The 72,089-nt window shown below is 37.2% G+C and overlaps 1 protein-coding gene across 1 annotated transcript; it reads right to left on the reverse strand.

Moving 5' to 3' along the window:
- Positions 1-535: 535 nt before the first annotated feature.
- Positions 536-49,356, reverse strand: LOC121368684. Its single transcript, XM_041493423.1, is given in 17 exon segments — positions 536-1,373; positions 7,173-8,149; positions 12,503-12,585; positions 13,506-13,648; positions 14,437-14,581; positions 18,600-18,722; positions 19,461-19,766; positions 23,005-23,717; positions 23,719-26,253; positions 26,675-28,113; positions 32,014-32,702; positions 33,519-33,703; positions 35,265-35,442; positions 39,106-39,639; positions 40,150-40,244; positions 44,827-45,873; positions 49,199-49,356. Coding segments are annotated over 17 exon segments (9,432 nt in total). The 3' UTR covers positions 536-1,291.
- Positions 49,357-72,089: the final 22,733 nt, after the last annotated feature.

Consider the following 72,089-nt stretch of genomic DNA (forward strand, 5'->3'; position numbering starts at 1 on the left):
GACTACTAGAGATTATACCCACCCCATAATATTGTTCATACGAGCCTACATATAAGGGCAAAGTGATATAAAGTATTGTCGTGTTCACTGGGAAAGACTCTGCAAATCGCTAATTTTACTACCTATTCAATGTCTGTTGTCTTTGTGTACACATAAAAACCAAACCAAACCCCAGCATATTCATTGCGTATACATGAAAACTAGCCCAAACCCAGCATATTTACGTCAATTCTATTAATCAAACTGAAGGAACAATTCCAATTATTTATGGAGTTTCTTAATCGATCGCCATATCAGTAAAGCCCAACTTTATTGTACAAGATGTGTAGTATTGCCACCAACTAATGGTCGCAACTTGTTGCATCAGTTCACATAAATTGTTATTTTTAAACTTATGAGAAAAAAAACCCACCAACTAATAATTTTATATTCAATATTTCAGTCATAATATGGTGTGTTCTTTACACATAGTTCACCGATTTGTGGAGAAGTCTATTGCAATTGAATTCAAAATAAAACACAACACAACACGTTATTTAACTGAGTATATTTTAATTATATTAATTCCCTGTAAATTAGTATTTAGCGCTACACTAAAACACTTTATTATGTTGTAAGCAGTGCTTCTAAAAATCGTCTCTTTTTTTATTTCTTTGCAAAGAAATATATTTTAAAACCAAATATCTGACCCCTTTGTAAATCGATATAGCATGTACTTATGTCTACTGATAGTTAACGTTGCAATGGATATTTGAATTTTTACAATATTCGACAATAAACTCTCAAATTGCATGCTCTAATATTTGTCTTTTCTGGTTACATCTTTGCAAATAAATATTATTTAACAAACACCTGACAGCCCTTTGTAAATCAACACAAAATGTACATATATCAATTGCATGTCTGTATTTTAGCAATATTCCAAAATAAACTCAAACTGCATGCTCTAATATATGTGTAAAGTATATCATGTAAATATGTCCCTCAGCTGTCTTTTGAAATGTAAGTGCCTAGCATATATATCTCGGTGTTTTATTCTCAATCATAGTCACTGTGATTGTTCAGTTACCTGCAGTCGTTTAGCAGAGTAGCACACACAATTACTAGAATTAATAGCTAAATACATCAATACCTGAATTGAATAACATATACTATATATCACATACATTGAACACGTCTATGCAAATAGTTATATTCAGCAAACGTTAGATTTCTGATATGTCAACTGGACGTGTTCCACATATTCTTCTGTCGTTCTTGAGGCATCTTCATGGCTGAGGAATACTTTATTCTAAAAGATCTCCGGTGGTACCTCTAGAGCACTAGGGTCACTGGCATCGTAGGTGGCATTAACAAAAGTGTCAGGTGCAATACTAAAAAAGAAACCCATTTTACTGTACAATATCAATTCCAATGTTCATACATCTGCCATTAAAATAATGAAAGAAAACCATTTTTTATTATTATTTATTTATTTATTTATATTAAGTATTGGAGTAATTTTCTTACACAAACCATATATTTAACCATGTTGTTAAATATTCCCATTTGTATTTAGAAAATCGTGTATTTATTTTTGATATTGATGCATCTAATAGCGGGGAGGGGGGGGGGGGAGGTACATGGCCATTGGTCTAACTCTGGTCCAGCAGAATGTTGATATAACTGGCATGATATAATGAACTTTATGAATGCTACTGGAATTATTGTGTTGTGGACTGAATGTGGGCTATTAGGTAAGAAAACTGCAGATAATGCACTGAGTGGCAAATGTTATGACAAGGCCATACGGGCCCACAAAATCACTGCTTAGGCAATGTGCCAAATACTTCTACAAAAATCTCTCACAAAATAAAAAAATTCCGATACTGAACTGAAAAAGAATATTGAAACTACAAGTGGCGAGGATGGAGTTACACAGCTCTTTGACATTCTGTCAAAACCAAGGCTTAGCGATGCACTATCTCGGTTTGGTCAAAGTCATGCCAAGGATGTAAACTTTATGCTATGGTGGAAATATCTGCAGATGGTGAAAGTGCTGTTGATATTTATCCGTGCTCCACGAGATGGCATATGGGAGCTACACCTCTTTGCATTCCGATGTATGCTTCCCTATGTTCACATATATGATCATACAAACAATGCAAAATGGGTTATATCTTGCTGAGCTGAATCAATTGCCCAGTGATGTTCTTGAGCAGTTCAGAGAGGGAAACTGTGTAGTGAAGGTGGGTAATTTTCAGATTAAAACCAAGTGGATCTTAATCAATGTCAGCAATAGCTGAATAGAACTGGTCAGAGAGGAGGTGGAATAGTTGGAATAACAATGTCCGTATCTCCTGTAATTACTATAAAATATGAAATTAATGCGGGTATAAAATAATGCCAGAAATGCGTGTATTAATTAATGCAAAGACCGTAAGTCAACTCCCCCCCCCCCCCCCCCCCCCAGTTAGCTTGCATGATGATCACGGTAACCAGTATATGAGTTAACTCTGTTACAGCTACAGAGGAGGCTAAACGTTCATTTTTCATTTAGCTTGCATAATGATCGCGGCAACCTGTCCATGAGTTCAACTCAAAGTTGCATTAAAACAATAGTTCACAAATTGGTATGGCGATCAAGTGGCAAGTAATTTGAAAAGCAATAAAGACTTGCGCGTTGACTTGAGGATTAGTGTCCTAAAACCAATTCATTCCCGCTGGATTGTGAATTGTTTTGACTCAATTAAGAAAGACACAGACTGTATCAAGCGTGGTTGGATAAAATCAGGTCTGTTTGACGTGTTATAAGACAATGACTGCATGAAATACTTTTGTGTTTCTTTCCAAGATATAACTGGTACGTGTGATTTCTGTTTAATTGAAGGTGTTTTCCTGTTGTGCTTCCATTTAAAATGAAATAAAACACCCATTTGTTCACCGTTTTCAGGTTCTTTGTTTTATTTACTTTGCTTACGTTACCAGTATTTTATAAACATAAATGCTTTGTAAAATTAATGCGTCAGATGCCTTCACGCATTTTTCGCATTAGTTTCTCTCGCGTATTAATTTCATGTTTTACAGTATATGGGCTTTATCTTGTAACCTATGGACACAGATTAATTCAGACACTAGGCAACTCTATGATCTTGCAACCGATGATATATTACTCCACAAAGAAGCTACAAAGAGCCCAAGACAGATATATTGAAAAGATGAAGGAAAGAGTATGCAAGTTCCAAACATGTTTGGTGTATTCCAAGACGTTGAACACAATGGTGCAACACTGTGCAACATTGCAACAAAAGATCCGGCAACATAAGATATTATAGTCATTGCTTCATACAAGAGACCGATGACAGAAGCAAGTTGATGAGTTTGTGAGGAACAGACTGATTCTTACTGGTGAAGGACATCTTACAAAACAATTCGGAATTCCTTTGCAACAGAATAAGTCGCTGTCTGTTTCCACCATTTATGATGTTGCGAGGGTGGCTAATGAAAAGGGGAAAACAGGTCTATTCTCTATTCTGCAAAGAGTACTCACTGCCTTTGGAGCTGATCGAAGTGTTGACTTAAAAACGTACTGAAGCACGAACTCATCCCAGTACGTCTGGCAGTTGCATAGATGGATGGTAGTCTTCGCATAGGACAAACATTGGTGTTTATGGAAGAACAAACAAAGAACATATCTTGTTCAACGACCCTAGAAATCCCTAATGGTGCAACACTTATAATTGATGACTTGCATTGGTTGTTGCTTTAGGCAACCGGAAAGTGCATTAACATTTGGTGACTTTGCAGATATGTTTTGTACAAGTAGTCCACCAATCGGGTGTAAAGTACAATCGAAATGATATCCTTTTTGACAGATATGAACATCATTCTTTGAAGTCAGGAACCATGGATAGGAGAAAGAGACTTACTATTCAAAAACACTGAGTCAAGATAAATACTATTACCACATGAATAGCTTGGTTTTCTATCCTACTGAGACAACAAAAACTGACTCCGCTAGATTTTGCATCAGATGAGCTGATCAGTGCATCCCCATCAGACAAGACTATTGTAGTTGCTGGAGGATTCATAGATGGAACAGATGTCAGAAGCAACACTCCAGACATCAACATCACATAGTTACAAGGTTGCCGTGAGGAGGCTGATACCCTTAATTGTGCTTCACTGTGTTCCAACTCCATTATGGTTTAGGGGACGGGACGCAGCCCAATGGTAAAACGCTTGCTTCTTGTGCAGTCAGTCTAGAATTGATCCCCGTCGATGAGCCATTGGGCTATTTCACGTTACAGCCAGTGCACGAAGACTGGTATATCAAATACCGTGGTATGTGTTATCATATCTGTTGCGGGTTTCCTTTGAGACTATATATCAAAGTTACCAAATGTTTGACATCCAATAGCCGATGATTAATAAATAAATGTACTCAAGTGATGTCGTTAAACAAAACAAACTGTTTTGATGCACATGATTTAGACACCCCACCCCCAACAGCTGAACTTCTTCTTCATTTTCATGCGCTAACAGGTTGTGATACAACTTCATTCATACCCGTCTGTTCACACCACAAAAACATATCTTGATATCGTCTACAAGTTCAAGGAAGAACTGCTTGATGGCCTGATCAAAGAATCTGTGATAGAACACACAATGCATGATGCTGAGTCATTCATTTGTAAGACCTATAAATGTTCCATGCAACAAGTGATGCTACCCCCCCCCCCACCCCCCCCCCCCCCCCCCGAAAACACACACAAAAAAACAAAAACAAAAAACCCAAACCAAACACACAAATGGCTCATTATCAAACCCTGCATTTGGCCCCAGGCCTGTACACTCCTTCTAAGTATCCCACCTGCCACAACTATGGGATGAGAACTGAAATATGACCAACTCTAAGCAGTTTTAGTACCCCTTACCATCTGAACCAGCATCCTAGTTAATTACTAATTATACTCAAAGGCAAAAGTTATTGTGACATGGATTGATGCAATTTCGTCATGCCACGCTTCAGTAAAAATGACAGATGACGAGTCATAGGGATGCTTGAATCTGGGACCTCGCAGCGTGATTTCGCACGTCAAATCAACGTCCACATAAACACCATATGGCACTTATAGTAACGATATCAACAAAACAATCAGGTTAGGGACTGTCCCCGTAGTGGCCGACCACTCGTGACAACCCCTCGCCAAGACACATGGATCCTAACCACACATCTGCACAGCAGGTTCCAGCCAGCAACCTTTACAGCCCGTGCCATCCCTTTCTCCAGCGTTTAGTGGCCTCAATGAGACGACGGTGCCAGGCCTGTATCAATGCTCAAGGTGGACACACTCGGTACTGACTGTGTGAACTTCCCTCTGGACCCCCTCTAGTGATGTGGCTCATTTGCATATGGCAGGTGCGCCGTTTTCATGGACTATTGCTCGTGTCCATACATTCGGACATTTCTCTTTCCATGTTATAACGTTTCATACACGGCAGTAAATGCTTATCATCAATTATCTTTGTCTTTTGTTTGTCACAATAACTTTTGCCTTTTAGTATACATGTGGCTGCACTGCCATGTGTTCCTCTCAGAAATGTAAATGCAGAAAGGTAAAACTGTTATGCATTGGTGCTTGCAAATGCGCAGGTAACTGCATGGACATTGACATAGTTGAACAAAAATAGACACGACGTCAGAAGTTCATAATAGTGAAAGTTTTAATGCAATGTTTAAAGTTTACGTTTATGTTAGAATAGCGTGTTTCAAATGCTAGGTATTAATCTAGTGTTATACTATGGTGCTTAATTTCATCCATTATCCAAACCACAACATGTAAAAAAAACTACAGTGAAGGCCAAAACACATCTTAATGGAGAAAAACAGTACAATTTCTTGTTGTATTGGACAGCTATCTAGCAAACTGATCTTGACCTTTCCTATAAAACATCAAAACCTTGATACTACATACTTTAATTTTTTTTCATTGGATTGCTGGATTATTAGTATGTCAGAAAAAACTATCTTAGATCATTGTTATATCTCGGTTAGTTAAGAAGTAATGAAATCTTACTGAAATATTGGTGGCCATCTTTTTTTTTTTTTTTTTTTTTTTTTTTGACTTGAATTTGATTTCATTGAATTACTGGGTGCTTCAAATGTCAAAAATAAATCTGAAATGATTATAATATCTCAATTAGATGAGAAGTAATGAAATGTTATAGAAAATATGGCGGTCATCTTGTTTTGGAGATTAGAGGGTTAAAAACACAAAATGCAGTTTGGTATACAGCATTTTTGGAATCAGCATGTCCTAGTCATATAAAAACGACTGTATACCATATTCTACCCAACAATGCCGTAACAAGTCTCAAATCTCCAAAATGTGCCTAGACTATAAGAAAAATCGAAAATGTCTCGGCAGCTACATGATAGCGATATGCGTGTGAAATTTGTGCTTATTAATGTTTTAATGTCAGATCATAAATAGACAGATACATGGAAAAAAAAGGTATATAGCAACATTATTATTAATCCTTGTCGCTCCGACAGTCACATTCATTCGTCAATTATATTAGATATTGGATATTGGTATTCATAGTAGCAATTCAATTCTCCAAGATTAAATCAAACTGATAATGTGTCACGGCTAACATATGAAAAACTACCACACTGGAAACGAATCTATGAAATTAAAACAACATACACAAATACATAAACTTAAACTGAAACTGTTTTTTGTTGCAATTTTTACTTTTTTCACCCACGATATACTATAGAAGTTATAGTATTATGTCTTCACTTTTAGCCGGGCAGTTGTCAATCAACATACAACTATCCAAGTAAGAAATTAATGCCAACTATGTCGACATTAGCATTACGAACATAGTAACATATCGCTAAAACAAGATTTAAAACAAAATTATTAGTTACAGAAAATGATAGTTTTACACCAGTAAAAGTGCTACAGGACAGCTTCTCAATTTCTAACAATTTTGTTTCCAGATCAAAATATGCTGCTTCTCATTCCACAAAATGTAGTTCGAATCTGGACGTTTTGTTAAAGTCAAAATAGAGAGTACATATGGAATGGATTGACTGTCACGATCGTTTATTAAATATTCAATGTTATTATATTTTATCCCTGAAACCGGGGAGCATAACAGTACAAAACAGTTCACCTTACCTCGTATATCTGTTTGTGTTCTTTGACTTCAGGTAGTGCCAGAAGGAAAAGGCAGCAATGAGAGCTAGGACTATGACACAACAGACGACACCCACAGTAATGTCAATAGAAGAAAGACCTCCGTCCACTTCAGAAAGATCGTCATCTGTATGTGGCGTTACACAGACATGCACATGTACTTCTATAGTTATAGGACGACTATAGGCATTATCATGGTCCATAACGATAAAGGACATTTTTGTTGAGCCTGTGTAATTTGGATGATGGTGCAACCAGAGCTGCTGCTTTGTAATGGTGCCATATGAACCAGTCAGGATGACTTGTACGTCTTCTTGGTCTGGAGTAGGTGGTGAAACCAGTGTAAAATTCATAGTGGTTGACTGCTCTGAAAATTTCGTGAAGTAGGTGAGATTGTCAGGATTGTCTATATCTGTCATCCAAAATGTACCGACCAGATGCGTTGTACTTTCATTTGTAAGTTCAACATCAACAAAGTCCGTTACTTCAGAGTTTATAAAATTGTTCCTGGAGTTTTGGAAGAGCAAAAATGGGGCATCATTGATATTATTCATGTTAATGTGGATCACAGCTGAAATCTCATTGGGTTCTGCACCTGGAGCATCCACTATTTCAGAGGCAGATATTTCTACTTTGTCCTTACCAGTGAAATCTTGATTAGGTACATAACGCAATATCCCATACGAAGATATATGTGCAGTACCATGTGATGGCTGAGTTTTCAAAGTAAATGTGAGATTATCTTCTTCATGGTCATTAAATTCTATTGTAGCCTCTAAAATATGATCTTCTTTGCCATCAATGTTTGTAGTCACAATAGATGGTATGGAATTGCGAAGTTCTTTGTTAATTACAGCTATCATGAAATGTCTAGGAGAAGACAACTCGGCAATGCTTCTTTTCTCAATGCCATGTTTCACAAACGTCACGGGTGTATCACTGAATGTAGCTCCACACACCTAAATAAAATACATAATATTTAGAATAATTAATTGACTTCCAGCTGATAAGACATTTCCTTATAACTTCAAAATACATAAACTAAATGAATATATGTACTCGAGTAGAAAACTTCGAACAGTGGCATTTGTACATCGCTAAATTAAAGTTTGCCACTGACTTGATGCTCATCTTCAAGTTAGTGACAGTTTTAATTAACATGACACTTAAGACTGCCTACTAGAAACTATTTAGCCAGTTTGACTCACTTTTACGGTTTCAAATTTGCAAGAGTCGTTGAACCATCTCTTTGAAACTTGTCTAAAGGTTTTAATTATTTGACTAGTGACGCACGCGTGTGCTTGTTTGTTCATTTATCTGTAATTGTGTCTATATGAGTGTGTGTGATTGCTTTTATGTATGTGTCCCATATTCTGTTCGTTTAATATAATCGCCAGTGGCCATGTTACACAACTTTGCATGATCACTGTAAAGCAGTGTTGTGAAGTACCATGTATTGAATATAACAAAACAGTTTAAATTTGTCAGCACAAATCGTTCCGGGACGATTGTGCCTGAAATAGACAATGATTGTGGAAAGACATTCCCAAAATATGACGTCATAATATTTGGGTTATACAGCTCTTAACAATGCCTACAGGAAATATGTTCGATGAACAATAAACCAATTTGCCAAAAAACCCCATAAAAACCCCAAAACATTCTGATGAAGCGAAACTCAATTTGAGTATGGCTGACAGGCGGAAACGTGTATGGCGTCGAAGTAGGGAGGGTTATGCGAACTGTCGTGTGACGGAGTATGACAAACAAGGTAACTGAAGTGTTCTCATTTGGGCAGGTATTTGATCCAACCACCGTACCTGCCTTGTTATTCTTCCACAAACCATAAACCAACAGCAGTATAGATATCAGATACTGCCATCAATAGTGTTGCCATTCATGCAACACCACATGCCTAACAGCGTTTTCCAGTGTAATAACGCTCACTCCCACACCGCTAGGATGACAATGTAGTTTTTACAAGCGAAAAAAACCCATTAACGTTATGGATTGGCCTTCCCTCTCTCCGTATCGCACTGCTATGGAACCCCTAGCCTTCCTCTGAACTACTTAATTTATTAAAACAGCAGACGTGGCCTGAAAGTTATTATCTGGATAGATGTTTTGTTTTACGAGACCTACTTATCGCCAGCTTGATTTAAGCCATTAATCATACTAGGAGATTGTGTTCAACAGAAGTCACGTTAGTTTGACTTAAAAGTGAAAAATAGCAATTGATTCATCAAATGCATGACGCAGATTATATTGGGCATCAAGCGTTTGTTACATCTACATTATGGAAAGAAAAAATGCTCATACACATCATGAAACAGTGGATTGGATGACAGACCGTAACATGAAGTGTAGCTTCTACAAATACTGAATATTTTTATATTGGATGTCCTCCATGGTATAAACAGGCTTTGTGGTTTAAACTCAATTTACTTGTCACCAGTACTAGAGAGATTCTTTCAGAGACAATGGGATCAGGATATTCGATACTGGACAGTTGGGGCAGTCGTAGTAGCGTCGAAGAGGACTTTTATTTGTCTGTAAATATTCTGGATCAAACAGATGCTGCCCGTGAAATTGTGGATCAAACGGAACTCCAAGACGTCAATCATAATTAGTAGTAATTCGTGAAGTTTTAGAGGAAACCCGCTGTATTTTCCAATTAGCGTCAAGGGATTTGTATATACACTTCGCATCAGACAGTACAGCACATAGCATGGTCGTTGATATACCAGTCGTGGTGTTTTGGTTGGGATGGGTAGAAACCCAGTCAGATAATAGGTCCCCTGAGGTGGTTCATCCTACGACGCAAGATAGATCCCGCCCCCGAAGTGCTAAAACATTAAGTCTGAATGCGTTTTGTATGTGATCGAGTACAACTACAGTGGAACGTCCAGACGGGTTTTTTTACAAAACGAAACGACCACTCAAGTTAAGTTATTCATTAATCCAGATATTCAGCTTCCGGAACCAGACGGTCATAATTCTGAACCAAATGTAAAAAGTAAAGGCAAATTGCTTCGGTTGACCGGTCGCCGATGATTGAAGATAAAAGTCTTTTTCTCCAGTTGACTCTCGATGAGACTAGACGTGTGTCAGTGCGCTCTCGATTTACCCCCCCCCCCCCCCCCCCACCACCACCTGAGGGGACTGATAGCCAACTTTGGATCCCTTTTGGAGTTTCGGGTCACCTATACCGGGTCACGGGCGACCGTGTCCTTGATATATGGAGACCCGCCTCCAAAGAAGAGGACCGAAGGAACGGGAAGAGGAAGGAGAAGGAAGAAACCCGTGCTGGGGACGGCTCAGGAGGGGACAAAGCCATCGGCACCTGCATCCCCGGATCCGCCCTACTCGGAAATGGACATCGCGATGTGCAAGCCGGCCAGTAGGACACCACCAAAATGGACCTCCACTCCAAAACTGGCGACTCCGGTGCAGCGGTCAACTCTAACGACCGCTCCCGTTGAGTCGTCACCAGGATTTGTTGCGGTGGCGGCACCAAAAAGGAAGGCGTCATCACCGACCACCCAACCAGCAAAGACCAAGCCGCCGCCTGAAGCCGTCCCCCTACTAGAGGAAGAGAATGATGACGAGGACGAGGACGAGGACGAATGGAGCCTGGCCCTGGGTGGACTTCGACATCAGCTCCACCCATACATGCAAGGGGACACCTCTCAACCAGCAAAACTCCAGGGAGGATACGCAAACATTGACTGGAAGCCCATGGAGGACGGCAGCTTCTTCGAAATCCATCAGAAGACCTTTGGAAGTACGCCGGGAGTAGTCGTGACCCATCGGAGGGAGCAGATCTACAGACAGTGCGTCTTGTTCTGGAAGATTGACAACAGGTCTCTCCACAAGATGCTCAGAGCAGTCTGCGGCCCCGGCTACTCCACGGTGGTACAGGCTCTAAGCCAGCGGAAAGATCGGCTGCCGCAACTCCGAAAAGCTCCAAGATCCCCGAAAAACCAACCTTAACTAGGACAGGTATCCTCCTTTTTGGGCTTAGTTGGACTTTAAACGTTTTCGATCAAGCTTCAAAATTCTTATGTTTATTTTTTTATAAATAGTCCAACGCAATTTACTTTGGCGCCCGTTCAATTGCTCAAATCACCTTAAAACCTTTTTGGCTGAGCAGTCAAACTTATTTTTGGGTTTAAATTCTTAGTCCGGACATGATGTTAGGTGCAGTTATTCTCCGTAGACTTTAGCTTTTTCTAGTTAGACCCGAAGGAATCGAAATTCAGCCAGTCAGAACACGGCCCATTTTCGGTGTCTACTAGTCGGTCCGCGCAGTCGCTGGACACAACTAAATTCTTATTCCAAAATCTGCCCACTTCAAACTTATCCCCCACCCTTTTCTGTCCTGGACTTAGTCACTGGCAAAGGCCAGAGATTATGCCCAGGACAGACATGCTTGAAACCTTCGTGGTATATGAGCATGTAAATAAATATTGGAATGGAATGAAGATAAAAGTAATCTGCCAATTAACGCTCAAGGAATCGACAGAGATAAAATGGCTGCACAGGGTTTCACGCCGCAGTTTATTTAACCATTCAACTGTGTTTATTTAGTGTTAGTCGGATAGAGCACCAGTGTATGTATTTTGTCAAGTATTATCGTTATTATTTGCTTAGCACATTTTAACTGTGTGTGTCAAAGAGAGAGAGAGAGAGAGAGAGAGAGAGAGAGAGAGAGAGAGAGAGAGAGAGAGAGAGAGAGAGAGAGAGAGAGAGAGAGAGAGAGAGAGAGAGAGGTGGGGGGCATGGGAATCTCGTGAATTTTGTCTCATCTAAATTGAAAATGTATTCTGCATTTGAAGCTGAACTTAAAATTAGCGGCGAGCTTCAGTTTAGTTGTGTAAAGGATCCCATTTGCATCGCATGGGCGAATTCGCATTTAGGGTAACTGCGCCTCCAGCAACAATAGTGCTATATTATTCAATACCTATATGAATGATTGTATTTAATACTCAAGATGAAAAAGTATACCTTTGAAAACACTATAGTTGCATAGCACATTAGAACCATGTAAATTATCTCTTAAATTTAATGCAAAATGATCGTTCATACAATTTTCAAAGTTCTGAAAACTAAACAATTTTACATACACTACACACACACACACACAGTTGTAATATTAAGCCAAAGGTTTCAACAAAGTTACCAGAAAACAATGGTGATATCAGCTACCGCATAGGAAGATGGCTTAATAATACAAAGTTTGACACCGAGAACAAAGCATTCTGTTCAAAATATGAACAAAATAACAGCTATAATAAAATCGACTCAGTTACCTCAGTTTCAAATGATCTTTCTGTCAGCTTGACCATGTTTTCCAGACCACATGGTTCCTGTACACTTCGCCACAACTGATCACCTGAAAGTTGGAAAACAATCAGTTTTCAAATACAACATTAGCATGTTAAGCAGACTGTCCTGGGTTCACTACAATCGTAAATTTATGTGGCAACTAAAATTACATACTAAATACATGTATGTATGTATGCACGCGTGTATGCATGTATGTATGTATGTAATGTATGTATCTATGTCTGGCTGTGTGTGTGTGTGTGTGTATATATATATATATATATATATATATATATATATATGTGTGTGTGTGTGTGTGTGTGTGTGTGCGTGCGCGCGCGTATGCGTGCGCGTGTGTGTTCATGCGTGTGTGTGTTATTGAGTGGAGGCTCTGATACTAAATGTAACTAAAACCGCTTTGTGTAGTCTGTAACACTGACAAAGTGTTCCACATTAGTAACGCAAGCCATATTACTGGATGGTTTAGCGTTTACTACCTATTACACTGTCAGTACTAAATATAACACCCCGTTGTACACTTTTGTTCGCAAATTCTTAGTTTTAATGTTCACTCACTAAAGCAGGTGACAAAGGGAAACTTTAAATCAAAAACATAAAATGGACAACTTGTAACTCGATCATTATCCTTTATATATCTGACCACGATTGTTTTTATAATGTATATAATTAGCACTACTTACTGCATCACCATGACTGGTCAAAGGCACTGGTATGTACTTTCCTGTCTGTGGGGAAAGTGCATATAAAAGATCCCTTGCTACTAATGGAAAAATCTAAGATTCTATGTCAGTTACTAAATGTTTGACATCTAATAGCCTATGGCTAATTAATCAATGGCGTCTAATGCTATCGTTATACAAAGCAAACACATATGATATTGCAAGTTTCTGAAACTAAAATGCAGATGTATGTAGCAATGCCAAAATCTATTTTCAAAGGTATACTATAAATGTTGTGCCTACTTACCATTGTCCCAGTAAAGAAGTGCAACTTCGGTATTAGGTTTCAAACTGTTCCTGTCATAAGGTTTGCGCACAAGTATATTTTTCTTGAGTCTGATTTGTGGAAATGGAGCAATGTAAAACATTGCATTCGTTTGTGATACAAACCTGGAAAATATATTGTACATAGCAAATGAATATTCGTAATTATATTAAATATATATCACCATGGGGAGGATTGCGCATTCTCTGACAACTCACCTTGTGGGTGATGATTATTGCGTAGTTTATTGCTAAAGATAGTTACTTGGTATTCAACTATATTTCAGACCATATATGATGGACAAAATAGTTACTTGGATACATTAACGACAAAATAAATAACTGAATGAATGAATGTTTGTTTAACGACACCCCAACACAAAAATACATATCGGCTAATGGGTGTCACAAATGGTAAGTATATGGAAATATTATTTATATATATTCATGTAAAAGCACAGTGTAAGGAGCTGTGGGGGAAAAGTATAATATGATACATAAAATCAAGGTAAATATATTTTAAAACTTTATATAGAAGTCAAAGTGTTTTTAAAATTTTACAATTAATTCTGGATGTAATTTAAACGATTCCAAAACATTTCTGTTGCCAAATATATCATTAAATAAATAACTGATCCCGGTGGCTGAGTCAAAAGAAGATGGTAATTTTGAATGGCTTAACAAGTTTTACGTTACATTCGGTTACACATATGCAATATGTTTGGTGCTACATGGACACACGTTAGTGGATATGATGGTCTGTGTTGTTTGCAAGTAGTATTGACATACCAGCATTCTGGATTCAAATATACATATGACAGCATTCACATGTCAAAGGTTGATGACTGAATATTAAAGTGTGGTGTATTCGCTATCTACAATGCAAGGCACATTGCAATAAACTAAAAAGACACCTTGTTCTGAGAAACCGAGACAACTGGTCCGATGTTTGATCTGGATCCACTAAATACGGTTTGTAATTTGCTGATGCTGCTGATCCAAATGGACTTTGAACATCGGACTGGTCAAGAACGCCAAGCGAGATGCTGCCGATATCAACTGTAGAAAACATTAAACAAAATTAATACAATGGATGATGAAGAAAGGCTGACTTTATAATTACGTTATTGTCTTTATCACTGTAAAAACGACGCCTGAAACAAACACCATTAGCCACCATACAGCATATAGACCTCATCAGTATTAGCAGTACCACTAACATTCAACAAATCAATGAACGTTTAATAATAACCTAAGACACAAAGACACATGCCAGTGGGTAAAGTAAGTATATGATGAATATTGATTATTTACATTAAAAAAATAAATAAAGTAAAACTGCAGTTTAAAGAGTTGTGGGAAAAGTGTAATACATAATTATAAAGATCAAGCTAAGCATATTTTAAATCTTTGTTTAGAAAACAAAGCATTTTAAAACACTTTAAAATGAATTATGGGTGCAATTTAAAATAGTCTACTTCATTTCTCCTTGCCCTCAGAAAATGTAGAGTACCGTCAGTGTATACTGTCGATGTCCAGATTGAGGAAGAGGGTCCTCGTTAAAAACCAGTGTACATGTTTAGTGTGTTTGACCGACACAATTCCACCCTATGCCACTCTTCAGGGGCTGACGACAGAAAGAAGTAAAGTTTGTTTTCTTTAACGACGTCATTATTCAATTCAATTCAATTCTTTATTCAAACTTTGAGCAGTAACTGCTCATCAGTTGTAATTACAAATAACATGTTGAAAGACGAATGAAAGGTGTAAAATAAGAATAACAATATAAACATAGCATTATTACAATCAATCAAAGGAGAATATAATAGAATAAGTGTAATTCGACTTTGTCTCTAAGTAACAATAAAATATGCTTCACGTTTTTTTAATACTTTCCCTAGATATTTACCTAAATTACACAAATCTATAATAGTATTTGTACTTAGTAACTGTATTAATTTGAAAATAGATGGACGCATTCTATAATATTTTTAATATGTAAAACTCTTAAATCGTTGAAATATGGACAACATAATATACAGAGAAACTCATCTTCAATCACCCCCAGTTGACAAAATACGCAGACTCTGTTAATTATATCAATATTATTATAACGTCCAACTTCAATAGTTAACCTATGTGAAAACAAACGAATTTTTGTGATGCACCTTTTATTCAAATCTGGAATAGATTTCGTAAGATAGTTCTGTAAAATCATATCCTTTACTAAGAATTTATAATGATAAGAACATTTAGTCTGGCACTGATCTATAATTCTCTGCCATAATACAGGTAAATAAAACTTAGCATTTGCTAGTGAATCCTGGTTTAACCACAAATCGTAAAATCCTAGGGAGCACAATAGTTGTTTTATATGAGTTGCCCAATTATTATCCTTTTCACACTTAGACCTGAGATCATCATAAGCAGCATGCACAGTTATTTGTTTTAAGTAATTTGAACCAATATTTTAGCATACGATAGTTGCGTACATAGGACAGTGGATAAATACCTAGTTCAAAATATACCATAATATTATGTGTGGAGCCTTTAACTTTTAGAATATCCTTACAAAAATCTAAATGTAACTTTTGTATTGAGTTAGCTTTATAGTATCCCCATATTTCACAATAGTAATACAAAATACTTGAAATGTACGTATTAAACAAGGATAAAGACGTCATTAAATTCAACATTAGATGTTTAGTATTTCTTTTAAGTGCATACATAGCTTTTCGACCTTGGTCTGTAATGATTTTAATAGCAGGTGTGAATGTACAATTATAATTAAAAGTTAAACCTAAATAAGTGAACTGATCTACATTATCAAGCAAAAACACCATTGTAATACCACCTATCATAATCTTTTATAGTACCACCGTTTCTAAACACTACAATCTTAGTTTTTGCAATATTGAGACAGAGACTCCATTTTGTATTATATTGGACTAACGTGTTTAACACTGTTTGGAGACCTTCAACGCTTTTAGAAAAAATAACCATATCATCAGCATATAATAATAGAAAAAGGCTTAAATCCTTTAACTCATAATCAGAACATGAACTACAAATAAATTAATTTTCTAGATCATTAATATAGAAAGAATACAATATGGGGGACTAAATTTCTCCCTGCATTAAACCGACATCATTATTAAAAAATTCAGAACGAAATCCATTTATAGTAACACATGATTTTACAGATGTATACATACTTTTAATAACCTTAAAAAGCTTGCCTCTAATACCGATCTTAGAAAGCTTAACCCACAAGATTACTCTATTTACAGAATCAAATGCTTTTTTATAGTCATTGAAACAGCAATAGAGCCTGTTCTTACTTGCAAGCGTTCTTGAAATGATAGCGTATAATGAGAAAATAGCATCTGTTGTCCCTATTCCTCTACGAAAGCCAAACTGAGCGTCAGTAACAACATCAAACTCATCCGACCAATCTAGAGCACATTGATTTTTTATCTTATTGGACGTAAAACATATGGTAACGACAGAAAGAAGCTTATTCACTAAGGCAAAAAACATATTTGTTAATATAATATTTAAAATCACTATAGGTCGCACCAATACTGAAATAGCAAATTCAAAGCGGACTTGATAGCAGAATATGCCTTTTCATTGTCCTTAATACCAACAGATGGTGTATATAAAAGATCCCTTTCTACTAATGGAAAAATGTTGCGGGTTTCCTCTTTACGGCTATATGTCGAATTTACATCCAATAGCCGATGATTACTTAATTAATGTGTTCTAGTGGTGTCGTTAAATAAAAACAGAAAGAAAGAAAGAAGTCAATGTCAACATGGCTGGGTACTGAACATCAAATATCTGACAATGTGTAAAAAAGATACATTTTAAATAAATTTGCATATAACGAGAAATCTGATGAGATAATGAAATCCATTCAAAACAGTAAAACCAACATTAGCGTGTTGGAAATTTCGGAGATTCCCCCAAGAGCCCATTACATATTTATACGCTACTTCTCGCTGTTTAGTTCGACATATTTTCTTTTACACCATCACCCTTAAATATTTTTTTCTGAAGCAAAATGTGTGTTCCTCTGAATTTTATGACTAAAATGCTGTTTACAAAACGTTTGTATGACGTCACGTTTGTGATACTGTGTTAGAGACAGCCATCTCAAAATTAACTTTTGACTGGGGTCTGAAACAACAGGAGTAGCACTTTAATAATTGCATTGATTTTTAACATATTTATTGTTAAATGAAGTCATTTGGTCGTAACTATTTATGGGCATACTGTTCTATGTATAACGCAAACAAAAGAATTTTAGACTTTAAGTTTTATCAATGTCCCACACTAAACCTATCTGAACTTCACAATATCAAAATGGGTTAATTACCAAATATGTTATACATGGTGTTAATGCAGCTCGTCATGCCCCCTACATCCTACAAACCCATATTATTTTACTTCCTAATGTGGATGACTTAAAAGGATTACATGGGCAAAAAGTCAAATTCCATCTGACAAAAAATAATATTTTGAAATATGCCCAATATTAGTCCAAATGACATAGGTAACTATATATTACTACTCTGTTGTAACTGAAAGGTATTTTGTTGTGACATCCAAGTAGTATCAGTATGTGTATTCTTGTTATGCTTAGTGTGGGATAAGATAGCTGGTATTTTGAATATACTTTAAATACAATATGATTGAAGCCAACAAAGGTGAGACATCGAACACATTGATGAACCTTATACCAGAACTAAAAATGAATGAATGAATGAATGAATGAATGTTTAACGACACCCCGGGAACGAAAAATACATCGGCTATTGAGTGTCAAACTATGGTAATGCAAATAAATAAAGTGATGATCAACATCAATATAAAAATCCAAGACTTAAACAAAAACAGTGTAAAGAACTGTGCAAAAACACAAATGTCACAGAATTTTACGGATACCGAATTTTACTCAAAACTTCAATTTTGTGCTGTATTGGCCATTCTCAAAGAGAATGTTACACCCCTGCACCACGGTGAGGTTACAGCACACGCAGGGTAGAACTAAAAATAGATTGTCGAATATTACCATTAAATTCAAATGTAAGTTCAGGCTTTTGAATTGCGTCGAACACTTTATCAGCAATCAATGTTTCATTGTCATACACGACAACATGCTCTTCGCCTGATTCAATTACTGTGTCATTCTCTCCTATAATAAAGGAAATAGCACCAACATAAACCATCATTCGGCAACAATATTAAAACATAGCCACACTATTCATTTCAGTGCTTGTTGTACATACGCACACCCACGCAATGATTCGCTAAGAAACTAGTAACTGGTGCACGTCACTGCATAATCTATATCTATCTATCGATCTATCTATCTGTCTGTGTGTGTGTGTGTGTGTGTGTGTGTGTGTGTGTGTGTGTGTGTGTGTGTGTGTGTGTGTGTGTGTGTGTGTGTGTGTGTGTATTTATTTATATAACGTGTATATTGGTAATCATGCACTTGCTCTAGATCATAAAGGTACTGGTTCAGTGGACATTCGGGTTTGATGATTTTCAAGATATTAAGTATTTCAACTGTGTCATGCTGTGCACACTAATCAAGACGGTTCAAGTCATGCCAATGACTACATAACATTCCATTAACAAACTGTGATACATAAATGTGCGTTATCATGACTGCAGTATCATATTTTGCTCTTTTTACATTTAATGGAAATAAATAACCACAAATTAATTCACACAAAATATTTTGGTTATAATTATTTATGGATTTAAAGCATACTTTTAGACTTTAAGCATCTTCGATACAACCCGTGTAAGCTGATTTAAAGCAAATCTGACAATGGCATGTGTAAGATGAAAATTACATACATTTCACCTTATAGAAAATAAGTTAAGAAATGGAATTTGGGTCGAAGTTATTTTCAGTACTTACTTTTAATACATGATGGTGGAGCATGGATTTTACTGTGTAGATGTGATCTACTGACAACATAGAGAGACTGGTAAACACAGCGCCCAGGTTCCAATTGGAAGTGATTTTTGTCCGTAGTAGAAGGATCTTCTGTTTTATTAATGTTTGTCACAGTTCGCTCACCGATGTCTCGAAGACTTGAATTTGTCTCCCTGTCATCGAGTATCATTGTACCAGAAACAATTGCCACACTTCTCACTTCTTTTGTGCCAATTATTATTAGAGGGAAAATGTCATCTCCATCGAAAGAACTGCCAATTTTCCATTCTAAGAAAAGTTATATAATTTATTTTAACAATTATCTACATTATGTTTTTGCCCCATACCACAGTCATGGAGTCATGGTTGGGGTGTCTCGATTCATCGCCTTAAAGTATATGAACACATAGATGATATTAAAGGGACATACCCTAGTTTTTAAACACTGAGACATATTTTTGACTATTATAGCCGTTTTTGATAACTGAAATCATACTTTACTTATATTTTATTGTTTAGATTATCAATTTCCGTACATTCGAAGTGTTTTTGGTCATCCTGGTGTTTTTAATATCACAAAATGCATTTCTCATGTTTTAAAAACGCACGTGCGTCTGAGAAGTAACAGTTATGGAGTCGAGGTTTAGTCTATTTTTAGAGGGTATTTCACCATTTCAAAGTCACAGACTCATGTTTCACTCAATTGTAACTTTATCCAAATGTGTTACAGGTTTGTAGATTAACTAAACTTAGTGTTAATTTTCACGGCTTGAAACTAGGGTATGTCCCTTTAAATTAATGAAATGTATCAAGGAAACTTGTGGCGAAGGCATACATAGCATTTTTAGATCTGCTTGCCTTGAGATCAGTACCATGTTGATTAGACAAGATTTTTTTTTCAATAATTAATTCTAAAATTACCTTTATAAAGTACTCAGAAAAAAATATTATAATTAATAAAATACGCCTTTTATACGCCTGTGATTTTGCTATTAATTTATTGAAGCAAGCACATTAAATTTAAGTGTATTTGCATTAATAGATTTTGTCTTTAAATAAAAACGTGCCCTTAAAATGGTAAAAATGCCTCAAAAGTATTAAATCTACCATGCTCTGCCAAATTTCTAGGAAGAAAACCATTATACATACATACATACTTACTTACATACATACATACATACATACATACATACATACATACATACATACATACATACATGCATACATACATACATGCATACATACATGCATGCATACATACATCGTTTTAGCATTCGTATCCTTGATACGTGCATAGATCAGACTGGACTTGGATAGAAATATACACATCGTTTAGTCCATACCAGAATTGAAGAAAGAATAAATAGCAGATGACAACAAGAAAAACCTCAGTCATGTATCTTGACGAAAGATCCTCCACCTCAGTATATGCACTGTTAGTGTAGTCCACCGGCCTCGGTGGCGTCGTGGCAGGCCATCGGTCTAGAGGCTGGTAGGTACTGGGTTCGGATCCCAGTCGAGGCATGGGATTCTTAATCGAGATACCGACTCCAAACCCTGAGTGAGTGCTCCGCAAGGCTCAGTGGGTAGGTGTAAACCACTTGCACCGACCAGTGATCCATAACTGGTTCAACAAAGGCCATGGTTTGTGCTATCCTACCTGTGGGAAGCGCAAATAAAAGATCTCTTGCTGCCTGTCGTAAAAAGAGTAGCCTATGTGGCGACAGCGGGTTTCCTCTGAAAACAGTGTCAGAATGACCATATGTTTGACGTCCAATAGCCGATGATAAGATAAAAAATCAATGTGCTCTAGCGGCGTCGTTAAATAAAACAAACTTTACTTTTTTTGTTAGTGTAGTCCCGATGGCACGCCACATTTTGGTGGAAGGAAGGAAGGAAGGAAATGTTTTATTTAACGACACACTCAACACATTGTATTTTCGGTTATATAGCGTCAGACTTATAAAAAAAAAAAGTTTGTTTTATTTAACGACGCCGCTAGAGTACATTGATTTTTTATCTTATCATCGGCTATTGGACGTCAAACATATGGTCATTCTGACACTGTTTTTAGAGGAAACCCGCTGTCGCCACATAGGCTACTCTTTTTACGACAGGCAGCAAGGGATCTTTTATTTGCGCTTCCCACAGGCAGGATAGCACAAACCATGGCCTTTGTTGAACCAGTTATGGATCACTGGTCGGTGCAAGTGGTTTACACCTACCCATTGAGCCTTGCGGAGCACTCACTCAGGGTTTGGAGTCGGTATCTCGATTAAAAATCCCATGCCTCGACTGGGATCCGAACCCAGTACCTACCAGCCTGTAGACCGATGGCCTGCCACGACGCCACCGAGGCCGGTCTAACTTATAGTTAAGGACCATACAGATATTGAGATCTAGAAAACTTGCTGTCGCCACTTCATGGGCTATTCTTTTCGATCAACAGCAAGGGATCTTTTATATGCAATATCCCATAGACAGGATAGCACATACCACGGCCTTTGATGTCATTAATTAATTCAAAAATTACCTTTATAAAGCACTCACAAAAAATATTATAATTAATAAAATATGGGTTTTTTTTTTATATATTTAGCTATTCATTTATTAAAGCAAGCACATTAAATTTAAGTGTATTTGCATTAATAGATTTTGTCTTTAAATGACGTGCCCTTAAAATGGTAAAAATGCCCTAAAAGTGTTAAGTCTACCATGCTCTGCCAAATTTCTAGAAAAAACATTATACATACATACATACATACATACATACATACATACATACATGCATACATACATCGTTTTAGCATTCGTATCCTTCATATGTGCATAGATCAGACTGTACTTGGATAGAAATATACACATAGTTTAGTCCATACTAGAATTGAAGAAAGAACAAATAGCAGATGACAACAAGAAAAACCCCAGTCATGTATCTTGACGAAAGATCCTCCACCTTAGTATGTGCACTGTTAGTGTAGTCTGATGGCACGCCACATTTTGGTGCAAGGAAGAAAGGAAATGTTTTATTTAACGACGCACACAACACATTGTATTTTCGGTTATATGGCGTCAGTCTTATGGTTAAAGACCATACAGAGATTGAGATCTAGAAAACTCGCTGTCGCCACTTCATGGGCTATTCTTTTCGAATAGCAGCAAGGGATCTTTTATATGCACCATCCCATTGGCAGGATAGCACATACCACGGCCTTTGATGTACCAGTCGTGGTGCACTAGCTGGAATGAGATATTCGGGCAAAATGTGCTAATCTAAGACCTTTTAAGCATGTATTTCCATCATTCTACCCTCAAAATTAGTAATCAATGTACAAATGCGTAGCGACTCGTTTGCAACTCTATACAGTAACTGTTGTTTGGCAGTAATGCTAATATGAATAAATGTTGTTATCCAGATTCTGGAATTTGTGTCTAATTCGGGCAAAAGCCAGTCTGCCCCCCTCCCACTTACAAAAATGGGAGCCAGTACGCCTATGGATACAAATTCAAATGTAGTAATACATACCATAATAATGTGCACCGATGATACTTTCATTATCCCACGTCAGACCTACTCTGTCTGTGTAGTTTGTCATCTCAACTACGTGATCGCTGGCATTCATAGATTCAGAAAACATGGAAGAGGCAGTAGCATTACTTGTGTCTGGAGGACGTATATCCACCGTAAAATTACATGACATTATAGTGTTCTCTCCAGCTCCATTTTCTACTTTAACATTCACAAAGTATCTCTGCATATGGATTAGTTTACTATCGAGGCCATCGTCAATTGTGATCGATTTATTGGCATCAACAAATATGTCTGCAATGATGTCCTGTTTACCAAAAGCTGAACCAATACTGACAAACGTAGAGACAATGCCACTCACGTCTTCTTCAGCTTCCCACTTGACACCAATTGTATTATTCATCCCAAGAAACTCAATGGCTTCATCTGAAGAGTAACTGGGATCAATACACTTCACAAACTCAATGTGCGGTGGAGTTGTGTCAACCAACACATCGTTTGACTTTGAATAAGTCACTAAACCTGCATAATTTTCAACTTTAATATCAACAAAATAGTTAGAGGGGTCAAAGTTAGAAAAAGCTTCATCAACATTTGTAAATTTAGTTGCATTACTTTCACTGGCTGAAACAAGCGTGATATTGTGTAAAGCTAATGTAATCGGAGTAACACCACCGAGGAAGGTTGCACACATCCTGGTAATTGGGTTTACAAGACATGTCATATAGGTTACAGAATGAGGACTGTAACTGAAAAGGGACAATGTTTGCAGTCTGATTCTTACTGTCCGACAAACCAATCCATATATGCTTAAGGCCACTTTCATTATCAGAAAAGGAAGACCCATACATACAGAAAGGTTTATGATGTTTGGGTACTCTGATTTTTGTGAAAGTGGCTTCGGTTTTAAAGGGGGAGAATGGATCTACAACAGGGGGAACATAATTATTCGCATTCCACGTGAAGAGGTCCAAACTGAGATCAGTGTCAAATATTAAACCGTTAAATATTACTGACTGTTGTCCATCAATCAGAAACTGTAAATCCCAGCTGGTTATTGGTAACACGCTTTTATTCTGTAGCATAAATGTGAAATCATGCGTTTCTGTTTCCACATCAATCTGTGTTTTGTAATAATGCATGCTGAATTTATCTTGGACCCACATTATTCCATGATCGACTATGTTTGATTTATTATCATATCGTTGTATGAGAACACCAAAATTATATCCATAATTAATAAATGGATAACTTTCATTATCTGGTGATGCATTCAGAGCATATTGAGACAAATTGCCGATCATATATCGAGGACAGATGTAGTTGTCTTTAGATGTAAAACTTATTCCAGTCAATATATTAGTCCCTGCAGCAGGCTTAACAGTGACGGTATAGTTTCCATCAGCTAGTTTTATGTTATTGAAGGACACTGCTCCCTTTTCTATCCGTTTTAGAGAAGAATCGTGATGGACCAGCAGGCGAGTCTGCTGAGTATCATTGATCACATTGTCCTTTAAAAACTCGTCATCATCAAATATCTTAAATGCAGCTAGAGACATCTCGTTGTCACATACCACTGACTGAGTATAATGGGAAACAGCCAATGTTGCATGGATGACGTCTCGTTCATGTTGGAAATGTATGGATGTTCCCCAGTTAGATCCAGAATGAACTGTACCAGCAACTGGTGGCGACTTGTCTATTTTAATTGGCCTTGAAATAACACTTGTCGTAAGATGAGCCATGTTGTGGGCTTCAACTGAAATAAAATAGACTTGGTTGGGGTTTAGTAATATGTTATTAAATACAGTTTCATTATCTTCTATTAGTTTTTGTTTAGCTATCATTGTTTGTGTTTCATTGATTAACTGTCCATCATGCGTACACTTTTTCCCTTCATCTAAAGCTACAGTATAAAACTCGATATTACTCTCTTTATCTTCAACACCATCCATGTAGACAGTGATCTCATCCAATACATTTGAGTACATCACCTTTTCATTAATTTCTCCTTCTATTCGAATGTTGCCAATTGTTGGTGGTGTTGTGTCAATAATAAATGGGTGGCTTTGCATCGCCAGACACATATCAGCTTCATCATTTACAATAAGAAGCATAGTGTAAGAGAAACCATGGGTCAGTGATAGGCCAGTTAAATTATGCTTAGTGTTGAGTCGAACATTAATAAATGCATGGATATTTGCTGAAATGTTCATGTTATCCATATCAGTACAAACAAACATCTTGCCAATATTTTGTTGAGGTTCAGTAGTTGCAATACCAATAAGGTAATTCCGTATGCCGATATCAGAGTAAATCCCAGACCATGATGCTGCAAGATTATCTGTTGATGAATGAGCTCGAGGACATTTTATTGTTCCAGCTATAATTGTGCCTATATATCCAACTTTTACACCATTTGAATATGCCTCTTGGAAACTCCCAGCTTTGCTGTATGCTCTGACAGTTATGTAATATTTTTCTGTTTTTTTAGTCAACTGCAGGTTGTGGAATATGATGGACTGATTCAATCCTACATTTTGATAGTACAACATATTAACTCTGGTATCTGCATATCTTCTGTCATTTCCAACTGCCACTTCGTAATGTTCAATGCTTTGCGACGGGCTCTTTGTGTTGTTATGGCCAAATCCATGCCAATTGGCTGATAGGGTATTATCACTCTGTTGAAAGTTGATATCTTCACCCATACCATCATTAACAAAACCAGGATAGGGTGGTTGAATTCGAATTGAAACACCATCTGAACGCCCAATTCGTGTCCTGTTCATGGCATCAACTACTCTAACCACATTGATGTAAGTTTTCATGTTTTCAAGATGTAATTCATCATTGTAAAAATGGGAACGTTTATCAGGAACTGGTGCAAAACGTTTTACTATTTTACCAGTTATGTCTTCAATTGCCCAATCGACTTTCAATGCAGGGCATGGCTGGGAATATGACCAGTGACCCTGCATTCCTGAAAGATCAGTTTGTGTATCTTGATCCATAGATGTGGACCCATCAATCACAACAACATGAGCATTAGGACTAATTGATATAGCCTCTGTTGATACCATGGTGTAAAGTCCAGCTCTGTTGTAAACCTTCAAGGTAACAAACACAGTCGTTCCTTCAATTAGGTGAAGATTTTGCAGAGTGGCAGTGCCATGTACTAGGTACACAGCAACAAACTCTTTTATATCTGCTCCTCCTTTGATACGCCCCACTGCTGCTTCATATCTGAAATTTGCATCAACAGCATTTATGTTTCAAACTAATGTACATATAAATTACATTACATGTCAAGTTCACGTTGTTTACGTATATCATTATTACGAAAAAAAAAATAATTGCACTCTTTTTTTTGATGTACACTATAGTATTTAGTTATTTTTAATTTTCAGACTACATATAATAAACATATATCTAAAGTAATGGCAGAGGAACATAACAGCTATGTAGTCATATTCAATATCTACACTGATATTATTTGCTGCTATAACAAATAGCACCATTAGTATGCTATCAGTGTTTGTGATCATAATATGGTGTCACTGAGTGTTAATGGATTATGTCAGAACACCCCCCCCAAACTACCCCCCCCCCCCCCCCGTAGAACAACATTATGTTGTAGATACCCAAAAAATTAGCTAAGGCGTACCTGTCTATTCCAGATTCCTTATCTTGAAAATCGTCAAATTCAATATTAATGTACGAAGTTGGGATCTGACATCTCTGTGTGATGGATTTATCAGCATCGTTAATGGTGGTAACGATGTGAACATATCCCACTTCTGGTGGTGTTTTGTCTATGATGACCTTTCTACTTTTCACGGTTTTAAGTCGTACTTTATTGATGATAGTTACAGTTATGAATAATTTGTCCATGTCATTTTGTATTACATCTCTCAATTCTCGATTCCATGTTCGGTCTAATTTTGATAAATTCAGAGGTGACATGATGTCAAAGAGTAAAGGCTCACTTTCCACGGATATGAAGAAATCACCGATTGAACTTTCAGCATCGCCAATACCATCCCATGAACATATAACATTTGACTGTGCATGAGATATGACAGTAGAACATATGAAATTGTTTATAAAGGGTTCAGTGGAATCATACGTGATTGGTGATGATGACTTTTCTGCAATGTTGCCTGCTTTATCAATTGCAAGTATTGTCAAAAATTTAGTATCTCCCTCAGTAAGAGAGGTCCTGCTTATGTTTAGGCTATCCTTAGCTTTATACAAGATTAATACATTTTCCTTTCTGAAAGTCACATTACCCATTGTCCACTCATATCTGTCAATGTCAATAGTATCTGTTATATTCCAAAATATACCAAATGAGGATGATTTCGCCAGTTTGTAGTGATTATGGTCAAGGGGTTCATCATCTTCATATTGGAATGAAATGATTGGTGGAATGTTATCAACTATAATTCCATCGGATGATGATACAACATAGTCCCTGGGGCAATTATTACCAGTTTTTCCTCGAACAGATGCAAAGTATTTAACACCATCAAAATTTGTGTTGTGTATTTGAGCAAACCCTGAGGTAGAATTTACAACTACCAATCCATAGTTTGTGTATGAAAGAATATCAGTGTCGAAAGGATGTGTACCTACACCCCATTCATAACTGGTTATTCCACACGCTTCACTTTCAAAACCAGAGAACGATATGGCAATGGATGATTTGTCACGTTGAAAATTGTCATCATGATATACATTCCTTCCATCAAATACATCACCAGGCACATCACCCTTTATTACAGTGATTTTCTTTGATTGCGCCGTGGCTGTTAATGAGGCTCCATTTATTACTTTGACAAAGACATAGTAATGCTGTGTTTTGGAAGTTACATTTAGTTGTGCTCCGTCTATCCTTGCTGACATTTCCATTCCAACAGATCTGAAATGTGTATCCTTAGAGCATTTATCATCGTTAAGTGCGATACAAATGGAGGATTGTACAACATTACTCTCTGGATCACTAGCTTTCCAAAAAACATGCAAGTCTCCTCCTTGAATATGAACAACAGATGTTTGGTCATCATTAATGTCTTCCTCATCACCAGGCATTGCGATTAGAACCTAAAAAATATCTGAATGTAATCATTTTTATACAGCTAATATATTTAATTAGAAAACAAAAATCTTAAAGTACATATCTTAAACTGTTTAATAACTAGACTCACTGCCTTTAATACTATTGATATATAAAGTGTTATGGTTCTGACTTAGTCATTACATTTTTGTACATAATTTGAGGAACACCTGAACAAATTTGCAGGATCATTTTGTTTAGTATGTTTATACAAAGAAAACACAATAATATAGCATAATAAAAGTCCAGCAATATCTGAGCATGGAAAATATGTTTTCAGTGTGTTTATCAAAATAGGTCAAACATTATTTTTGTGCATAAGTATTACTTGCTAAAATGTCTCTGTTTACGTTAAATTCATTTTGAACGTTTGCATGAGTTACAGAATACACAAAGATTGATTCATTAAAAGTAATTATTAAAAAACAAAAACCATGCATTATCATAATTGATGTAGCAATTAAAAATACTATATATTAGTGGGTGCGCTTTGTAGCAATGCATAAATATAGGTCATTTTTCGAAATCTTTCTATTGTCTGTGTAGAACTCTGCAAAAGCTAATTATTACAATTCATGATAATATGTATATGCCATCACTATTGTACTACTAGGTTAAGTACTTCTAAAAATACCACTGATGCTTAGTATATATTACTCAAAGACTATGAAAACGCACCACTTAGAAAATGTTTCATAATTTCTTGTCAAGGAAATTAAAATCGCGGAATATTTCGAATTATAATAATGATACATAGCAAATGTAAAAATTAAAAAAGTTGTAAAAATTATTGAATGGAATTTTATTAATGTGTTGATGAATTCATTACTCAATAAAATTAAAATGTAAGATCAGATTACAAAGATGTCTCTAAATGTCAGTATCGTGTGTGTCCTCCACGTGCGGCTATACAAAGCGTACATCGACTTCTCATAGAGGTGACAAGGTTTTGGAAGAATGTCTGTGGAATTCTGTTCCATTCTTGCACCAAAGCGTCTTCTAACAGTCACCGGCCTCGGTGGCGTAGTGGTTAGGACATCGGTCTACAGGCTGGTAGGTACTGGGTTCGGATCCCAGTCGAGGCATGGGATTTTTAATCCAGATACCGACTCCAAACCCTGAGTGAGTGCTCCGCAAGGCTCAGTGGGTAGGTGTAAACCACTTGCATCGACCAGTGATCCATAACTGGTTCAACAAAGGCCATGGTTTGTGCTATCCTGCCTGTAGGAAGCGCAAATAAAAGATCCCTTGCTGCTAATCGAAAAGAGTAGCCCATATAGTGGCGACAGCGGGATTCCTCTAAAAAAATCTGTGTGGTCCTTAACCATATGTCTGACGCCATATAACCGTAAATAAAATGTGTTGAGTGCGTCGTTAAATAAAACATTTCTTTCTGTCTTTCTTTCTTCTAACAGTCTGTAGCTGCTGCCCTCTGGACAATCGCCTCCCAATTTCGTCCCACACATGTTCAATGGGTGCCATATCAGGTGACATTGCAGGTCATTGCATGACGTTGATGTGACTACGTTGCAAAAACTGCATGCATACATGTGCAGTATGTGGACGAGCAATGTCTTGCTGCAAAATCTGTAATTCTGGATGGGCACGAAAATGGGGGATAACTGTCGGCCGCAGAACGTGATCTCTGTAATTGACAGCAGTAATGCATTCTCTCCAAATGTACAGGGGAGTCCGGCGATAGTAGCTGAAACCTCCCCAAACCATTACGCTGCCCACTCCCCAACTGTTGGATTCCAAAACACAGCAATCTGCAAAACGTTCCATGTGTTGTCTCCACACGCATTAACAACCGTAATCGTGATAGAGATGGAATTTGGTTTCATCTGTGAAAAGGACTTGCCTCCATTGAAATCTACGCCAGTCGTGATGTTGCTGTGCTCACTGCATTCGCTGCTGACGGTGCCTTTGAGTCTGAATTGTTCTAACGTAAGGTCGTCTTTTACGTAGTCCGGCGGCTCGTAATCGACGTTGTACCGTGATGGGAGCTATTGGTCCTCATCTACCAACTTCTGCAGGTGTACGTGTTGATGTTTGGAAACAGTCGTGTAAATGAAGCAGCCGTATATGAGGGTCTTGGGCTGGTGTTGTAATTGTCATATGGTGACAATTAAATCGTCTGGCTACATCTCTGGCAGAAATTCCTGCTACTAAAAGACCTATTGCTTGGTTGCGTTGATTTTCAGAAAGTCTAGGCATCGTGGATTTGTTATGGTGAAAGTTAGGTAAAGTAACGGCATAGATTCGTGATTGTGTTATTATGTAAAGGAGATTTGCCATTTTGGTATCTTGCAATATTGCCACGTGAATTTGCATTAAAAACAATTACGAAACAAACAAAGGTGACGATTATGAATTACTGAACTGCATTTCCAGTTTAATAATTTGCTTAAAACAACATATATCCGCACAAAAATAGGTGGTGCGTTTTCATAGTCTTTGAGTATATATATATATATATATATATGTATATTAATTAATTAATTAATTAATTAATTAATTTTAAAAATAAATTAAACATCTGGAGTTATATTTATTGCAGCTGAGTAGTCACCTAACCCGACCAGTACGTATTGGTAAGGTTCGCGGTACGACGGCCGTATACATAGTCTCGTTCAATATTTTAGAATTTTTTGTGATTGGTTGATATTTAAATTATTATTTACAGACGAATTGTCGCATGGACATGGGAGTTCACGCAATGCTGTTCGATCTACTGGTAGACCAGTGGAGCTAATTTTAATCAGATTGCACTCCAAGTCACGGTCTTATAAAAATATAAAAATATGACAAAACTCATATTGACATTGGGTAAAACCCAAACAAAATATTGTTTTCATGTTATGTTAGAAAGCTGGATCATTCTTATTATGTATATTTGTTTTCCTCATACTTCCTGGTACACCAGAACATGTTTATGGTAAATGTTTAAAAGCACCAAGTGTCAAACTTACAACACCGATTTGCATAACGTCTGGAAACCCATTTAACCGTAATTGACAATGAGACCTGTCAAAATTTTGTTTAGTCTTTTTTGTTTGCAGATGCGGTCATATATGAGAGACAAAACCAACGTAGTACCAATTTTCTTGTCGGAGCAGCACTGTATGTTTTGCTTCTTTCAACCCAACTTAGCATAACCCTCCACCAGACAAAGACGTTGAAACGTGCCATTGCTAAAGATTACTATACTAAATTCACATGATCAGCTTTGTTTGGGCCTGATGTGAGTGAATAAGCCAGTTTAGTTTGTGGGACCTGTGCACTCGTATCAGATCTAAAGATTTTACTGACATGCCTGTAGAGGCTCAAAGACAATGTCTTCAGGTGGCCATGATGTCTAATATATGAGGCACATTACAAAGTGTATTGTAACTATATATTCCAAAAATATAGAAATAAAGACATTGTTATTTGATGGTTTATAGAGCAGTCATCACCCCAAAGTTTTCGTTAACGTCAATAGAAGAAGGGACAGCTGGGAAAGTCTATATCACATGATCCTGTCATGACAATGAATTTAAAGAAACAACAGTTCCTTGCAAGACAACAGATAGCTAATATGTTGGTGGAGACAGTGGGATCAATGCACTAAACGTGAAGAGACAATTGCAGTTATAGATCATGGTAACACACATTATATATTACTTCATGGTTTGTTTCTGCAAGATGGTGAAGTTGTATTTGTAGCTAATTGAAATAATTTAAAACAGGGACATATATATATGATCCTGAACTGAAACACTATTTGATATGCACAAGGCATAGAAGAGTGTCACGAAGTAAACTAAAATAAAGTTTTATTAAGAATTACAGTTTGGAAAATAACTGGCGGCAACTGATAGTCAACCAATATTATTTACTGTTACCTGTTTCACATTGGGTGCAGTAGTGTCGACAATGATTCCACGTTGCTCAACTACTGTTGACTTCAAAGCATTATTAATTGCTGTCACGTGAATAAAATATCTAGCACCATTTTGAAGTGTTAGATTTTCAAGCTTTTTGTCTTTTTCCATTGATTTGCATTTCCTCAAGTCGACTGATATGTAATCCTTATAAACAGGGAAAAACTTATGTTTTAACCCACCTTGATCTTCATATATTTTATACCGATATTCTTTTAGCTTTGATTCTGAATCGGCAAATTCCCATTTGAAATACAAGGATGAGTTATCAGTCTGATACATTAACTGTGACATGTCATCAGAACGAACGATGCGTGGTGGCGTTTCATCAACAATATATCCATCTGTCTGCTTTACAGTTGTTAACCCAGCACCATTTTGAACTTCAAGCTCGACATTAACTTTATCTCCATGCTTTGTGGCAATCGAATGGTCTGTAAACGATGTCTCTCTCCCAACTTTAAAGGTGCCTTGTAGTTGACCATTGACAAACACTTTAATAGAATAATCTGCTATTTTACTTTCTGGGTCTGTGAAGTTATCCCATACAGATTTTATTGTGGCTGTCTCTGAACTGTAGTTCATGTCTTCCCGTTTGTTTTCACCATCATGTATCCACCCATGAATTGGTGTAGTAGTGTCAACCAACACTGAAACAATTAAAATATGATAAGACCATTTTTCTGTGATACATGCTTTGTTGAAATAATCTATAATTATATACACCGTATTTGGTTTTAGCGGTTTTATGCTACTACATCTTGAAAAATCCTCATTTTACTATTAGTTGTATTATTTAAAAACGAAATAGGAATTGAATAATTAAATATCATCATCAGAACATATGTTTGACAAATTATTTTTCAATTCAGTTCCAGCCTACAATGTTTCCATACGCCAATGTAGGACATTGATAAGGGCGTTTCTGCAAATAATCATAAGAGCAAGTGTGTGTGTGTGTGTGTGTGTGTGTGTGTGTGTGTGTGTGTGTGTGTGTGTGTGTGTGTGTACGTGTATGTGTCTGCGTGCGTGTGTACGTGTGTGCATATTTTAAATCATATAATTATATTTATTATTCACTTTATAAAAGAAATATTGTTTTGTTTAGGAAAATCATACTTGTAAACACCAAAACAATTAACACCCTCCCTCCTGTGCAAGCTATGCTATTTTACCGCTGTCATTTTAATGACGTCATGCTCCTAGCCGGGACGATCAGCGTTCCGTCAATTCTATAAAGTCCAATAATATAGAAAGGTGGTATGTAAGAAATACAGAACCACATATCAGTTGTTTTGCCGTGCTATTTATTGCTCTCGTTTATAGTGCAAACGATTTATACCAGTGACTTGACCGCTAGGATGTCTCGTAGTATAATATTCTTGAGCACTATAAACGCATGCAATAAATAACATGGAAAAACATTTGGTATGTGGTTTTGTCTATGTATTACTAATTTCCAATACCTCCATCAGAAAGAGCTGTGATGTGTTTTTGGTTCACTGCTCTGTTGTACACAATAACAGTTGAGAAGTAAGACGTGTTGTGCTGCAGTACGGCAGAAGAGCATGAAGACTTCAGCTCATACGAGAAATTTGTGTACTTGACAATGTCGTCACTGTTTGGACTTCTACCAACACCCCATAGATACCTGTAAGTAAACACATTACATTAAAAATGTATCTGTTGAGCGATATTATGTTTTGAAATGTTTGATATTATTCATGAATTTAACTGAAACCAATTAATGGCTCTTCTTAAAGTGACTCCTTATCCAAATTAGATATGTTGCTCTAATTTTCTAGATTTCTAAAAATAAAAACTATCACTAATATGTTAGATTATAATACCATTACACTGCTGTTTTCATGATCTGGGACAACAACAGCAACGACAATAATAACATAAGAGGGTTCAATGCAATTTTGTCAGGTACAACATAAATTGTTTTGAATCCTAAAATATGACCGTTTAATTTACAAATACAACGAACTTTTAATTACAAATCAATTATGCTTTTGTGATTGCTATTTAACCAATTAATTAACACGTTTAACATCTATAACACTCGCTCTAGACAACCAGATAGAAGGCCTACTGACACGATATAGGCTATCCTGTTAATTAGCAGTAATGACTTATTTTATATCCACCTATCACATTAGAAGCAGCAGTAGAATGAAAGAAAGAACTTTAAGGGTGACAGAGTGTAGTAAATTGAATTAATAGTATGGTTATTAGTATATACATGTATAGAGTCTCGTTATTATAATTGTTACTTAGTGCAGTTGGTTACGAGTGATTTCCCTTGAGTAATGACTGAGCTTGTGATGCAGCCAGAAGGGCTTTATGGATTAAAGAGTAACTGTTTAAATGTTGTGTTATTGTTGTTATTGGTAATAACTGATGTTCCCAATTACAAAACACAGGACAATGAATCCTGCAATAAACATGCACTCTGAGAGTACTGCTAAAGCAATGCATGTCCCCTATCGGGTCCAGCATGTTTTCGAATCTTCTAAATTCAAGGGTCATAACTCTGTGAAAACTTGGTAAATTGCAGTGAAAGTTAAACTTGATATGTAACAGTCAGTACCTGATAAAGCTAAATACAAAATTTCATATATTTTTTAGCATTTTTTTTGGTACAAATGTTTTGATACCTCCTAAAGTCAACGCCCACAACTATGTGAATGGGTAAATTGCCAATAAAGTCAAACCTAATTTGTAACAGAACATGATAAAGGTATTCACAAAATTGCAAAACGAAAATCGGTAGAAAAAAGTTTTCGTATCTCTTAAATTCAACAGTCTGGGGTTTCGTTTAACATTCATTCATTCATTCATTGGTTCGTTCGTTCGTTCATTCATTCATTCAATCATTCATTCATTCATTCATACATTCAGTCCTAAATTCAAGGGATATAACTCTGTTAAAAACGGGTAAATCGCCATGAAAGTCAAACTTGATATGTAACAGTACATGATAAAGCTATGTATAAATGGCTCGCCTACTGAATGCATTTTCTAGAGACAGGGTAAGAAATACAGCAGCCAATGATTTATCAGTACTGGTTGGAATGAATAAAAATATCAACATATTCATTGAGGACAGTTAATCCTATAAAATCCTCATTGAAATACCCCCATTTCACTCCAGTGTGCTACCACCCAGCTCCCAATATCATTAACCAATTATAAACACTGGATACCTTGCAATGCCAGACTCTGGATCAGAGAAATCGATCCACTGAGCACATATTTTGTTACTGTCTGCCTGGTACATCAAATCCATTTTGAGCTGATCACCGTCGTAAACATGTCCATATATTGGTGGCGTTTTGTCAATCAGTATAGGCTGCTTACCATGAGATGCAGTAATGAGGCCAGCTGAAACAAATATTACTAGTTTAATTCTTCTTTCTGTTCATAGTTTAACACAAATATGGACATATAGTGTTCAAAACAAGTAGGGAATATTCGAAATCAGTTGAAAATAATTATTGAACAAAACAAGTATAAATACAAAGTCCATTATCAGGAGTCGAAGTTCACTGAAATTCATGTTGGACATTCGGTTCGTCGGCCTACACATTGTGCAGATACTAAGCAAAACTTGCCCTACCAAACATGATTATACATTATAATTATAATAAGAACAGTTTTAGAAAAAAGAGGAAGCACCAAAAAATTACAACTTAAAAGTGCAATGTAACTAAATCGTTTGAATAAACTTGACACAGTTATAAGAAACGTAACACTATATTTATTTTAATTATATGGTAACACATCGTATCTATAAGGTATACTATAACATTCATCAATGTGTTTATTTAACTGCAGATGTTTCTGCTAATTCAGTTTTAATTACACACGAAAGTGTTATGAAATACTAAGTTGAACTTATTCAGCCGCGCGTGGGGGGGGGGGGGGTGGGGGTGGGGGGGGGGGGGGAGGCAAGATAGAAGGTACCGACTTCTAAGCATTTTGAATGTTGGAAAGCTTTAACCCGACCACCACCACACCCCTCCACACGAGGCCCAAAACATTTATCTACACACACACACACACACACACACACACACACACACACACACACACACACACACACACACACATACATACATATATATATATATATATATATATATATATATATATATATATATATATATATGTGTGTGTGTGTGTGTGTGTGTGTGTTTGTGTTTCTGCATGTGTGCGTGCGTGCGTGCGTGCGTGTGTGTGTGAATCCTCGGTTTAGTGGAAATACCTCATTTAGCCCAGTTTGTTCAGTGGCTTGTTAGATTTGAATTTCTTTTGTAGGAAAGTGTTCATCCATAGCAGCTTTATTATTTGGTATCAGTCTGTTTGAGTTGAAAGAAGCTTACAATACCACATTGAAATATGAAATTTTAAAAGGCCTCCATGGCATGGGCCTAAGAGGTCGACTTCCTGTTTTATTACAAAGTGTTACCATACACGTTGATGTTTGTATTGTATTCCCCAAACTTTACAAGGTGTAAACCACCAAATTCAATTCCATAGATGACAGTATTAACATATGGTGGCTAACACTCCATCAGTCGACATATACACCACGGATATAAATACTATCAAGGTCAATATGAAAAATCGGGGGTTAAGGTGCTTATTTCAGAGATAACGGGTATCATCTATGACTACCCTAGGTTCGAACACAAGTTTAGTATGTGTTAGTTACAGGTACCCCATATATATTTCAGGCCCAAACACACTTACATTTATCACCAATGACAGGATTGTGGTATTAACTGCTCTGTCAAGAGAACTTTGACCCTACTGGAAGTTGTTTGGTTTAGTACTACCTATACTGTGGTTTGACATCATTATATAAATAATGTTTTTTTATACTTACCTTTTCTGAAACCCAATAGCCAATGTATATTTATGTGCTGGGGTGTCGTTAAACATTTCATTCATTCATTCGTTCGTTCGTTCGTTCTTTCGTTCGTTCGTTCGTTCGTTCGTTCGTTCGTACGTTCGTTCGTTCGTTCATTCATTCATTCATTCATTCATTCACTCATTCATTCATTCATTCATTCCTGTTTTTATTTCCCAATTTTTAAATATAGATCTTACAAAGTCTGGATGGGGTCAAATTTTTTTGACATTCACCCACAAGATATGGGTGTACCTCAAGTTACTATCATGTCTGTAACTTTATTTTCTGTGCAAATTAAAAGCATTTCCCAATGGTTAAAACTTGTGATATTTACTGTTTATACAAATCGTCCAATATGAGTATTATTGAACGATAATAGCAGCTTTGTTTGAATAAATTTCATTAATTGGCAACTAACACGTAGACCCAGAGCTGAATTGAAACAATAATCTAATTTCAGTGGTGGTTGAGACCAAAAGCCTGGAGGTTATATCTGTCAGGAAGATATCTTTTGTGTCCCATCTAAAATATATTAAATTGATAATACAGAATGGGAATCAGACCGAAAGGTTATGCTCCGTCTGTACAGATCTTGTTAGATCAAAACTTGTCTATTGATTCATTGTGTATCTGTCAACAAGCCCATTTTAGTTACAGCTGCTAGATCCTATACATAGTCAGGGACTTTTAGAAAAAAACCCACATTTGTAGATAGCTTGTATATTGATGCATGACGCACCTTGTTTGGGTGCTAGACGTGCAAAGCATTCTTTGCAGTATACCAGTAAGATTAAATCATTACCAAAATGAATGAATGAATGAATGAATATTTAACGACACCCCAGCACGAACAATACATCGGCTATTGGGTGTCAACTTATGGTAAATGCAAAACTCATTACCAAAACATCCTATCCTATACATAACGTAGTGTTTGGTAACAAATATATGAAGTTGTTTGATGCAAGGCCGAATGCTATCCTTACATTTGGTCTTCGCATTAAGACTTTGTTTTGTCGGGCTTAATATTGATTTAACAGACAATTTGAAACTCCCATCATATTTTGTTTTCCCACTTAGTTGTATTACAACACAACAACGTGTTTTTGATCGTGTGCATCTGAAGAAAGGTTGCATATTGAAGACAGATACCGTGATTACACTCCTGTTTATACAGACGGATCACGGGATGGGAATTATATGGCTTCTGTTATTGTTTTTCCATAAGACACAATAATTTCCATGAGATTGCCCGACTCGGCATCTGTGTTTACTGCAGAAATCTGAAAAGTCATTAAAGCCTTGGAAGAAATAAAGGATTCTGTTTTATTTAAGTTTGTTATTTTCACAGATTCACTTTTGTGTCTTCAAGCTTTACAAAATGTGAAGCTGGAACACACCTTAGTTTGGATGGTGATACGAAAGTTTTGTCTTATTATTGATTGCTAATAAAGACATTATATTGTATTAAGTTACCAGCCTTGTTGGCATCACAGCTAATGAAAGGGCATATTCGGGTGCCAAGCCTCGTTTGGATTTGTCTCATGCTAGGGTTGGTATATCTAATACTGATTTAAACATAGCATTAACCAATTTATCCTTTAAACTTGGTAAAGTGATTGGAGCAGTGCAGTTACGAACAAGCTTTCTTCAGACAAACGGTGCAGGAAGGATGCACTAATATTGTCATGCTCGCATCGACCCTACATACTTGGCAAATTAATGTATCTTAAAGTAGGATCCTCCACCTCAGTGTTAGTACATTCAGTGCACTCTGATGGTGTGTCACATTTTGGTGGGAGTGTAATCACGTTAAGCAGATTAGAAAATGTATATTTGATAGAAGAAATGTCATGGAATCTTGTTTTGAAATTTTTAAAGAAATACTGAATTTTATTCCAGATTTTAAATTTACTTATCTGTGATATTTATGTTTTTCACAGTTCTTTAATATGTTTTATTTGAACTTTGGTTCAACTGACCACTTAGCTAATTATGTGTGGTGAAATCGCTAGGATCCAACAGCTAAGCAAAAGGTATCAATTATTTTTTTGCTCACCTGATAGCCCTCGTGTGTAGCCTGCTAAAGATTTGTTAAAAATATTTTCTACGAATTCAAAATGCATTACCTTTGTTAACTGCTCGAAGACGCACCCATGCTTGAACACCTGGTTTAAGTCTCAAATCTTCTAAGACCAAATATGGGTTAGCTCTGTCCATGAAAGCATGGTGTGAGTATGATCGGATCATGACATCATACTTTGTTTTCCCCAGACCAAAATCGACCCTAGCGATTCCTGATTCAGTATCCGATACATTGTAGTAAACTCCCAGCATGTCAAAATCTTCATCAAACAGCAAATCACCAACTTCATAGAAGTGTGGAGGTGATGTATCAATGGTGATTGGTGTGGAATGGCAAACCGTTGTCACAAGTGCTCCTCCGTGGATCACAGAGTTGATTGCTTGAGTTGTCACATAGTATTTTCCATCTGGGATGAAAATATCCTTAGCAAATCCAGTGTACGTCCAGCTTTTTGGGCTAAGTGAATTGGAAAATGGATCCACAAATGCAACTATGTCTTTTCCACAAACACGAGTCCCAACAGCCCAAGTGTATCCCCAAACACCACTTTCATCATCATGGAAACCATCCCAGTTAGCTTTAAAAATATATAATATATATAATTTCGTTTTAATCTCTAGAATGTTGTTTTGGTGTTTATGTTTATTGTAGTTCATTCCATGTATACACTGAAAGAAGCACTTAAGCTATAGAAAAGATGAATCAGAATTTAAAAATTATTATTGTAGAAAAAGATACATTTGAAGATTAATTTAATAAATACGCCAAACTTCCAGCATGTTTACAAAAATATTATCGCTTTTTATAAACGGCATTCCACTACTGTAAAACAAGTTAGTTCATCCATTTTCACCTTACTTTCCTAGGAAACAATAAAAATTGAAGGAATGACCTATGCACTTTCTGTCATTTATCCTTCAACGTGGGCTGTTCCAACATAAACTCATAGACCATTTCATCTTAAAGCTAATCACATGGATTACAACGTCATTTTCATTATCTGTGTTGATTACTGTATATTGGAACAAATCATTATGTGTTAGAAATGATATAAAATACATGGGTGAAAAGAAAACTGATCTTTTACCTGAGATATAATTGTTTGCCATTGAATACAATGCATCCTCTAATGGTCTGTGACCATTGAACACGGTTTTACTGCCAGGTCCATCAATTATTTTTCTGCAATTTGAATGACATATGACTTATGACTATGTAAAATGTATTATAAAATACATGGATACATAATCTATTTATCATATAGAAATATGCTTTGTGTTGTTAAAGAACACACTAATGGGTACTAAAGTTGTACTATTAATTTTAAAAATGAGGACACATACTTTTGTTCATTTAATTAAGCATATATTATAACCCAATTCAGCATATGTCACTAAAGTATATGAATACAAATAATCTGACTTGTTATTAGTGTATGCTTTACAGAACATATTCACCGTTTGAGAGATGAAGGAAACATGTCATACTATTAATCAAGAGCATGATCTAGCTCAGTTGGCAGACCCCTTGGCTAAGGTGATTTTGTCACAGGATCGACCCTCATTGATTTTGCCCATTATTCCCAATCAGTGACCCCTGATTGATACATCAACGAAGGAATGAAATAATGCTTTATTTAATGATGCACTTGTTGCAGTTATGTGACATTGGACATATGGTTAAGGTACACACATATCATGGGGCAGGAAGACCGCTGTCGACATGACTGGTATATAAGGAATGGAAAAGTGCATAGAAAAAGATTCCTTGCTGCTAATGAACAATTGTAGTGGATTTCCTCTGAAGACATGAGTCAAAATTATGAAGTGCTGGACATCCACTAGCTGATCATGCATTAACCAATGCGCTCTGGTGGTGTCGTTAAACAAAATCAAAACTTAACCTGTATTAATTTTTTAATCATTATCATATGTGTTATTTAATCAATGATTACCACTTGTTTGCATGTGGCAATTAGTGATGCACTAACAATTTAATACCAATTATGTTTAGCTTTAATTGTATTTTTTTTTTTTAAATAGGAATATATTAACACAGAAATGACACAAACTAGTAGTAATAAATTGAATAAGAAAGCAAAAATAGATCTGAAAATGCACAATCAGTGCATATGTTAATAGATGGACATATATCACAGGCTGGGGTTTTGTTTTTTTGTAATAACGTCCATGCTTATAAAATATCTTAACAGCATAATTTATCATCATTTTAAAGGTGTATTTTTTCTGTGCTGTTTTTTATGTTGTTTATTGTGAGGTTGTTTTTTGCTGTTCAAATAGTTTGAGATGGGAGAGAACATGGGGCTGTGGTGGTGGGGATTTTTTGTTGGTGAGGTCTTTCTGGCATGGCTACAATAGGTTTGGTGGTAGGTTCCATCCCAGCTCCTCTCTTTCCCTTTCGGGAGCAGGATGTAGCCCAGTGGTACAGCGCTTGCTTGATGCGCGGTCGGTGTGGGATCGATCCTCGTCAGTGAAAACTGTCTTAAGCGGTCACACAAGGGAGTAGATACACGTGGCCGCTTAAGACAGGTGGCCGCTGAGTACAGGTTGCCACATATATAATCTTTAAAACATTTGTTGTTGTTTCTTGTTTTACCGTCTGCACTGCTAATCAACGGATGTGTGCTACACAGTTGACTATAAATCAACTTGTGACATGGTGTCTCCTTCAGAAATAATGCAAATGGAATGTAAGTTTGTTTTCTTTTTCCATTTAATTATTTAATTCCTATTTCATGTGGTGTATTGTCATAGTACGTGAATCTACAAATGTCAAGCCCAGGGGCAATTAGATGCATTCCAGACTCATACTTTCTTAATTGATACACAGTAGAGATGTCGGGACTGAATGGGTACTAGTATTCTTGAAGGTGTGAAGATCGGTTATTTGCTGCACCTTATCGCTGTTAAAATATCCCTTTTATATAATAGTAAAACTGTACTGTGACCGCTTAATGCAGGTATTTTAGCGATTTGGGATCCCATTTAGGTGGCCGCTGGCCGCGTTAGACATGCGCCTGCATATTACAGGTGCATTTACATTATAAATCGTTTGGGAGGGAAAAAAGTGGCCACTCAAGGCAGGTGACCGCCGAATACAGGCGTCCGATAGGACAGGTTTGACTGTATATGTGTGTGTGTATATAAGGGTGCATGGAGTTACAGCCCAGCGCAACCTGAAGGGAAAGAGAGTAGCTAAATACGCTAACATTTCATGGCTCTATGACACTGACGTAAAACCCGATTTTGCTGCCAAATTATCCATGTAGAGACGTTACCCAGAGAGCAAACCCAGTGAGAAACCACCACAATGGCAGGTTTAAACAAGCAATACAATTGTAACCCATTGTTAAACTAGGGCTATTAAACTACACATGAAACGACGTGAAATACACAGAAAAGATTACCCATGTTTTAACATAGGTTAACCCATAGGTTTGAAAACCCACCGATAACCACATATGAAATAATCCCTAAGACTTTTGGCTACTGCCTAAGATTTAATTTAATTGTATTATTATCATTAGTATGATTATGATTATGATTATGATTATTATTATTATATTATTATTATTAATATTATTATTGTATATAGAACAATACACTTTGTTTAGGCAGCCCATCTAAATTCCCCTGCGTGTGCTGTAACCTCACCGTGGTGCAGGGGTGTAACATTCTCTTTGAGAATGGCCAATACAGCACAAAATTGAAGTTTTGAGTAAAATTCAGTATCCATAAAATTCTGTGATATTTGTGTTTTTGCACAGTTCTTTACACTGTTCTTTACACTGTTTTTGTTTAAACCTTGAATTTTTATATTGATGTTGATCATCACTTTATTTATTTGCATTACCATAGTTTGACACCCAATAGCCGATGTATTTTTCGTGCTGGGGTGTCGTTAAACATTCATTCATTCATTCATTCCCATCTAAATTGCTATCGTCTGCTTCAAACTTTTACTGAGTATTTGTCCACCTAAAACTAATCTACCCCATTATTGCTGGAACCAACAACTGATCAGGCCCGCAGCCAGCGTTTCGAGTGTGTGTGTGTGTGTGTGTGTGTGTGTGTGTGTGTGTGTGTGTGTGTGTGTGTGTGTGTATGGGGTGGGGGTGGAAGGAGGGTCAGATCGACTAGATATTTGATGGGGCCTTTGGGATATGAAACTGCTCGAGTGCATGAAGCAACAGAGCTAGGAGTATGCTTCCCCAGAAAATTTGTAATCTCTAAAAGCTTTTAAAACATATTTTCTTCGCAACTGGAACTTAAAAATTGATATTTCAAACAATGATTTTTCGACTATTTTGTAGATTGTATTTTTGTTATTAAGATTATTATTTTTTTTTAAAGATAATGCAATTGTAGCACACAACATGAGTTAAGGGTACTGACCCGAGGTATATATTAAATATGTTCTGCAATTGCTTATTATAACCTTAGTAACAAAAAACGTATGTGTACCTCAGAACTATGATCAGTTCGTGTAATAATGACCATATTTATGAAAACCTTTACCCTACTTTCTTAAACATTAGCTACTTTCTCTTTTTTTATATATCATCACGAATTACTACCAACACATGCAGCCCCTATTAAGAGTACACGTGTAGTCTTCAAACATTTTCAGCAAAAGATAGTGCATGAGGTATTGCATCCCATTTTATTTGTGTCACGTGATGCATCATATCATCGAAATGGCATCTACATATTGGCCGCAAAAGGTTTTGAAATACTTGGAAATGTATGGCATGATAAAGCATCTTTTATGCCAAAACGACAGAAGAATATTGCTTGACATATAATTATGGAAGCCAGTGTCGATTGGAATCTCAATATAAAGATCAAGGCATGAACAGGATTACTTTCTGTTGTTATATCATTGGAACGTGGACTGCTGTCATTGCCATGTACTTATCGAATGCTACGAGGTTTTCAATGTAGCAGAAACTACAATTAAAAACGTGTGCTACATTTGTTTTGATTTTGCTAGATCAGTTACAAATTCTAAATCATGTACACTGCAGCTTTGGTTAGGGAAAATATTAAAACAAAAGAAATGGACATCTTTTGTGGGATGGTTCGGATGAATCCCCCCCCCCCCCCCCCCCACACACACCCTTAAATACGGGCCTGCTGATGTAGATAGAGGCTGGACACAGGTTGGGGATTCCTGAAACTTAAGTGAATATGGGCATGCAGTTGTCCATAGACTTGGCATATGTGTATATCTCCAGTCATTCGAGGACAACAGCTTATTAAAATGTTTAAGTATGCTTCACATTGTGACTGGCTGTTGCTGAATAAATCAGTCGATTTGACACAAAGGAGTAAACCTAAACATATTTTGCATCGAATAAAGTAAAAATTGCTTTGTGAATGTAAATTGTGAGATACAGCAAATGATGCATAGAAAACATAAATTTAAAAACGTGGCAGTGGTTGAGTATACACTAATTTGTGAAATTGTGGCAAAAGGAACTTTTGTAATAACAGTTTCTTACATAGTAAGTACAACATATGATCAATAATATGAGAACATAACCCACTGCCATCATAGGGGTAACGTTTTTTTCCAAAATCATTTAATTAAAAAGAAATAATACGCACTTCTTAGAAACAAGAATAGTGCATGCCTTGATAAGCTATACATTTCAAGACAATAAAAGATCTAAGATAATATAGCCCAGGGAGTATTAAAGTGACATTGTTAACAACATAACATTTTAATTCAAGGTAATAACCTGTGGTTTGGTTTCCAGGTCACCTCCCTGCATCTCTGTGTGATAGCTGCACGGCACCCATCGTTCACAAATACATCTTCTATGTTGTTTAGAATAAGCCCGGGCTCTGGTGGAGTAAAATCAACAAGAGTTCCCCCTGACAGAAGGTAAGCATAGTACCCCAGCGTGTTGTAGATGTATGCATTGATATAGTACCGTACTCCATGTTCCAGCGTCACACTATATTCTTTGAAGTAGATATGGCGAGTGCCAAGTGTTTCATCATTCTGATATGATCTACCATCACAGCGGTTTGGATAAGAGGGATTTGCCGTAATATTTCCAGATTTTGGTGAACTAAAATATTTTAATTTGTTTGAGTCAAAGGAAAAAGGCGTATCATCTGCAACTTCTCTACCATATTGTCCAGGACTGTAACCAAGAGATATGTTGTGTACTGGTAACAAGGGTGAGTCTTCAAATACAACAATATTTGCACTTACGGTGTTAGGATGACTTGTGTAATGATAGCAAGCTTCAACCATACCAGCAGGCAGGGTATTATCGTATGTGTCAAGTTTACACTGTGCATAGCTAGTTAAACCTTGGCTGTTTTTCACCCGAACAGTCCAGTATAAGGGAATACCATTTGGCAGTTGAGCTGGTATCATTTGTGTAGATCCACGCATTAGTGTCCAGTCCATTACATTTTTCCCACCTGGGTGTTTGCCAATTGAGTAATGGATAGTTAAATCACTGGTATCACTTTCAGCTTGCACCTCTAAATTGAAGGCAGTATCCACTGGGTGTCGTCCTTGTAGTTGGCTAACCACACAACTTGGTACAGAAGCAGTGCTCTTTGAGTGGTAATTTCTACATGATGATGGACAGCTTGGAAATCGTGGTGGAAATTTGTCCCCTCTATTATTTATTTTTTCCAATACTCTATATTTAAATACTGGAGCTGTCCAGTGCCACAGAGTCGTTCTTATATCGATGAAGAAAAGGATTTTGACAAAAGCTTCTAACTTTAACTCAAGTGGGATTATCTCTAGATCCAGTGCTTTTCTGAAAATAAGAATTAGTTGCTTATTATCCAAATCATGTATACTTATTTAATATTTTAAAAATAAAACAAATCCCTGAAATGTAGATACTATTCGAAATTTGATGAATTATAGCAACGTACTTATGCTTACATTGTATTTGAAGACGAACAAAAATATACTGATATCCTTCTAAGTGTTGTGCAAGCACATATATGCATCAATGCACCAACCTCTGAATCTCATACTAAAAGTGATCCCTGTCAATAATATCAGTTTTGCTTCAAGCAAAAAGAAAAGGAAATCTGTCTTTGAAATAAAGCAAATGTTCTATTTTAAGTGCAGTTTGAAATAATATAAATATAAATAAAACAGGAATACTCATCCATAGTCAAAGCGTTTTCTGCTCACAGTCTTTGAAATTTTATTTGCTTATACTTTCCTCCTACACAGCAAATCTAGTAGACATGTTAATAAAATAATTAATATAACATTTAGTAGGATAAACTAAGCAGGACAATGTAATTCCACGTGTTGCTGTTTCGTGGAAACAATCGCAACGTTTTCAATGCCATTTTGACTACTTTGTGTGAAAACACGATTTTAATCACAATAGGAATTTTGTCATTCAGATTATTAATATTAATATTTCTAATACCTTTTTGTGTTTTTAATTATTAACTTAAATAGTGAAGCCTGGAGTGGGGATATTGGTCAGTTCATTTCAATTCAATTTTACATACTTAAGACATTAAGATGAACAATTGTGACAAACATTTGTTACATGAAGCTGTACAGTATTATAAAGATATGTGGTTTGACGTGAAGTAAACAATGACTAAACAAGACAATTATGTCTTCTTTGTTTTAATTTACAATGATCTTAATTGTGTTGAATAGCACAGCGCTGAAGGGAGTTTGTCATGGAAAGAAAGAAATATTTTATTTAACGACGCACTCAACACATTTTGTCATGGAATTCAAATGTAAAGTATTCTCAAAATGTTTGATGGATTATGGGACCAAAAATATATAGAGGCTATTTCATGTGGGTTTTCTTTTTTTTTACATACGATTTGTATGTCAATGACTGATGTGTGAAAAATATATTTTCACACATTGCGAAGCTTATCCTATCGAAAACACGTAACGCCATGATATATTTCTTCTGATGGAACTTTCCAGAACATTTACTTGACCATAGACGTTTTAAAAGAAATTTGAATAAACATTATCTTTATTTAATGATTAAATTAACATTCATTTAATAATACTGCTGTGCAAACATACCTAACGAAGATATCCTCCCCAAAACCCCACAAAGAGAACATTGAGTCATCATTATTTAGCTTTGTATTCAATTAGTTTTAGATATTTGATCGTAATTGCACTTCATATCTTTTTTATAGGTACATTTGTTTAAATTACTTCTTTTTTTTCAAATACGATCAGAGGCTATGGTAATCATCAAACTTAGAACAGGAAGAAGCGACACTGGCCTTAATAATCAAAACAGAATAATTTACAAGGGAGATAATGTAATCAGGAACTTGTTCAAAGAAGTAAATATGATTTCTATACTTTCAGTGTAACTAAAATACAGTAAAAATATTAATTTTCACCAAATATCACTTTTATGTTTTTTGTAGATCTATATATTTCATTGCTATGTATATAACAAAAACATTTATCCTATAACTTATCATTGATAGCCATGTCATAAACCCATGTGATAATTTAGTGTATTAACCCGCTTAATAATGCAAATTTGCTTATTTTCTAGGTAATAATGTGTTGCTGTAAATGGATCATTTGTTTACAAGCCAACAAGACCTGTATACCTGCGCGTAACGTTTTCACAAGATTCAGTTTAATATGCGTGACCTCAAACTAATTTGTGCTAATCGTGATGACGTCATATTACCGATGAAGGCGACTTTAGTACCGTGATTTACTAAAAATCGAATTAAAATGTTATTTTAGAAGTGCTTATAGGATAAATAGAATTCGTTACTCGTTTTTTAATATGTAAAATATCAACAGAGTCTATGATAATCTGTGTTTTCACGCAAAAGATATTAATTCCATGTTTGATGATTAAACGTTTACCGAAAATCTACGACGTAAACATATTTACCAGTTGAAAATGCGTCGTGTTTTGACTAATGTTGAGACGGATAAAGGAGTAGGCCAGATACAGGTTGAACACAGTCAACGAGAAGTCGCAAGGCAGTTTAATGTCAGTCAGAGTGTGATTGGGTGGATAAGGCAACGACTTCAAATGACTGGATCCGTTTGCTGTGCACAAAGACCAGGATCAGCATTAAGCAAAGCAAACACACGACGCATTTTCAACTGAAGTGTGCGTGAATATATGAATGGTAATCATGCACCTTTTATATCCATGGTGATAACGCATTGCACGGGCACAACATACATAATTTCAGACATGGGTGCGTTGAGACAACCCATTTGTTGGGGTGACAGTACGTAAATGTGTTTGCATAACGTTTACCATTTTGTTGTGGCCTATAACGGGTAGTAGTATTACTCATATTGAAATCCAAATGCTACTTAGGAAACCTCACTCTGGGCCTAATCCACGAAGGCCATATATTTCTTCTTTCATAATTTATGTGTTGGACGGGCATTGTTTCGTGTAGTACTAACAATATGAGTGACCCTTCAATAGTGACGCTGAGTGTGTGTGTGTGTGTGTATGTGTGTGTGTGTGTGTGTGTGTGTGTGTGTGTGTGTGTGTGTGTGTGTGTGTGTGTTTGTGTGTATACACAGACACTTCAAAAAAAGTAGGGCAACCTGAAATATTAATGTTAATATCAACTATTAGACTGAACATACGTTTTGACCACAGACATCCTAGTAAAAAAAACGAAACACATTCCATAGTTTGCACATGCATACAGTGCGTGGGGTGTCATTCTCGACTTTGACAATTTCCAGGAAGGTCCATTGATCACTGTGGAACATTATTTCTGTCAATCTTTTTCATTCTGTTTCATACAGTTGTTATTGTTTTGTTTTTAGTCATTTTTATTTTTTGAATTTGCGATTTACTGATAAAAAAACTTTCAAATTTCAGACCCCAATCGTCCTTCAAGATCTTTGGTGGTCATAAAACCTACTGTAATACTGAACTACCCGTAATCTTTGTCCAATTAATTCACTATTATCATATAACCATTCCCCCCAGCTAATATACCTTACAATGTTGGTAATTGTAAATTCTTATTAGCGTTCCCCTACTTCTTTTAAAGACTATATATATAGTACCAGTATAGTACCAGTACAAGCTCAAAAGTATTATTAATAAGTTATGTAGTACATACATCTCTGTAACAGGTAGTTTTCCATAGGCGATTTCAAGAGAAAGAGGAAATTTTGTCCTCATGATGTAACCAGTAAGTGTGATTCCAGCCTCAATAAAACCTAGACCTACGGACAGGGATGCCGATAGTTTAGCAGCTATCGTTGGTCTAAATACCATCTGGAAAAAAACTTTATTAATTGACTGTTATGATAAATTAATAAAATGGCTACAAAACATGAAATGTTGTAGTATAATTGATGCTGTAACATGAATATTGTGGTATATATATATATATATATATATATATACTCTTCAAAAAAAGAAACGCAAAAGGGTACAAATGGGTTATAACTCCGATTTTATGTTTCCTACTGGTTCATGCTTTGTGAATATAAGGTCATTGCATGTCCCAAACACATTCCCACGGTTACATTCGATAAAACGCAGCTACTGTACAATAAAGTTCCAAAATGTGAATATTCGCAAAAACGCAGCCACGTGCAAACCATGTCACCACTGCACGTGCGTTGTCTGCACGTGCAACATGAACACCGACAGTATAAAAGTGCAGGGTGTTCGCTTGCCTGGCCTCTGTATCTGGCCGACAGTTGACAATCCAGGACATGCCACGTCTCAGTGAACCGCAGAGAAACAATGCCATCGGCCGACTAGACGCAGGCGAATCCAGAACGGCCGTTGCCAGGGCATTCCATGTGTCCCCAAGCACCATCTCCAGACTGTGGGACCGTTACCAGCAACATGGATCAACACGTGACCTCCCTAGATCCGGTCGACCACGGGTCACTACCCCCGGGCAGGACCGCTACATCCGGGTACGCCACCTTCGGGAACGATTGACTACTGCCACCTCCACAGCCGCAGCAATACCAGGTTTGCGCAGGATATCCGACCAGACCGTACGGAACCGCCTACGTGAGGTAGGAATTCGTGCCAGACGTCCAGTTCGAGGTGTCATCTTAACACCACAACACCGTCGACTCCGACTGCAGTGGTGCCAGATTCATCGACAATGGCCTCAACTGCGATGGAGACAGGTGTGGTTCAGTGACGAGTCCCGATTTCTGCTCCGACGTCATGATGGAAGATGTCGCGTGTATAGGCGTCGTGGTGAACGTTATGCGGCAAACTGCGTGCAGGAAGTGGACAGATTCGGCGGGGGTAGTGTCATGGTGTGGGCAGCCATCTCACACACTGGCAGAACTGACCTGGTCCAAGTGCAGGGCAACCTGAATGCACAGGGCTACATTGACCAGATCCTCCGGCCACACATCGTTCCAGTTATGGCCAACGCCAACGCAGTGTTCCAACATGACAACGCCAGGCCTCACACAGCACGTCTCACAACGGCTTTCCTACAGAACAACAACATTAATGTCCTTCCTTGGCCATCGATATCACCGGATTTGAACCCAATTGAGCATCTATGGGACGAGTTGGACCGACGCCTCCGACAGCGACAACCACAGCCCCAGACCCTGCCCGAGCTGGCAGCAGCCTTGCAGGCCGAGTGGGCCACCATCCCCCGGGACGTCATCCGTACTCTGGTTGCTTCAATGGGCAGGCGGTGCCAGGCAGTTGTCAACACACGCGGAGGCCACACCCGGTATTGACTCCAGATGACCTTGACCTTGGTGGTGTGTCCTATCACTTACTCACAATGGACTAGAGTGAATTGTGAACAATCCTGCAACATTTGGTAATTATCGGACTCACCATTCAATAATTAAATCAATTCTCCAAATGTTACGACAATGTGGTTTTGCGTTTCTTCTTTTGAAGAGTATATATATATATATATATATATATATATATATATATATATATATATATATATATATATATATATATATATATATATATATATACTGAACAAAATAAGAAACTTCCGCTAACTTTGCTTGAACATAACTTGATGAAAACAAACCGGGGGAATAATTGTTATATATGCGTTTAAAGAGTGTTCCATGATGCATCGTTTGATGCAAAAAGCATGGCCATAGGTTAACAGAAACTGGGAGAACTTTTTACCAAGTGTGGTAGGGGTTAAAAAACCCAACCTACTTAATAACGGGCATGACCACCTCTTGAATTGACCACTGCAGTGCATCGCAGGCGCATAGAATTGACTAAAGTGTTGATTTCTGCCTGTGGAATATTGTTCCATTCGTGAATGAGCGCTTGACGAAGTTCGTTGACGTTAGCGGGTGGGTTGGGACGACGCCTCAATCGTCTGTCCAGACTATCCCAGACATGCTCGATGGGGTTGAGATCAGGACTTTTAGCGGATCAGTCATCAATGAAATCAATGTTATTTGTCCTAAGAAAATTTACAGTGTCTCTAGCTGTATGAGAGGTGGCATTATCATGCTGAAAAATCGGGATGTTGGCGTTGTTATGGAACAGAGGAATGACGTGATGAGCGAGAATGACATCGCGGTCACGTTGAGCATTTAAATTGCCATCAATGACGACTAGTGGTGAACGATAACCATGGGCAATGGCTGCCCAGACCATGACACAACCCCCACCCCCGAAACGATCTCGTTCAAGAACACAACAGTCAGCATAGAGTTCATTTCTCCTACGGTAGACGCGCACCCTGCCATCACCACGTTGTAAAGAAAATCTGGATTCATCCGAAAAAAGAACGGTATTCTAGCGTCGCCGTATCCAACGAGTGTGTACACGTGCCCAATTAAGACGATTTAGACGATGACGTTGCGTTAAAACGCATCCGACGTAAGGACGTCGTGCATGTAAATCGTTCTCCCGCAGACGATTACGAACAGTTTGCCCACAGATTCGGTTATTATGAAGCCCAGGTGTGTTAGCAGCAGTAGCAGTGGCAGTTTGGAATCGATTGCGCAAATGCGTGTTCATGATATAGCGGTCTTGACCACGCGTTGTAACACGCGGACGTCCACGACGTGGCAAGTCGTTGGTGCTTCCTGTCGTTCGAAATCTTACGCGAAGATTTCGTATCGCTCGACTAGAACTCCCAACATGCCTTGCAACGTCTTCTGTCGACATGCCAGCATCAAGCATGCCAATCGCCCGTTCGCGTAAATCATTGGGTATTCTTGGCATACTAAAAATGCTACAATGTAAAGAACGTTATTTTTTTTACAAATTTTGAAGCGTTTTCGTTCACTTGACAACAATGTCAGTAAGACAAGTAAAACAAATTGACCGAATACTACACGGGACATGTCGAACCATGCATGCACGTGCAAATTGAATTTCACGTTGTCGACGATTAACAGTGCAAAAATAATCCATAAAATTCATGAATCGTGATAATACAGCTCAAGGCTAATACGACCTATATAATTTCATTACACAATGAATTCTTTAACACAACAAATACTATATGTACAAATCGGAAGTTTCTTTTTTTGTTCAGTATATATATACATATACATATACATATACATATACATATTACATATACATATACATATACATATACATATACATATATACTCTTCAAAAGAAGAAACGCAAAACCACATTGTCGTAACATTTGGAGAATTGATTTAATTATTGAATGGTGAGTCCGATAATTACCAAATGTTGCAGGATTGTTCACAATTCACTCTAGTCCATTGTGAGTAAGTGATAGGACACACCACCAAGGTCAAGGTCATCTGGAGTCAATACCGGGTGTGGCCTCCGCGTGTGTTGACAACTGCCTGGCACCGCCTGCCCATTGAAGCAACCAGAGTACGGATGACGTCCCGGGGGATGGTGGCCCACTCGGCCTGCAAGGCTGCTGCCAGCTCGGGCAGGGTCTGGGGCTGTGGTTGTCGCTGTCGGAGGCGTGTCCAACTCGTCCCATAGATGCTCAATTGGGTTCAAATCCGGTGATATCGATGGCCAAGGAAGGACATTAATGTTGTTGTTCTGTAGGAAAGCCGTTGTGAGACGTGCTGTGTGAGGCCTGGCGTTGTCATGTTGGAACACTGCGTTGGCGTTGGCCATAACTGGAACGATGTGTGGCCGGAGGATCTGGTCAATGTAGCCCTGTGCATTCAGGTTGCCCTGCACGTGGACCAGGTCAGTTCTGCCAGTGTGTGAGATGGCTGCCCACACTATGACACTACCCCCGCCGAATCTGTCCACTTCCTGCACGCAGTTTGCCGCATAACGTTCACCACGACGCCTATACACGCGACATCTTCCATCATGACGTCGGAGCAGAAATCGGGACTCGTCACTGAACCACACCTGTCTCCATCGCAGTTGAGGCCATTGTCGATGAATCTGGCACCACTGCAGTCGGAGTCGACGGTGTTGTGGTGTTAAGATGACACCTCGAACTGGACGTCTGGCACGAATTCCTACCTCACGTAGGCGGTTCCGTACGGTCTGGTCGGATATCCTGCGCAAACCTGGTATTGCTGCGGCTGTGGAGGTGGCAGTAGTCAATCGTTCCCGAAGGTGGCGTACCCGGATGTAGCGGTCCTGCCCGGGGGTAGTGACCCGTGGTCGACCGGATCTAGGGAGGTCACGTGTTGATCCATGTTGCTGGTAACGGTCCCACAGTCTGGAGATGGTGCTTGGGGACACATGGAATGCCCTGGCAACGGCCGTTCTGGATTCGCCTGCGTCTAGTCGGCCGATGGCATTGTTTCTCTGCGGTTCACCGAGACGTGGCATGTCCTGGATTGTCAACTGTCGGCCAGATACAGAGGCCAGGCAAGCGAACACCCTGCACTTTTATACTGTCGGTGTTCATGTTGCACGTGCAGACAACGCACGTGCAGTGGTGACATGGTTTGCACGTGGCTGCGTTTTTGCGAATATTCACATTTTGGAACTTTATTGTACAGTAGCTGCGTTTTATCGAATGTAACCGTGGGAATGTGTTTGGGACATGCAATGACCTTATATTCACAAAGCATGAACCGGTAGGAAACATGAAATCGGAGTTATAACCCATTTGTACCCTTTTGCGTTTCTTTTTTTGAAGAGTATACATATACATAGATATATATATATATATATGTGCATACCAGGTATGATATATACCAGACAGAACTCAGGAAATGCCAGATCAAGATCAAAGACAAGCTGGCCAAATGCATTGACCCATTAAACACAGAAAGTCATCCCACAGCCCTGGTCAGGGTTAAAATTTGGCAGTCACCGGATCGCCCGGTCGCCCTTTTTTGGCTAAGGAGACTAAGAATTTCACAAAGATAGTCCATTGGGCGGCCATCGATTTTAGTGTCTGGGGAGTAGAGTACCAGTTGATAAAGGAAGACACTGAAACTGAATCAAATGTGACAACACGCACGGCGTCTGTGTTGGCGCAAACTATAGATCTATGTTTTGACGGCGCCATATTCAGCTTGTGTGGCTTTATGCCGGATCTGTCTTAAAATAGATCTCTAAACGTATTGAAGAAATATCAAAGTCGTCGGCTTAATGGTAGGGACTGGATACACCATAATTATCTAGTAGAGCTACTAATTGACAATTGTTATTTAATGTCATGGTAAAAAGGAATCATATTTAATTAGCCCTGTCTGGTAAACATTATTACCATGTTATATATGTTCTACCACAGTAAATGCTGACAATGTAGTCGCCATTGGCAAAGATCAGATGGAAATATATGAAGCAAAGTTAATTCAAATGAAATCCTCAACACTGACATGATCTACTCTAGAGTGATGGCTCTGATGAATTCACGTGGCATTAGCCTTCAGGATATCTTCCAGTATGACATCCAAATGGCGCTGTTTGGAGACGATAATGAAATGTGTATGATCAAGACAAAGTCAATCATGAAAAAAGCCCTGCAAGTAGAAGGTTCCAGTAGACTCTTGCAAAAACCAGATGTCACTATCATTGACGGCTGTGCAATACTATGGGTTATCCATTGGCCAACAGGTACCAATGTGGAAGGTTTTGTCGATGAGTACGTGAATTATATCATCCATAAACTGCATGAGATTGATGTTTATCGTGTATTTGACTATTACAATCCATACAACATTACGAGAGGTACCAGGAATAGCCTTGGAGGAATCAAAGCAAGCAGGTAGCATAAACGTCTTCCACAAACTCCACTTCTGTCACAACAAGTCGTCCTTATATGCCCAGAGAACAAGGTCCAGCTGATTGATATAATCTGCAGCAGCTACTTCAAAGAATACATAATCTTCAGGCAACTTGTAATATGACAACTGCAAGTATTTTTGTAACATGATCTAAATTAGGTCCTTCAAAATCATTCAGAGGACTTGTCATACAAAGCGAAAACTTGAAAACAACTCCCGAAGAAGCCAATGTGATCATTCCACAGCAAATGATGGCAGCTGTTAAGCAAGGTGCAAACTGCATTAAAGTAATTTAAGATGACACAAATGTGTTTATCTAGCTGCTATGCTATTAAATGTGCAGAAAACGTCCATGTGTTTTGCTGATGGAAGGAACTAGTACGATTATAACTATAATAAACATTGGAGAAAATGCAATTAAGCAAAAATTAATTGCACTAAATCTGCTAGTAGCCCATGTTGTCTCAGACTGTAACATTATTGGTATGATGTTGGGTATCGGAAAAGGAACAGTAATCAAAGAACTTTCTATAGGGCGTAAACTTACTAAATGTGTGATTTAAGTTATAATATGGATTATATCATAGGAGAAGCCACATAATTTGTTTCTGCTTGCCATGACAGTAACATATACAGTAGTCTGTCACATGTTAGCTACGAAATGTGGTTGAAACGTATGGGGAAAAAACATCTGACACAGGTCAAAGCTGGAATCCATCCCACCGACATCAGAATCATTTTGTGAAAATGTGAAACGTGTACACTTCCAAACATCCATATGGAAAGCAACTTTGAATCTGGACCCAAGTATCAGTGTATGTATGAAACTGATATAAATGGATCTATTAATAGTCACTAACACGACAGCTGATCTTAATTTGTATTCATGAAAAGTCAATGGTTGTGGAAGCTAAACTCACATTTAACAGAACTTTGTGATTCTAAGACAAAGTTTTCGGTGAATATGACATGAAAATTGTTCCATGGATGACATTAAACAGTATACGTCGAAAGATTATTATTCCAGTAATCAGCCGATATAGGTTTTCTGGTGTAAATGTTTGTTTGTTTTTTTAATTTTTACGCTGTTGTCGTTTTTAGCGAGAGTGTGTCTGTGTTTCATCACTCAATGTTGTCAACCCTTAGTCAATATATAAGACAACACAGTATGAATCGTTTCATCAAGGTGTATAATAAAACACCCATACAACCCAACCAGAACCCGAACGTCCGTGGCTGAGATTGGTTGATTATTGGCAATGTAAACGGGGTAAACATATACGTGTGTGAGTGGTATAGTTAATAGTGTTTAGAAAAATTGTAGTTAGATTTGGTAAAATCTATTACAGTTATCTACTTTCAACAATAAACAACATTAGTAAAATATATGCTAACTTTTAGTTACTAGACGTGTATACTATTAAATGTATTTACAGTTATCAAATAGATATTTACAACATTAGTAAATATACATTAATTTTTATTTACTAGATGCGTATACTACTAAATGTATATTTATAAAGTGTAAACAGCTGAAATGTATTTTTACACATAGTGTCCTATAACTGCCTAATAATGAGGATCATTATTATCATCATGATTTAGTTACAAAGCCTGTTTTTTTACTTACGTGTATTTACAAAGCTTAAACACTGGCGTTAAAAAAACATGACCTTTGAAAAAATAGCATTGTAATATTTTCATAACTAAAGAAATGCATGGTGATGGGCAAGGTTCCAAAGGAATTACATAGTTGCAATGCTATTACCTTAACTGTTGAGTAGACGCTGTCCACTTTCATGTCAAAATCAATGTTCAGACTTCCTCCACCAGTAAATTCTAAAGAAAAATCAGAGAAGTTTCAGATTAATAATTATATTTAAATAACTATGATACTGATACCCCTGCAAGTACTGTAACCTCACCGTGGTGCAGGCGTGAAACATTCTCTATGAGAATGGCTAATGCAGTACAACTCCCCTTTTGGGATACCTTGTTTTCCGTGAGGTGCAACCCGTGAAAATGGATGATGGGATCCTGGTGATTGAGTTGGCCCGGAATTCAAATAGACGGGCGGTCAGGAAGGCCCGACCTGCTCAGTCGGCTGGTGACGCCAAGCTCCAGAGCAAACAACCTTTGTTTTGTTTAGATTAGTGAAGAACAAACATTATTTTATACACCATATGTATTTGTTGCTTTTGGGGTGGTGGTTAGGGTCAATTGGGTGATTTTGTTTTCTTAATGCCCAGGTATATCAACCATGTATCCCTGGCATGGTTGCCTGCTGGTAATCAAAAGCACCATGTCCCCATGTAGGACTTGGTGGTGGGTGTTTGTGTGTGTGTGTGTGTGTGTGTGTGGGCGGGGGGTTGATGAAACGTTCATTAATTAAATATGAATAAACCTAAACTTCCAATGTGAAATTCTGATGGGACCCTGAAAAGGGTCCACACCCAAGTTTCGGACTTCTTGTCTTCGTAAGAGAAATCCATGAAATCGAAGAATAGTGTGAAGACATCCAAAGTGATTTTCTTCACAAAATTGGCCAAGATTTCTTGTCATCAGTTCTACTGATGATGGGGCCTTGAACAAATTATCCCCGTTTGCCATTCAAAAGGCAATTGTTGGATTGGCTGGTAAGCCAAAATCAGTAAAAACAATTCAAGAATGGGCTGTTATGTTCAACCGAAAAGCACTCAACTTGCTTTCTCAAATCTATAGTTTTTTTTATTAACGTACCAACTAAGGTAACTCTGCATACCTCCATTAACTCGACAAAGGGTGTGATCAGATGCAGAGATCTGGAAGGAGTCAGTGAGGACGAAATATGTCGAAATCTATGGTCACAGGGTGTTACTGCCGTGAGGAGGATAAAGGTTCGTCGAAACAATTACTTGTTACCTACAGACACTTTTAATGTCCCTACCCTTCCACAATCTGCCAATGCGTGTTACCTTAATATTTCCGTTGAACACTTTATTCCAAACCCCTTGCATTGCTTAAGAACACATGTCGTGGGAAACTTACATGTGCTCGCTGTAGTCTTTTTGACCGTGACAGCAAAACGTGTAAAAACGATGTACTTCGTCTTAACTGCAAGGGGAACTACTGTGCATAGCCGCGAGAGTGTCCGCGGTGGAAACTGGAAAAACAGGTTCAACAGGTAAAGGTACAAAATAAACTATCTTCATGGATCCCAGGAGATTGGTGGTGACAGCAACACCAACAGTGGTTGACAAGTCATATGCAGCCACTAAAAGTGAGAAGGCTCAAAAACAGGTCCAAAAAGCTGAACAAAAAGAAAACGTTACTCCCCAGCATAAAGAAATGGAAACCCAAGTGTCATTGGATATTATAAATGCCCTAAGTCAGGCAATGACACAAATAAATCAAAAGAAGTACTTTCAGGTCGGCTGAAAAAGATCGAACTACGTTTGATCCCGATCATTAATATGTACAAAACGTTGGCTGATATCGGTGATGACGATATGGAGGTTTCATCTCCAGATCATTGCCGATCAAAAAGACCACCAACAAAGCAAAAGAAAAAACTCATACTTCCTCCCGATGGAAAATAAAGTTATCCAGTGGAACTGTCGTGGGCTTAGGCCCAATTTTGATGAATTAAGTCTTCTAATTCAAAAGTATAATTCTCTTTCAGTGTGTCTTCAGGAAACTTTCCTGAAGGATACTGACAATATTAACATTAGAGGATTTAATCTCTACCATAAATGTCAAGAAACTGAAAATAGAGCACCTGGGACCGTTTCCATTCTTGTAAATGAAAACATTCCTCAGAATAAAGTTACATTAAAGACAAATCTACAAGCTGTGGCTGTAAAGGTCACGGCTCATAAAACAATTACTCTATGTTCAGTTTATTTTCCTCCTCGAAACAATTACAGTTTTAACCCTGGGGACTTCCAAGGACTTCTTGATCAACTCCCTACTCCCTTTGTTATCATGGCCCCTGCGTGTGCTGTAACCTCACCGTGGTGCAGGGGTGTAACATTCTCTTTGAGAATGGCCAATACAGCACAAAATTGAAGTTTTGAGTGAAATTCGGTATCCGTAAAATTCTGTGATATTTGTGTTTTTGCACAGTTCTTTACACTGTTTTTGTTTTAAGTCTTGAATTTTTATATTGATCTTGATCATCACTTTATTTATTTGCATTACCATAGTTTGACACCCAATAGCCGATGTATTTTTCGTGCTGGGGTGTCGTTAAACATTCATTCATTCATTTGTTATCATGGGTGATTTTAATGCTAACCACACTTTGTGGGGATGCGATGACATAAATAATAGAGGTAAACAATTAGAAGACTTCATTCTCAGAAATGACTTAATATTATTTAATGTTAAAAGTCATGCATATTTTCATCCTGCAAGTGGTTCTTTCACTTCTATAGATTTGACGCTTTGTAGTTCACTTGATCACTTGTAGTTCACTTGATTTCTCCTGCAAAGCCGGTTCAGACCCTTGTGGTAGTGACCACTTTCCCATTATTTTGGAGAATGATGGACCTCCATATCATGAAAGGGTTCAAAGGTGGAAGTTGGCAAAGGCACATTGAGGTCAGTTTCAGCATCTGTGCAGCACTCGTCTGTAACAATTTGCCATTATTGATGCTGATGATTCCATGTCTTTGTTCACTTCCATCTTGAAGGACATTGCAGATGAAACGATTCCTAAGACTTCACCAGTACCAAATCATTTCAATAAACCATGGTTTAATGATACGTGCAAGGATAAGGTTAAGGCTCGCAGAGAGATCAGACAGAGTACGAAATCATCTTGGAGACGTTTTGTCTTCAAGTTGAATTCACAAACATCAGTGAAATCTGTTTGGAATAGGATCTGTAAAATGAAAGCCAAAGAATCCAGTAATAGAGTTCATCATTTGTCTGTCAATAATATGGATGTTACATCTCATCGTGACATTGCCAATGCACTGGCAGACAATGTTTCTCATAACTCATCTTCTGCTTTCAGTACAGATGTATTTACATCTGTCAGAACTAAAGCTGAAAAGCAGTTCATTAACTTTTCATCTGAAAATGTTGAAGTACACAACAAGCATTTCTCTATGGAGGAATTGCAGGATGCTCTTCGTCGAGGCCATGATACTTCAGTATGACCAGATGAAATTCATTATCAGTTATTGAAACATTTACCGGAATCATCTTTGATGGTTCATATCAATATGTTTAATAACATCTGGATTTTTTGGTGACTTTCCGTCTGATAGGAGGAAAGCAATTATTATTCCTATTCCCAAGCCTGGAAAGGATCCAACTAATCCTACTAGTTATCGCCCTATCGCTTTGACAAGTTGGATTTGTAAAACTATTGAACAAATGATCAATTATGGGTTCAGATCTAGACGAAGCACGGTTGAAACGTTTTATAGGGAAGCTTTCATGGTGCATTTAGAATATCTCCTGTCGAGAGCTTGTACACTGATGCACACGAACCTTGTTTGGGTGCTAGACAGGCAAAGCTTCCTCTGCAGTATGCTACCAAGATTAAATCGTTACTGAAACATCATACGCAGTGTTTGATAACAAATATATGACATTGTCTGATGCAAGGGCAAATGCTATTCGTACATTTGGTCTTCGCGTTCAGTGTTTTTTGTCACGTTCCAACATTGATTTAACTGATACTTTGGAAACTCCTTCATATTTTCTTTTACCACTTTCGTGTATTACACCAACTAAAATTGAAAAATCGTACACATGCTGTCGTCTATAAACAATTGTTCATGGAAATTCAAGACAAATACCGTGGTTACATCCTTGTTTATACAGATGGATCACGGGATGGGAATGCTGTGGCTTGTGCTACAGTTTTTCATTCAGACACAATCATTGCCATGAGATTGCCTGACTCAGCATCGATCTTTAGTTCTGAACTTTGGGCAGTCATTAAAGCCTTAGAAGAAATCAAGGATTCGATTGCATCCATATTTATTATTTTTCCGACTCTCGTGTCTCCAAGCTTTACGAAATATGAAGCTGGATCATCCCTTAATTGGGATGATGATACGAAAGTGTGTCTTTTTATCCACTGCCAATAAAGATATTTTATTTTGTTGGGTGTCCAGCCATCATGTTGGCATCAGGGGTAATGAAAAGGCAGATTCAGCTGCCAAGTCTGCTTTGGATTTGCCTTATGCCAGGGTTGGTGTGCCTTACACTGATTTTAAACATAGTATCAACCAATTTATCTTTTCGACTTGGCGGTTGCGAAAATGTTTCATGCTATCAAGCCCGTCTTGGGAGATTGACAGTCCTCCTATAGACAGTTGAGAAAGGATGAAATAGCCTTGTATTGTGCTTGCATCGGTCATACGTATTTGATCAATTCATTTATTTTAAAGGATCCTCCACCTCAGTGTGAGCACTGTCAGTGTCTTCTGACGGTGCGCCACATTTTGGTGGAGTGTAAGCATCAGACAGAAACTAAAAAAGATATATTTGGACAACATAATGTGATGGAATCCTTTTGATTCCATCCAGAACTTTTACTACAATTTTTACGTGATACTGACTTTCATTCTAAATTGTTATATTACCTATCTGTGAAATGTGTATTTTTACACAGTTCTTTACACTGTGTTTTTACTTAACTGTTGAATTTTTATATTGATGTTGACCATCACTAAGTTTTGCCTTTACCATAGTTTGACACCCAATAGCCGATCTATTTTTCGTACTGGGTTGTCGTTAAACATTCATTCATTCATGATACTTATAATTGAAAGGTTGTAGCTTTTGTTCTGTTTGAGTTGGGTACCCAAAGTACCCAGGGGCCACTTTCATGCCAGGGTTAAAGGCTTTCGGCTTTTCAAAAACAAATGACTTTGCTGCGGTTGGACTGATCCAAACATTTGAAATTAGTTATTATGTTGTATTTTTAGAACAATGATCAATTCATGGTAAATGTATTTTATGTCCTTACATCTAAAGTTATATCTAAATACAGTTAAAGCTGTCTAAACCGGACCCTGAACATACCAAAATTCTGTCAAAATCAGCCAAATACCACATCACAAATGATTTCTTACTTAAACCATGTATTAAAAACCTCATAAAACCTGAACCTGTCAATTTCGGAAACCGGATTGATTTGTTTGTTCAGAAATGTAAAATCCTTAATTAATTAACGTTAACAAACCGACGTAGTACAAATAAATGAAGGGTCAACTTAACGAAAACAATTTTCCAGAAAACAATGCACACCTGAATTTGGGCTATCCAGCATCCGGTGTTATGTCACGGTTTACCGATTTCTGTGGTCTCAGTCCAGCTTAGCTTAGCAGCCATAGTAATTAATGCTCAATTGCTTTCAATTGTAATGTCCAGTCAAATTGCTTTCAATTGTACTTTTCAGCTTCAAATAAATATCAGATACTCACACATTAGGTTTCCACCTTTGCCCTTTGATAATGAAATACTGACACAAAGAGAGTAAACTAGTAGAAACAACCATAATTAGAGTAAAATATACACACATGACTTAATTTGTATTTTTATATAATACATACAATTTCTGCGATAGAAACGAGATGATATGCACACTATTTTGCAAACAAAGATAAAAAAAAATGTCTCGGCAGCCAAAGGCTAGAGGTAGCCATGTCGAATTATTTATTTTTTTATGTTTTAATGTTAGTTTATAAATAAGAATGATACTTGACAAAATTAGCATACAGCGACATTATTATTAGTCCTTGTCGCTCCGACAGTCATTCATTTGGCAATTATTGGACATGTTCGTTTACAGTTACGAATACGATGTCAAGGGAAATAATTCTGTATTCTAAAATGCGACCCTCTAAACACTCTACTGTCCCGAGCCACGCCACTGGCTATCCAGAGACAGGGCCCGGGACAGTCATGCCTGAAACCATAGAGGTATATGGGCATGTTAAAGGTATTCTCTCTCTCTCTCTCTCTCTCTCTCTCTCTCTCTCCCCTCTCTCTCTCTCTCTCTCTCTCTCTCTCTCTCTCTCTCTCTCTCTCCCCCCCCCCCCCTCCGGTATGCAGCATAATACGGTTTAGACAGGCATTAATATTGAGTTTAATATCAGTTTAAACTATGAAGACATTTAAAATTAACTGGTGCCAGAATTGGGAAGCATGTTATGTTTTGAATGAATATAGTAACTATTATTATTTACTATGGCATCATTTTAAAATGTGATGTAGTCTGCGAGTTACACAATAACATTGGAATGAACTTTACATTTGGTATAAACATTCTGGTCTTTTTTTCAGATGGCAGACACACAGGAAACAGACGTTTATATTATATATACTGTCGACCATTGTTGTGTCAGTCTTGCTTGAGTCCATATACTGTTTGTGCCGACCAGAGCTGTGGATGCCTGTTCTTGCAATTGGTACCATTGATGCCACTATCCAATGTGCGACAGACATTATCACTAGACTATATGACTTAAGTGTTGGATGTTTTATATGTTCTTTCACAAAACATTTAATGTAGCTGTATTCAGTTATTAAATTGTCCCTATATATTCATTTACAATTTACTAATTTATGGTCGAAACAACGTTAACAAATATGCTAATAATAAAAAATATATATTTACTTCAGTTCAAATTAATATCACACAAACTCCCTGTTTTTATTAATAAAGTGTAATATAAATTTACCTTTTGTATGCAATATATTTTCTTCATCTTGTTATCTTTGACTGTTTAAATGTCGTTTAAATATACAATTTTAGCGACATTCGAAACCATCTGAGCCATAAATGTTGTGTTACACAAGAACAACATTTAATTAGGGTGTGAAACAACATCATTTTGTAGTCTAGAGTTATCTTTTCTTGATTTTCGTGGTCAGCATTCGTGTTATCCCTCAAGGTGCTATTGAATTACAATGCTTTTGCCATGCCACGAGATGAATTTATGATACAATTCTACTTGAATTTTGCGCTTATTGGGCTTTTTGTTTTTTGAAACATTATGCGAGGGAAAGGAATTCAGCCCAAAACCAAGCAGAGGTTACGATCATCGGCGGCGGCGGGATTGAAAAGGGGAGTGGATGGTTTAGAAGGCAACCCGAGAGCCAAGAGGGGACGAACAGACACCAGGTAGCCAGCAAGGGTTCAGCAGAGGCGGAGTGAAAATACGGAAAGCAGGAATACTACTACTACAGTAGGTCAGTCCCCAGAGGGAACGGTGTATATTAATATGACTATTTTGTCTAAGGGATAATTCGGGGTATTCATCTGGTGCGCACAGGGGCGGTCATGCCATCGAACAGGGGGGTACCCCGTCCCCGGGTGTTGAAAATACTAGTAGGCCTATAAGTATGACAAATCAGTGGAATTTTACTGATAACATTGGTGCATTTGTGCCAACGGCCATGACAGAAAAGATATGGCGAGGTGAATTTGTAAATTTGGGAGGGATGTTGAGGGTTGTGTCAGAAATTGTGTTCATGCGCATGAGGGGTGCACCAACTCCGAGTCATGCGCCTTTCCTTTGAAAACCCAGGGAAGGGTACGGCTGATGTTACCAGGGCAAAACCCTTCAGGGTAGGCGGATAGTCGGTGCCTAGCCACCATGAATCCGTATGTCACACAGTCTATACACGTAAGTGTAGTAAATACTATGTCAGTGTAATTTGAATATAAGGTTTTTTGTTTTGATTTGTAAAGTAGAGATGCCTTCATTTTGGGTTTGTTGTGACAAAGTTATGTAATATAGTTGCCATATAGTTTGTGTGTATATAGACGAGGGTCTCCTAAGTTGTCAAACTTGTGCCCGATTATCTTGTTCTTTTTGCAAAATAAATGTTTTTATCAACATACCATATGGCTCTACAAACGTTGACAACCAATGTATGATGTAAATAAAGGTAGCTGCAAAAGTCGGATTCATTTGTAGAAATGCAACTGATCTGGAAAATATTTTATTATTTGGATTCAGGAATATGAAATCTCATCGTGTCAGATTACCTAATGTCAACAGTTGGCATAGTCAGCCACATCGCAAACCTTCTCTCAGAAGCAAGTCTCCATCAATCAGAACTTGTATCACAGCAACGACCCATCTCGGCGAACAAACTGTCATAACCGTCTCTGTCTTATTTTATTCAGGGTTTGAGGACATTACTTGTAAACCTTATGGATATCTCCTGGTCGATTTGAAACACCAGAACGCTTACAGCTTTATCCAAACAAAGGGCAAGAGTGTCTAATATTATAAACAGGAAGCAGGTACCAGCACTTCATCATTTGTGTGAAGACATTTGTGGTAGACATATATGTAATGATTGTGAAGTGGTGTTTCAAGATATTCATGATCTACAGAGACATGTCAGAAATTGATGTCTCAAAAATAGATATGAAATCGAATAAAGGCACGAACACTGACAATGACTGGGCTGGATTATACGTGGCAGCTCACATAACAATAATGAAGAGGTATATGAGAAAAGAGACAACAGTATTTAGATCGGGGAAAGTCTGAGTAATGAGTGGATTGACAAATAGTCATATTATGTGAGCAGTCCTATTTAAATAGACTGGCAATTATACTACTATTTACTCGTTGATTCTCACAATCCTCTCTGATGAAACTCATTCTAGATAGAATCCACAGGATGGAACATACTACTGCATATACCACTCTCAAAGAGAAAATTAAACCAGACCTGAAGTTGGTTGCAAAGAAGGTTATTTCCCAAATTGAAATACCAGATGTCGAATTCCTTCGCCAATAAGTCACACATACATACGTACGTACACACATACATACAATACATACTGGCCAGTGCCAGGTCTGTCCACTGTTTCATGCACGTAACGGGGATCGACCGCGATTCGGTGCCACAGGTTCCATTCCCAGCAACGGCATGAGACAATTTGTGAGGCCAGGATTTAATTATCATCTGCGCCAGTGCGTTAATATGTAATAGTCAACCTCGACATACATACAGTATATAGCTATTCATACATCAATACATATTAGCCAGTGTCAGGTCTGTCCACTGTTTCGTGCACGTAAGCGGGATCGACCGCGCAGCTTGTAGGCCCCATGCTTATGGTTGAGTTAAAAAGCATTTTTCCGTATGGATGACTCGATAGCTCAGAACATATCGTGGTTAGTCTGCAATTTGCGGACGATTCTATGTCCTTATAAATTGATCCTGAATATAAGTCATGGTCCTTGGCCATCCTGATTGCGGAGGGTCATCCACAATTCAGATTTGCCGATATTGGACCCACAATCGGCTTATGACTGACTGTAACACATTACATATACCCGGCTGGCTTGTGCCAATTTGCCTCATACCCACAATCTTGAGACGTTCCTGTCGTTGAAGACGTCGCATTGTTAGAAATGAACTAAATGCTGTCAACAGGATGACAGACAGTTTGTGGATTTTATCGAGAAGGATTTTAAACTAGAAGGGTTATTTCAAGTGTTCATGTAGAGTACGAAACATTCCAAGTATTTGAATTGTGTTAAGTTGTTTTTGAATTGTGTTAAGTTGTGCCATTGATCGTACATTAATTAGTTTACTTCATATTTGAAATGAAATACCCCTACTCATTTTGAAAAGTATATTTACATATAACGAAACATTTAAAATAATACCAGCAGGCAAGTACAACATACAGTAGGCCTCAAAATACGGGATGCCCGAACTGGTATATACAGACTGCCGATCACCTAAACTATATTTGATCTGCTCTAAGATGTGTGATCTACATTTTTAAACGAAAACATATTTTGAATAATTTAAAAATCAAATAATAACAATGTATTCATAAAACGTCATTAACTTGCATTACCTTCCAGAAAGACAACACAATACCCTGTATGTCTTAGCTACAGTCTAAAAGTGTAATCCCCCACCTCAGTGTGTGCACTGTCAGTGTACTCTGACGGTGCGCCATATTTTGGTGGAGTGTGCTCATCTTAAAGACACTAGAAAAAAAATATATTTTGCCAAAGAAATGTGAAGGAATCATTTCGATTCCATCCAGAACTTATACTGAATTTTATTCTAAATTTTCTGTGATATTTGTATTTTTGCTCAGTTCTTTACTCTTTGTTTTTATCTAAAAGTTCAGGGGATAGACTGAATAACTGATGGTCTTGCAGGTGATTGCAAAATCGATCTCCTGGGGCCACAATCATCATAAGCTGCCTTATTTCGAGGCCTTTAAACATATATTTAATTTTTATGGAAAAACTAAACTACTAACAATTAAAGGGACATTCCTGAGTTTGCTGCATTTTTAAAGATGCTATTGACTAATAGAGACTTTTTAACGATTGTAATTACATATCAAATATATTTTTCTGCATAAAATATTATACTAGTGGCTGTATATTAAACATGTTTGTGGTCGTTCTAATATTTGTACTTGGTTAAATTATTTCGTAAAATGTAGTTTTTTTCGTACGTATGAAATTATTTGAAGACAAAATCCAGTTTGGGCTTCTTACAAATATTACGACGACCAGAAACACATTGAATATATACAGACACTAATATTTGAAACAAGAAAATATATTTAACATGTAAGTTCAATCGTAGAACTATTTTATTAGTCTGAAACATCTTACAATGCAGCAAACTCAAGAATGTCACTTTAAACATACAATGGAATTAGAAACTATCATAAATGGAATGAGACCAAATTAGTAATGTAAAATCAACCCATTTAGGATGGATTCACCACGTAATGATTTTACATTATGTTAATTTATATTGTGTTTTTGTTTTAATTAACATTTATGACTTGACTTGACTTTAATATTTTAACATGCCCCTATACCACAGAGGTTTCAAGCATGTCTATCCCGGGGCCTGTCTCTGAAGGCCAGGGGCCGGGGCCGGGACAGAAAATTTACGGGACAGTTTTGAGTTTTAAACCAAAATATAATAGGGGAATTTAAGTATTTTGTTTGCGCAATTCGAAAGTAATAATGATATAAAAATCCAAATAAAAATAAATTAATAACATTTTTGACGCTTAATTTAAGAGCGGGCAGCCAAAAAGAAAATAAACATAAAATTTATATTTAACCTTAGCCCTTGGGGAGGTAAAGAGGTTAAGGTTGGAGGTTAGGCCAAGGCTACAGGAAGTTATTTAGTGGTTGGGAGAAAGGGAGGGACACCAGGCCTATTATGAACCACGGTGTGATCCGCTTTAGCGCCTAACCTACTTTTCCCGGTGGGATGCCCCGCCCCACCCCATCTCACCCTAAAAGACCCACCCCAAAAGATCAGCCAGCTCTACAACATTTATGATGTTTTTGTGATTAATTCATAACAACAAAATGTAAAACTAACTAATAGATGATACAACACGATATTAAAAACAATAAAACTTACCTATTTTGAATATAAATGGGGTGACGACGAAGATTTGGAAAAACGTGAAGAACTGAATGTTTGTGGCAGGCCTTTTAATAGAACCAACATCAGCATTGGAGTCTGGGTTCTTAAGCTCAGAACTAAAATTACTGTAGTCTTTGGTGTGTTGGTTATTCAACTGCAATTAAATGACATTACCAAAATTAACCAAAACAACATCGTTATAAATTAAATATTATTTAAAAACTGAACGTGATAATGTTTAACGTCCGTGGAAGAATACACCAGAGAATTTCTTTACAAAACGTAAAAACATTATCATGTTCAATTTTTATAGTGTATAATTAACAATATGAACATCCGAAAACTTGTTTATAACTTAATAAAAAAAATTCTGCAGTTTAGCGTTTTCTGTAAGTAACTAAATAATAGAAGTATCACATTATTTCATACTTTAATACAAACGCTTTTAAAGAATTAGTAATAGTTTCGAATTCAACATTAACTACCAATGCACACTTATTTTATTAGCTTGATATAAAGAAAATAGCTGAAAGGATCTATTAGAAAAACACTGAAGTTAATGGGGAATGTAAGAACAGTGTTCTTAAAACTCAGTGGACAAAGTTTCAGAAATGTCCAATCAAACCTCTAGGAGAAGATAGGCTTTACAAGTTTCAATGTTAATCTAAAAATTTAATTACAATTATAAATGTTCGAACTGTCTCTGTATTCATTTGTGTAGACTGGTCCTGTTGATCATTGTACCAAGTTTAACAACAATATTCAGTTGAGAATTAAATTGCGTTTGGTTTGTATTTATCGCATCGATGTTTAGAGATAACAGAAAACGTCGGAATTTCTACAAAGAATGTGCCCGTAGACTAGAACTTTTACGTACTCTGATAAAGCCAATTCGCCCGTAATGGAGCATAACACAATTTTTGGAGTTTCTCGATCCTTAATTACCACCTTTCAAATATAAAAAAACCCACCAACATAAAGAACAATTGAATTTAATTGCACAAATTAGCTTGTAGATTTCTTAAATGCCAAGGAGACGGGACGTAGCCCAGTGGTAAAGCTAATGCGTGGTTGGTCTAGGATCAAACAAAGTCGGTGACCTGTTGGTCTATTTCTCTTTCCAGCCAGTGCATCACGACCAGAATATTAAAGGTCGTGATATTTGCTATCATGTATGTGAAAATCTGCATATACAATTTCCCTTGCTACTGATAGAAAAATGTAGCGTGTTTCCTCTTAACGACTGTAGGTTAGAATTATCAAATCTTTGTCTTCCAATAGCCGATGATAAACAAATCAATGTGCTCTAGTGGTTTCTTTAAACAGAACAAACTTTATATATTTGTTAAATCGCATTATTTCTGTGAAACTTGTTCGTAACCTCTTGGTGTCTCGTCTTATGTTTTTATGAGCAAAAACAATGGTTGAAGCGCGAACGTGCTCGTGAATTTCACGTAAATCACCGAGTCTCGAACTTGCTCTCGATTTTACAATACTCTACCACATATTGGAAATTCCAGGAAAACATCAACCTCAGGGTGGACATCCAAAATATGCTTTCTGGTTGTGGTTTATCGTTATTTTGCAAGGCCAAATTCCCCAGATAACTAAACCATATTGCACAATTCAAATATGTAACCTGTTATACACTATTTCAGCTATTTAACATTATCTTGAGTGGACAGCAATAATGCTCATTGCAAAGACTATAGATCTATCAACATACATAAAAAACCGATTAGCATAGCATAGATTAGTATAAACCGATTTGCATTATATCTTCATACTACAGGCATACTGTGCCTTTTTACAGGATGACGGTGTCATGTCTGTTACCTTTACAGTATAAAAAGCTCATAGCAAATTTGGTACCAAGCTGGATTATCTGTTGGCATCTGGTGACGGCATCTTGCACAAAGAAGAAATAAAACATATTAACCCTTTTTCCACAAAACATGATAACACACGTGACACCCAATATAAGACACGTGCTTTAATGGGTAACACAAGTGACTTCCTGGACAAAACGCATTTGTCTTGTCCAGATGCGTAATGTCATTAGTTCCTCTCTTTTTTATAGCTAGATATCAGAATTATTTCCAATAAATGGATTTGTTTGGGGTTGGGGTTTTTTGGTTTTTTTTTGGGTTTGTTTGTTTTTTTGTTTTTGTTTTTTTGTTTTGGGGGTTTTTTTTGGGAGGGTGGGGGGTTGCAATAAATGTCACATGGATGGATGATATCAAAAATAAACTTGTAAAGGCTCTTTGTTGCGCTCACAAGAAAGCAAACAAACGAATAGCACTTTGTACTCATTATTTACTCAAATTGATTCAAAATGTAACTGGTAAACACAATCGAGTTGGTCACGTTTTAAAACAACTTATAAGGTATCTAATAGACACGAGTGTAGTTTTCTATTTCATAGATATTCTAAAAACAAAACCCAGATTTAGAATTAATTTAAATGACGTTTACAACTAAAACGTATTTATGACACTTGTGCTTTGCAATTAACTTATGCACCATAGAACAATCACTTTGAGGCAACCGATTTCCGTCGTTCTATGGCGACTGTCTTATCAACTAGGAGCAGCCAATCATACGTCATTAAGTCGGTATCACATTATTGGTGTGTGTTATCATAAATAACTAATGCTATTCTCATCATCGAGTGTGTAACTATACATAGAATGTAAAACAGTAAAATAGATGTTGAACCGAGTTAGCTGGCAATATGATAATATATAGTGACAGCTGTAATGAAATGTACTCATGAATTACTGTCAAAACAGTGATGCTACCACATACTGTCAGGTCCTTTGTTTTCACCTAAACGAAAAAACATTATGTATGGTGATAACAAGTAGCGGAATATGCATCTTTGATGTTAAACTACAATGCTTCGCGTACCTTAGATCTGAGTGTATTTCGCATGTTATTCATCAGCTTAACCAACACATCGGGATTTTCGTTCAGACTGGAAACAAGATTTGCCACTCCTTCTATGGATAGATCTTCTAAAGATGGTAGACCTGTCACTTGACTTTCCTTTTTCTTATGTGCATCCGATTTCATCGTTGCTGAAATGAAACACGAGAAATAGAAGATATACAAATGAGAAAGTTGTAGGGTTTAAATCCTTTATCTGCGCTAAGTACCTGCACTACATAAATACACATTCCATGAGTAAATTACCGGATTCACCATGTGATAATGTTTTGCAAAATACTAAATTATAGTTATAATTATTTCTCTAAAAAGTCTCAGACAGTTATTGTTAATTATATTATATTGACAGAACTTTCAAAATGTTCTACAACAAGTACAACAAGGCAGTTTACTTTCTCATACTTGTATGAAAAACACTGCGAGGCAAAATATAATAAAATCAATATGTAAATTTGACGTAAAACAGCAATA

Source organism: Gigantopelta aegis, chromosome 3 (assembly GCF_016097555.1).
Source record: "Gigantopelta aegis isolate Gae_Host chromosome 3, Gae_host_genome, whole genome shotgun sequence".
Classification (NCBI taxonomy): domain Eukaryota; kingdom Metazoa; phylum Mollusca; class Gastropoda; order Neomphalida; family Peltospiridae; genus Gigantopelta; species Gigantopelta aegis.